Source organism: Ictalurus punctatus, chromosome 14 (genome assembly GCF_001660625.3).
Source record: "Ictalurus punctatus breed USDA103 chromosome 14, Coco_2.0, whole genome shotgun sequence".
NCBI classification, from domain to species: domain Eukaryota; kingdom Metazoa; phylum Chordata; class Actinopteri; order Siluriformes; family Ictaluridae; genus Ictalurus; species Ictalurus punctatus.
The window spans coordinates 11,509,734-11,581,822 of record NC_030429.2 but is presented as its reverse complement, the minus strand read 5'-3'; the positions used below and the strand labels follow the sequence as shown (position 1 = coordinate 11,581,822).

The window sequence follows — 72,089 nt, the reverse complement described above, 5'->3', positions numbered from 1 at the left end:
TTGAACCCCCTGAAATGTGCAGAAAAAGGCACAAGATACACTTTTTTTAAGTTATGCTACCTAGACGGTTAGTTCTATCATGAGAATATTGGTATAAAATATTGGTGCAAAATAGATAGAGAAATTTCATTGTCACTAGGTCATGAAATATGATCTTGAAAATAGATCTGATCCACATAATTGCTCAAAGCTTTTCATTGTTAAAGTATAATAAATCTAGATTTACAATTAGTTAGACACATCCATTTGTTGAACCCTTATCTTCTGTTTACTACACTATTCAAAGGGTCCTTAAGGGGTTTTCTTCTGATTCGGAAACAACCCAGAGACAACCAATACACCCTTTAAGAAATTCTTGATGTGACCATTTTTTTAAGGGCACTTATCAGTTGATTGACATATTGTCCCATGTCATCTATTCTGATATGTCAGCAGTACAAATGTAGAACTGAATGTCTATCATTTAAAAATACACATTTTATCTTATTACTATTACGCATGATATACCCAATATAAACACAGTACTGATTGAAACTTCAGATGTTGGTGGCATCTTTTTACCACTCAGTCCACTCATTTTAACTTTTATTTTATCTTGTGACCCTCAGGACAAAATTAGTTGAACATAATCTCTAATCTCTGCTTTAAACATTGGTCAGGTGTCATTAATCATCTAATATTAGGTCACTTTTAGTAAGACTTCAAAATGGGTCATTCTTAAAAACAAGCATTAAGAGTTCTTAAACTTGATCTTATACTTTATGCTAACCATACTTTTTAATATTTTATAACCATAAAATTGATCTAAAGAGAGCAGTTTGTGAAAAGCAACCTGAAGGCTAGCTTGGATGTTTTGGGTGGTGCAGCTCTGTGACCATGTGAAATGATGAGATGATGTGAACCAGATAATTGTGTCCGCAGATGTGGCTGCCCTCCCAGGAATTCCCGCTGCTTCTCAGATTTCTCCACCGTGTCAGAGTACCCCTTCATGCAAACACCACTCATACCCGCACACACACACACACACACACACACACACACACAACACACACTGCTGATCATCTCACACAACTCAATACTCAACACTGACTATCTACTGTACACTCATGCTTGGATTCTCCTCACTCACAGCAGTACTCTCTTTCACTGAACACTAGAAAACATTCATATAGTATTTTCAATCCCCCCCCCCCCCCCCCCCCAAAAAAAAGTAGACCTTAATCACAAAAGAAAAAGTTTACATGCCCTAACCATACATGCACTACATCCAAATAGAGTTCATGATATTATCTGCATAAGCAGTTGCGTTAAACTGTGCCTTCAGGACCTCAACATTTTAAAGAAATCATAGATTGGGATATCAATGGTTCTCAAAGTGAGTCCTAAGACGCCCAAGGGTTCATGTAGCATAACCGTTTAATTGATTTAATTTAGTTAGTTCATTTTGTTTAGTTTAATTTAGTTATTTGCTGGAAATCATATCCCATCATCATCAAAGTTATTATATTTATTAGTGAGTTTTATAGTTCTCAGTCTATTTGACTCAACTGAATTGAAAGGATTTTACTCTTACTACCTACAAGTATTAGAAACAAGTCGGCTTATAAATAATATAAGTTTGGACCCATGTTTACTGTGAGTGGAAAATTAAAGCATAGAACCTTTAAATTTTTTGCTTTAATAAATAGATTTAAAAATATATATTTATAATGCAATATTATTATCCTATGCATTTAAATAATTCTCATGAAACAAATCTGTACTGAGGGAGACTGGAATTTATTTTAGAGTTAAAACATTCCCAGACTACAAAAAGTTTGAGAACCCCTTCTGTACATTATTGAATCTGCCAAATTTACAAAAGGTCCCTTAAATGATGAATGCATTATTATAGAGAGGCTATGCTTGGCTGGATAATTTTCCTCAGGTAGAAAGTCTATGCTGTGGCCAATGGCCACATGATTAAGTAGACTAATGCTCTAACACAGTGAGTCTCACTTTTTCTGGGTTGATAAGAATTTTTTTTAAACTAAGAAATGAGAACAAATGGCATTTACAGGTTGGAAACTATAAATACAAGTTATTAGAGAAAGATTGAACTCCCTCAAAAACCAGAGTGAGTTTGTCAGATGCTTTTATTTTTTTTAAATAACAAACTTAACTTCATATAATTCAGATTTAAAAGACAAAAGAAGAAAAATGGGAAAGAGATCAAGTGGAAAACTTAGAGCTGCAGAATGTACTTGTGTGAAGTTGTGTAGACCTGCGTATGGTTCTATTTTTGGTATCAAATGCATCCTTAATCTCTCTCTCTCGCTCTCTTTTATTTTATTTTTTAACAAGGAGCCTTCAAAAGGTCTGAGGCACTTTGTCAAGGTGCGCGCAGCATACAGGAATTTGCACAGGAGGGAATCAATAACTGTCATTTGTGGAAATTTAAGAGACTTTTAGTCTGAGTTATGACCAAGGTGGGTCATAAGTGAGCAGCGTCTTATTTTTAGAACAATTCTCTACACTAAATACTACCAGCTTTCCTGAAATATTTTCCACTAGGGCTTTATGGGAAAGATAAATGCCTAATAGTGTTGTCCTTTCTCTTTTCCCTAAAAGACTTCCAAAAACTTCCAAAAGACCAAAAAGAAATTTGTTACAATGAATTAAATGATTAATGAACAAAACGCTTTATTCTTTATGTCCATTAGGTAAGCACTTCAAACAAACTGAGACCATAAAGACTTAAAGGATTTTTAAACTGTATGTCTTCCAATCCTGCGCTGTGTGAGGTCAGAAGTACACCCCTGTAGATCCACTACAGGATGTGAAGATGAGACTGTGTATTAAAGGAAATGGTTTGGGCAGACATCCTGCTGTCTGCCACATGGGCTCATCTTCCACACCTGCCATATTCACCAACTTATTTATGACTCAAGTGCATGCTCGGGAGTGTTGAAGGTGTGATTTGTTGAGGCTAAATTAGCTGGGAAACTTTGTGAGTGCTCAATTAACAGTGAAAATGTAACTATAACTGAAGATATTCAGTTATAAAATTCACCATATTATCTGTCTGTGATTCAAAAAGTACTCTGAGGATAGCTTGATCTAAAAGTATTGCTGTGATGTCTATTTAGTAAACAAGAAACAGAGGATAATTAAGGTTCAGTTATTTTTAGCCATAGCTTTCCTACATATAAGTAATAATTGAATATCAAGGCAGCTCACACTGTATTAGTGCAGTAGAGTGGATACTGCTGGTATTTAAATTAGCAAAAATGTTTGCTGTCTGTCATGTCTTTACATCAGTTCTGGATAATCATTAATTTTTAGTAAGCACTTTATCCAGGTCAGGGTCATGGCAGATCTCAAACCATTCCCGGCAACACTGGGCATGAGGTGAGAACATACGTTGTCTGGGGCATCAGTCGATTGAACATGCAAAATTTGAAAAATGTTCATGCATTTTTTGCTTACAGTAGAATATTATTCCCTATGGAGGGCAACTTGTGTTACTTTCACAGTAACGTGAGGAGCAATTTATCACAGAAATAAACCTCAAGCCATTGCTACTCAAAGCCTAAACCTAGAGAGGTGACAAATTAAAAGAAAAAACATGGCTCTGTTATGCTTCGGGTCCACTTGTCCGCTTAGAGTGGAGTTACTGCAAATCAATACAAAGTTCTTCTAACTAATCAACTTTATCCTATAATGAAACCTGGCTTGGGGAGTAACAGAATACATGTAACTGCGTTATGTAATCAGTATACAGAAAAATGGTAACTGTAATCCGTTACAGTTATGTCAAAAAACAAAGTAATCAGATTACAGGTACATTTTGTAAAAAATGGGAATACTATAAAGATTAAAATTGTTTTCATTTAAAACCAAAGAAATGTATCTTTTGACATAACACAATATACACAGCTGCTTGAATATAGTTCCAGTTGTGGCTCACATGAGCAATGGTGCATGTGCAATTAATTTTGCGCAAAGTTAATTTGGCAGAAATTAACACAAATTGTTCTCTGAAATGCTTTTGTTAGGGTTACCATACGTTCTCTTTTTCCCGGACATGTCCTCTTTTTCAGACCTTAAAAAAGCGTCTGGCCGGGCTTTCTAAATCTGAGAAAATGTCCAGCATTCGGATTTAGTTTCATTATGATGTGCTTATGGTCTAATACTGCATTATGTGCACAAAGTGGTCTCATCTGCCGAGCTCCAGACGGAGGTCAACGTGGCAACCTCCTCCCCAGAGCTCCAACCTGAGACCCACAAGGTGGTCTCACCCGCAGAGCTTCAGCCAGAGGTCAACGTGGTGACCTCATCTCCAGAGTTCCAGCATGAGACCTATGAGGTGAACACTCGTTACCAGCTGAACACTCATCTGAGGTCAATGTGATGACCTCAGCTCCAGAGCCCCAGTTGGAGGTCAGCATGATGACCTACTCCCCAGATGTGATGCTAATAGTGACTCCAACCCCCCGCAACACCCCCCACCCCATCCCACCGCAAAGGCTGGTCACCGTAGCTTTTACGATGTAATGTGTGTGTGTGTGTGTGTGGGGGGGGGTATTTGTTACTACAGTGTTGCTATGAATGCAGATTTTAATACACTAAAAATTTCACACTATCAGTGTCACATAAATATATATATATAAAATTGGGTTCACTGTGCCCACGTGTTTTCCTACATACTTTTGAATGTCCATGGAATAAAATAAATTATTAGATGCCATGAGTGTACCTTCTGTCATTATTTACACATGTGAATGTCCATGTAATACAAAGTGATAACATGAAATTAAAAATGACCTTATATGGCCATGGCCATTGTTTTGACTCAGGACAGCTGTCATTTGCTACTACCAGATTAACTCTGTGCAAAATTTATTTGCGCATGTACCAGGAGGTTGCTCAAGTGAGCCATGACTGGCAACAGAGAACCAGAACTATAATCAAGCAGTTGTCTATATTGTGTTATGTCAAAAGATTAATTTCTTTGGTTTTAAATGAAACAAATTGCAATCCTGATAGTATTCCCATTTTTTTTTTTTTTTTTTTTTTTTTTTACAAAATGTACCTGTAATCTGCTTACTTTGTTTTTTGACGTAACTGTAGCAGATTACCATACAGTTACCATTTTTAAAAATCCTGATTATGTAATGCTGTTATATGTATTCCGTTACTCTCCAAGTCTGCAAAAGAGCCAAGGACAATATCAAAGGACCTACAGGCCTCTCTTGCATCAATAAAGGTCACTGTTCATAACACCACTATCAGAAAGACACTGGGCAAAAATGGCTAAATTAAAAATGGCTCAAAAAAAGCTAAATTAAAGTTCTGCAGTCACCTAGTCAAAATCCTGACTTGAACCAACTGAAATGCTGTGGCAGAACCTTAAACGGGCAGTTCATGCTCAGAAACCTTCCAGTGCAGCTGAGGTACTGGTTCCAGCAGTTCTGCAAAGAAAAATGGGTCAAAATTCCACCACAGTGCTGTGTAAGACTGATCTCCAGTTATCGGATGTGTTTGGCTGCAGTCATTGCTGCTAAAGGTAGCACAACCAGATTGTAAGTTTAAAGAGGCAACTAATTTTTCACATTGGTGATAGGTGTTGGATAACTTTTTTTACTTCAATGAAAAAAAAACTGTATTATGTGTTTACTCAGGTTGCCTTTGTTTTATGTTGTATTTTGATAAAGATCTAAAACTATTTAGTATGCAATATACACAAAAACAGAAGAAATCAGAAAATACTTTTTTCACAGCACTGTATATGGTATGACCTTCACAGTCACCAGATCTCAACCCAACTGAACAACTATGGAAGATTATGGAGAAAAGTGCTAGACTGCACTCTACAACACCATTATCAAACATCAATTGAGGGAATATCTTTTGGAAGAATGATGTTCATCTCTCCAGTGCAGTTCCAGAGACTTCCAGAGTAGAATCTATGCCAAGCTGTGGCCAGAAGTTGATTTAGCTTTTAATATGTTGTCCATCTGCATATCAACCCCAATGCAAGTAATGACATGGACATCAATTACATGCAATTCTACTTGTTTTTCCATAACAATCTTCTTTAGAGTTTCAGAAAAGGTTTCTCTGAAGACTACAATTATTAGCAAGAAGAACTCTTTGCTACAAAACCAATCCTGTAAACATGATCAAAAATCTGTACTTTGGCCATAGTGGAATATTTTATCTAAAACAGCAAAACAGTCAGATTTTTTTTTCTTTTCATTTCATTTAATTTTTTTAGTGGCAGGTGCACTACTTAGAGGACCCTGCACACCATCATTCATACACACTAGCCATGATAACACACTTCAGTTATCTCATCCAAGTCTAATCTGCTATGATAAATTGAGGAAACTTCAAAGTATGCCAAAGAATTCATCTTATTTAAGAAAGGCTTCTTTGTGAGCCTCACATATCTTTTATTAAAGGAAAATGGAAAATAATAGGACACTAATGTTTGATGGAGAAAAACGTTACTGTGGTTACCAAACTCAAATACAAACAGATAAAAACAGATGAAAATAAATGACATTGCTCTTATTACAGTTTAAATGAGAGCAACCTGTGTTAAAGGCAGGTATACAGTAAACCTTGGGACACACTTATACTTAGATTATGGAAGCTTATGGTGGTATAATATGGTCATACATTAAAAAAATATACAGGCAATTTTTTTCTTTACGTACTTTACATACTTTACATACAAGCTCTAAAGCTCAAGAACGCAGATTATTACCAACAAAAATAAGCTGAAGTAAATTCATAATTTGCCTTAGGTACACAGATGTGTGTAGTTTACCAGATTTACTATTATTGGGTGTGTGAAGAAAATGTAAAAAATGTTTATCATTCAATCATCTGCTCTACAGAAACCACTGATGGGTTATAATGTCACATCCATTTTTATGGCACAAAACGTCTGAAGTGATTGAAGGCTAACATTAGTTAGAATGATGTTTTTTTTTTTATTTCATTAAGTTTGATATTAAACAACAGCTATAAAGTTAAAAGTTATGCAATTAAATTCAAAAGTTCACATAAGTACTCGGGCATTTTGTATGAAGCAGATAGTAACTGTAGCACTTTTTATAAATTGTCCTTCCACTTCAGAGAAAAATGAGTTCATTAGTTCAAGCACAAGAATGCGAACAAAGATGTAAAGTTGACTGAAGTGGAAGAAATGTCAGCGCTTGTGAACCATCCTGCCATGAGGATGAAAAATGAGAATCAGTTAATCACAGACGCAGCGAAGATAATGTAATGATAAACACTTGGTGTGCCAAAAACAACCCCTTGGTGCATTAATATGAAGCAAGAAACAGCTGATTGTCTTATTTAAGACATTATCTCATGGAAAAAAGTGATAAAGGTGAACCTGTTCCAGTATAATCACTTTCTCTGTGAAACATGGCTGCATGGGCATGTGTGTCTGCCAGGAGAACTGTTTCAACTGACTTTAAATCTACAACATTAAAACCACTCACTGCACCAAGCACTAACCTGAGACACTGAGGCACTTCTGGAGAGTTCTCTCCAGGGCCAGAAAGTGAAATGTTCTTGACTGGTTAAATCAGTCACCCAGCAGGAACCATGCGAAGCTGGAGATTCACTTATTGAAGACAATAAAAAAAAGCCCCTTATACAAACATGAAACTGATTGCATGGCGCAACACTAAGACACCACTTTGTGTCCAGTGACTCAAGGACAGTCAAACAATCATTGATTGCAACTGACCCAAGTAGTAAACACAAGAGGTATATTTAAAATTATGTTAAACTGTTCACTCTCTTCTGGTCCTCTGAAATAACAGTCATTTCTGACAGTATTTTAAGTCATATATAGACAAGACATAACCTCAAATTAAAGTTGACAATCTCCACTTTAACCTGATAGTTATCTTCATTTCAAATCCAACATGCTGGAGTACAAAGCCATAATAACTAGAATAGACTGCACAACATACACATCTATTGTCTGTGTGTGGGTTTTGTTTGGGTTTTTTAGGCCACTGCTCTGGCCAGCAGCTCAACATTTTTATGTTTTAACGTGACGCAATTAAAGAGGCTTTTAGGCAGCTCACTAATCCGGCATGTCCTTTAGCATGTTGGGATTAAAATCAGGTGACCCTTTCAGCTTGTAACACTGTTACATAAAGTTGGAAACCCTGGTCAAAATAAGAACATGATATTAATGATGTCCTTTAGTTAATGCTGTGTCCTTTGTTGTAATCTAATTCTCTTCAGCTGTGTGGAACACAAATTATCACGTTCAACTTTTAGCTGCTGATGTTTAACTCTCTTCGACACACACGAATGCGTAAACGGATATAAACACGCACAAGAAAAAAACACACACAAATAAAGATGTGTTGTGAGTGTGAAAGAGAGAAAGCAAATGTTTGTGTGCATTACATTTGGACTTCAGCTGCTCTGACATACATACCTTTCATAGTCAGCTAGTAGTCCGGAGTCCCATGGGTCTCAACAATAGCCATTCAATGAAGAACATTAACCATTTGCATCTATCTGCATAGCATCTGTCCACCCGATCGAGCTCACACCCAAAAATAAATGCACAAGGCATTATAATCACTGTGATTCTGGCCTTATCTCTCCTTTTAGAGAACAAAAGACAAATGTTAAAAGTCAAGGAATTCTGGTAGGACTCTAGGTACATTAAATTCCATTGACTTATTTTTCTTCTACCTAATAATCAGAATTGGACCTTGAGTACTGAGTTGTAAGACATTCTGCATCATTTGTTTATTCACTATAAGACACCCTCGAGGAAGCGATATGGAGTGTGATGTGTATATGTAATGTGAACAACACTGACGTTGATGTGGAGCCCCCTCTTTATCTTTTCTCACCTGTCGAGCCCAGGAAGTAGCGCTCTAGGACTGAACCAAAGCCAGAGGGGTTGTCCCTCAGGTCACTGACAGTGAAAGGCTGCATTGAAATATCCACATCATTTATTGGCCACCGCAGTGCTTGGACACTGGCTCCACCGTACCATGATACATTATCCATAGAGAAGCAGTCCTGGGAAAGAGAGATACAAAGACAGAGTGAGAGACAAAGAGAAAGTTAAATCCCCAACATCAATTAGTGGATTTTTTTATGTGGAGTCATATTGTAAAAGGTGGCATTAATAATCAGAGGTATAAATGTCTAGATTTTTTTTTTATCAATAACTGTACCTGTCTTGCTCACCAAGCTTATGTAAAGTGCAAGACTGAGCACATGACAAGGCATTATTCAGGTAGGGAATGTACAAACAGAAGGGATTAATCTCTGAAAACTTTTGAACCGCTTTAGGATTAGGCTATTGCATGACAAAGAGAGAGAGTTCCTTGGGCACAGGAATCCTAATGTGAATAAAAGCTTGTGAACTTGTCCTGTAAACGACACCATGTTTGGTTAAAAAATTCATTCATTCAAATTCAAATTTTATTGATCACTCACAACCATACACAGCATAATGAAATGCTTCTTATGACTGTCCGTGACATATAATAGAATTTACATAGATCAGAATTTACTTGTATACAGTTAGAAAAAGGAAAAGTACATGGTGTCCCAGAAGTCTCTATACATATGTATACCAGCACCACGTCGGTTGAGCCTTCGTCAGTGGATGTTAGTGGACGTCCACTTCCCTGCTGGTCCGCAACACTTCCAATCTTTTTTAACATGTTAATAATAGTGTTGTGTGTGATGTGCTTGCCATGTTTCCTGTTAAAGTTCATCGCAATCTTGCAAAAGCTTCCAGATCCAGCCATGAGAATGATTTCAATACGCCCTTCTTTTTGTCAAATGCATTCTTAAAGGCTATTTGAAAAAAAAAAAAAAACTCTAAACTAAAAAGTATGAAAATTTTTGGAAGACATTTCGCCTGTGTATAAGACTTTTGAGACAGCCTGTATTAAAAAAAAAAAAAAAAAGTATAAAAAATATATATATATAATGTAAGGATATATAAAATGGGTGGCAGCAACAGCAATTATAATTGTGATAAAGTGCAGATATGTAATTAATATGTATAATAATTGATGACAATATTACTGATATTATGATATATTAGCATCATGATGCACTTTGCACTTTTCATGTGTCAGTGTTTTGTAGGTCTGTTCATTGTTAATAGAATGGAGAGAATGCTTGTTTCTGACCAATTAAAACTTATATTAAATTGATAATCATTTCTGCTATATCAGACGTTCTTGGCGCCCAAGATAGTCATCATGCGTCAAAGATGTGTTAGAAAAATGTGCAATCTGAGTGCGCTACCTTGAGCTCCACATGGCAGTGCACCGGGGTCCAGGTCACGGTGTAGCACTCTGTCCCGGCCTCTTCGCCGACCTGCAGAGAAATCCTCACGTCGGCCACCGAGTCCCACGTGTAGCAGAACTCGGTCTTGTTAAGCCAACAAAGGTTGCGCACGAACGGTGCATCAGCCTCAGCGCCGCCCGCGTGTCCCAGGTCGATCTGCACGAACGTCTTGTCCTCAGTGAGCGTCTGCACCACAAGCGAATGCGCTCTGTGCTCCCAGACCAGCCCGCTGAAGCTACCCTTCAGGATCCAGTTCTTGTTGGGCTGGTCTACCACTTGCCAGTAAATGATGCCAATAGTCATCACGAAGAACACGGCCACGCCGAGACACGCCACTGCCCCCTTCCACGTCTCGTTCATCTCCTTGTGCCCTGTGTCCCACGTTACCTCCGGGATGGGGCTCGGGTTCCTGGTTCGCGCGTGCGGCATGTCGGTCGTTCTCGGGCGGAGAAAGAAATCTAATCAATCGTGGAGTCGTGGAGAAATCCTCGCACGCCTCATCGTGTCATTTCAAGGATCACAGAAAAAGCGTGCGGTCTCAATATGTTCTGGATAATGTCCCTGGTTGCGTATTAGTCACACCATGGAAAATCAGTTTCCACAGCGCACCTAAGTAGAGAGAGAGAGAGAGAGAGAAGCCCTGATTTATATTATACTGCTCTTAGCAGTAGTATTAGTGACAGGACTGATCACAGAGGAGTGAGCAGTCTGTGCTTTTGGGAGCAGAGTCTGCGAGCGGCTCCTCAGCCGCGTTATTTGCTTGCCCTGCACTTTTCGCTCCGGAGTCTGACGTAACCGCCAAGCGCTTCTTCAGATTCAGAAAGGTGGAGAAGAGAGAGGGGGATGAGGGTGCTGAGGGACTTGGAAGCCTCATATTCCCCAGCTGACCGCTTTGGGGAACAGAAATGAGTCTCTCATGCATGAAGCCAGCAATGCGCTCTCTCCAAAAACGCATTTGGTTAAGGCGCGCGTGGCTGTGTCCAACACGGCTATTTTTTTTTTTTTTTTTTTACACGTTTATTAATTTAAACTACTTTCTAAGATTAGAAAGCCTGTCACTCTGGACTCTAAGTGACTGAAGGCATGTTGTGAGTTCACTGATGGATTCTCCAGATGCGTTTTCTGCGCCACGACTGTTTTAACCTTGGCACTTTTAATGTGGACTTTTTTTTGTAACCCTGCACAACGGAATTTCAGCACTAATCAACTGATTTAACGTGTTTTTATTAAAGCCGGTGGATATTTTAGATGGATTTATATGCTAAAGTGGCCCTATAAAGTGTACTAAAACTAGTTTGCAATAGAATTAACTATGGCTTAAAGTGTAGAAAAGTCTGGCTTCGTGCAACAGTTTCCAAGTAGGCCTATTTTTGTTTATGGAAATGCACCGATGAAGTTGTAAGAGTCTCTTAAACTATGCACCAAACCATACATTTTAATTAAACACACCCAGATGAGACTTTTCCTGTTGTTGAGGATAATATAGCTATTTATAACCCTTTCTAATACAGGACTATTGGGCTTGTATTACACACACACACACACACACACACACACACACACACACACACATGCACCCTCCACTTTATTAGGAATACATGTACACAAGAACTTTCATGCAATTATCGAATCAGCCAATCATGTAGCAGCAGCACAATGCATAAAATCAAGCAGATCTTTGATCAAGAGATTCAGTTAATGTTCACACAAACATCACAGTGCGGAAAATGTTATTTCAGCCGCTTTGGTCGTAGCATGGTTATTAGTGCCAGTACTGGTTTCAGAAAATGCTGATCTCCTGAGAGTTTCATGTAGAAGAGTTAGATGGTGCGAAAGACAAAAAACACATAAGTTAATGACAGTGCAATTTGATAAGCAAATGACTACAATGCTGCAGAGAGCAGAATTCAGACGTCATCAGCTGTAGGCATGGCTGACCACTGCATATGGTTGTAAGGTCTATAAAAGTGTAAAATTAGCTGAAGGAACTCTGAGAGAAGGGAGTCAACATGTGTTGCAGATTTCCTAACCACTTTATTTAAAAAAAAAACAACATTTGTACATTATGCTTAAATTAGTGAGAGAGCGAGAGAGAGAGAGAGAGAGAGAGAGAGAGAGAGAGAGAGAGAGAGTGTGTGTGTGTGTGTGTGTGTGTGTGTGTGTGTGTGTGTGTGTGTGTGTAAGAATGCATGCGCAGAGGTCAGCATGTGTGGCTAAAGTCAAGTTCAACTTTGCAAATGTAGTGATGGTCTGGTGTCAAAGTTGCACTGGGGTCATTTCCAGTGACCAGGTGTCAGTTTATAGGTGTCAACTACTCCATTGAGCAGTAGACTACTATAAATAAAAGCTTGACTGAGTGCTGCCGTTCCCTACTTTCCATAACCTGGGGAGATTGTAAGAAAAAGTGAGATATACCTTGAATCCGTCCAGTAATAGATTGTCTTAGAAGAGAGCCTTCTATTTCATAGTGTGGTATTATACGTATACTGTAAATTTTATTTTAATTGAACCACAAGGATAACAGTTTACTTAGTAAATGAATAATGAATACCAGTCAACTGTTCAGTGGCCTCTTCTGGTATCATTATACCATGTATGCAAAATCCACATGGAATGATGTGGACCACCGACCGTGACATAGATGGCTACAGATCTTTTTTCATGTGTATTCACGTAAACTGATATTCCAATCAGTGCATTGTGGGAAAATGTAACTGGCTCAGACTTACCTTGAGGCATTGTAAAATGGTGTTTGAAAAATGTAATAAAACTGCAGACCTTTACAAGCAAAAATATTCATTTCAGCTAAAGAGGTCTTCCATCTTCCATCTTCCTGTCTGGATCTTCAATTTACAATTTCCCCTTCCTTTTGGACATTTAATATGAGCCTAGTCAGAAAACTTTCCAGAGCTTTTTCTTTGCAACCAGAGTCTTAGCCACAGGTCAAACCAAAGTGAGACTATTTTTCGCTCAAGCATTTTCTTTTTACAATCTATTTTTATCCTTCTAAATTATTATGTGCTTTACAGACAATAGAATTATTTAAATGTCAGGATAATTACACAAACTAAAAGTCATAATTTACAAGTTATGACTGAGACGATGTTTACACAGCAGGTCTGGAGAAAGTGCACACAGAATGATATTGCAGGTCTATTTTTACATAAGCAAACAATACGTATCAGTATGAAGAAATAAACATTTACAATAAGAACAAGAAATTGACCTTGTATTAATAAACGAAGTTCTGTCATTTGAAAAGAAGTATGCTATTGCATTAGGGGACAGCTTCAGTCACAAACAAACTGCTTGGTCAAATCTATAAATGGAAGAGTTGGAGAACAGTGTGAGACCAGACCTTTGGATGAAGGTTGAGTCGGGTCGAGTTGCATGTGGACATCTTTTCTTTGCACACCCTTTGCAAAACATTGGCGACTTATCAGGAGACTCATGCACTTTGAATCCACTGCAGGGACCTGATCCAAAAACCGCATGGCATCTGAGACCACTGGTGCTCACTGACTGTCAAATGTTTAGCCAAGCCATTGTTTAGGAAACAAGAGCTGACTGTGAGACCTGGAAAAAAAAAAACAAACAAAAAAAAACAACAGACACTGTCCTCTAATACAGTAGAAAGAAACACAACATTAAGCTAACATCTTTTGTGACATTATTTCCAATGAATACAACGGATTCGTACACATGGTTTGAAAATCAGCAATTTATTGGGTCAGTTTAAAGAGATTAACATGTTTCAGAGCTAATACTGCTTACAAAGGCAGGTTTATTTGAGGGACAAACTATCTGCATGGCCATAAAGCATTCATAGGACTTTCTGTTGACTGAAAAGTTTTGAGTGCCATCAGTACTAACCATCGCTACTAATTCCATTTTCAAACTAAATTTCAGCAGCCAGACATCGTTTCAGAAAGCAGATCATACTACCAAATGCAATATCCAATACCTTTGTACACGCATCTTTGAGAAAATAATAGCGTTATTTTAATGGTTAATGGGTCTGTTTTTTATAGAGGTTCCATTGCAGAATGGGGCAGCTGCTGCATGGGGGGGCATGGAGGCTTATTGGTTAGCACTCTTGCCTCCTACCTCTGGGTTTGGGGGTTGGGGTTAACCCTAACCCTAGGTTAATCCCACCCTTGCCCTGTATACATGGAATTTGCATGTTCTCCCCATGCTTTTTGGGTTTCCTCCAGTTACCCTGGGTTTCCCCACCCCCATTCCAAAGACATGCGTTGTAGGCTGATTGACGTTTCCAAAATTGTCCGTAGTGTGTGATTGTGCCCTGCGATGGTTGGCACTCTGTCCAGGGTGTCCCCTGCCTTGTTCCCTGAGTTCCCTGGGATAGTCTCCAGACTCCCTGTGACCCTGTGTAGGATAAGCAATATATAAAATGGATGGATGGATGGAAAACCACAGCTAAGTGGTGCTTTTCCCCCAAGGGTACAACTTAATGGTACATCATTTTTACGTTTAATATTTAGTATTATCTTAAAAAATGACTTAACAAGTACATCTTGTATCTTTAATTAGCTTTTAGTGTAAACCTGTGAAGGAGCACTATTTATACCATCCCAGTGACACCCACCCCAGTGACAAAGACAGATACAGTTTAGTCCCTTAGTTTGTAAGCAATAAATCAAGGAACATTTTAGAGTGCTACATGGAATTATTGTGAATCAAGACTGTACTACAGTTTACAGAACCTTTGGAATGTTGTACAATTTGTATTTTTAATATGAAAAAAATATCAAAAAGTTCTTTAAAATGTGTTTATTCATTTGAAAAAACAGGATCAATTCTAATTGCCATTTTGAATTCTCCATTTAATTAATGAATTACAGACCATTAATGTAGGAGAAACTAATCATGACTGAATAGAAAAAAGATAAATTACATTTACATTTATAATAATAATGTGTCTTTATTGGTCACATATACAGTAGAGCACAGTGAAATTGTTTTCTTCGCATACCTCAGCCTGTCAGGAAGCTGGGGTCAGAGCACAGGGTCAGCCATGATACGACATCCCTGGATTCATTTAACAGATGCTTTTATCCAAAGTGACTTACAAATGAGAATTAATTAACCACATTAACTTCATCATTGGGGCTGCTTTATTCTCCTGTCTCCTGTTTTTTTTTTTTTTTAATTTATTTATTTTTAAAGCCTTTGCTGTAATACCTGGGAAAAAAAACATAAATTCACAGATAATTTTGGCTTTTTAAAGTTTATTTGTGAGTGAGTGATCCTACAGGTACAGGTCTACTGCAATTACCACTTCAGAAAGTTTACAGCTCAACCGAAAGCTAATATTGTGGCTAACACCAGGTAACACTAGCAGTAAATTTTAGCTACATGTAGCATGCAGCAAGTTAGCTGTCTTGTAAGACATGTTCATAAGGTGCTGTTTGGATTTGGCCAGTTGTAAAAAATTTACTTTTTAATTGTCTCAGAATTTTGCTAACATGAATTTGATGCAACCTTCAAGTGCAGACCTTGTTGAACTGTAAATGTAAATTTGTAAATTATGTTTTCCCATATCTCAGAATCTTAGAATACTAAGGTCATGCAATGACTGAAACCAGATAAGACAGAAGGAGTTGTATCTATGGCTGTCACAGTCAGTGATGTAATACTGTGTCACTCTCTCAGGATGTGAACAACTTGTGATCACAGTCTAATCAAGTTCAAGTTCAAGTTAACTTTGTCATTCATCCACATAGAAAGTATACAGCTGAACGAAATATCGTTTCTCTCAGACCAAGGTGCTAATAAATGTCTATAATGCAAAATGAAATCAGATGACCCTTTTCGATACATGACTGATCTGCTTTGGTGATGGTTTGGTGATTAAATTATGCTCCATATTAGCCCTATATTCTAGTCTGACTACAGGTTAATAAGATTAGACATGTTAGTTAGATAGATGAGAATCATTTATAGATATCAGTTTCATGGTAGGGTATTTTTCCCTGTGCAGTGTATGCACATGACTGATCACAGGCTGAGAAAGCAGTCCTGCCTACTGAGGACTGGATTGGATTGAAGCCCTGACAAGTGTTCCTTTCATGAGACAGTTAGTCATTTTTACACCCCCTGCAACATTGGAGTAAATGTTGGGTCAGATATGTGGATGAGCTCCCAGTATGTGGTATGTGGAAGCGGAAGGATCAAGGTTTCCCTCTACTGTTAAAACAGGTTTTATAAGAAGACTTACTGAAAGAGCTTTAAATAGTTAAAGTGGAAATGAGCTCCATGTTATGCAATATATTTATATGGGAAATTAAATTGTATAATGTCCTGTTCCCAGCCCTCTTCAAGTCATTCCACATTTTTTTTATAGGATTTAGATCAGGGCTTTGATTGGGCTATTCCAAAATATTGATGATGTTCTGAAGCAATTCTGTTGTTGACATGGATTTTGGGTCATGAATACGTTGGATCATTATTGTGCTGCTAGGTTCTTCTTCATCTTCTCCTTTTTTACCAGTGGCCTGCACGGTTTCTGCCAAAATAGTTCGAATTTTGGAGCTATCCATGATTCCTTCTATGATCACTGGAGCCCCAGTCTCAGCTGAAGAAAAGCAGCCCCGTAGGACGATGCTGCCACCACCATGTTTTACCGCAGGTATGGTGTTCTTTCGTTATAAGCTGACCCATTTTTTGCTCCAAATATGTCTTTTAGCGTTATGCCCAAATATTATGTATTCTGTATTATGTATACAGATTATGTATTATTATGTATTATGTATCCTAGGAATGCCATGCTAGACAAATGGCATTACAAATTCTCTGCTCCTCTGAGTCCCTGTAGTGCACGCTTAACATGTTGAACATGCTTTTCCAGGGAACGTAAGCAAACTAAAATATATATGTAAACTGTGACAAAGTTCCTAAGAATTGTCACAGAAGATGCCATTCAGAAAGTCCTTGAAGACTGAGGGAGTGCTGACCAGGCCATATGATATAACCAAGTATTCATAGTGGTGGATTAGTTTATAAGAACTTCTGCGATCAAGCTTGATGAAAATGTGGGCTACCATCCATAATCTATACATGGATGAATTCTCCCACCACCTGAGAGAGAGAGAGAGAGAGAGAGAGAGAGAGAGAGAGAGAGAGAGAGAGAGCAATGACAATGCCATATGGCATAACCATGTGTTCATAATGGCTGAAGGTGTCACTAAGGAGGTCTTCCATTCATCACCCTCTTGAAGCCAGATCAAGTTATAAGTTAAAATAAGTTAAAATGTATAATTTAATAATATAATTATAAGTTAAATGATCCTCCATAGCTTTACTTTCATCTACTGATAAGGGATATACATGACATTGAGGTAGACTAGCATTTGATAATAAATAAATGGCACAATCACATGGATGGTGCGAGGGAGCATACAGGCTTTATGTTCCTTTACTTTAATTTGTTAAAAGCCTTGGTGGTATTCAGAATAACATGATGGAATTTCAGGTGACTGCTCAATTCTGTGACCTGGAACAGGACATATGGCTAGCTTTTTCAGACTGCTGAACAGTTTGTCTAGTGTGGAATGGATGGTGTCTAGCTGTTGATGTTCATGACCCTCATGACTACTCTTCCTTGAGTGGAACCACCTGCCATAACCAAAATATATCCACTCTGTGGACATATTGGCAATGGTCCCATTCAGTTATTTTCTGTCATACAGTTCTACTTGTATAGGGGCTCATTAACCCAAAATGGACTGTCAAGCTACAAGGACACAAATGGCTGTTAAAGTCTGACAAAATTGCCAAACATGGTAAAGGTAAAGGCGCACTTATATAGCGCTTTTATCCAAAGCACTTTACACTGTGTCTCAGTCACCTACACACCAATGGTAGCAGAGCTGCCATGCAAGGCGCTAACTTGCCATCAGGGGCAACTTGGGGATCAGTGTCTTGCCCAAGGACATTTTGGCATGTGGAGTCACGTCTGCCGGGAATCGAACCGCCAACCATAGCATATGGAACTGCCAAACATAACATATGGCTCAAAATAGCACACATAAAAGCCCATAGTTTTTCAGGTTTCTCCATAACTAACAGAGCAAACCCCCCTATAGTAGACCTATCTATGTTTGCATCAGTGTAAGAATGTGATAGGCCATGAGTTTTTGCTAGCATCTTAACCAACAAGACGACTGCGCTTTTTACTGTTGGTGCGACTTATATAATACAACTGCCATGTTGAGGATTTCTCAATGCTCCATTCATATTTTAAGTGGTGGGCAATATCTACTCAAACCACGTCTGCTGTAACTTACTATAACCTGCTACATCAAAGTCTTCTGTCAGAGATGATCAGGCTTAGAGGCAAACACAGGATTTTATTTTAACAAACCAAGTCAAACAATCCATAAGAGCATGACAAAGTTTAAACTATTTACAAATTCCCCAAATTCACACACACACACACACACACACACACACACACAGTCAGTTTTTTTTCCCCTGTTGACATTGATATTGTGTCTATCATTTGCACAGGTTGTTAGAGGTCACCATGTACTTCTTGACTCTTTCCCATGTTTTACATTTTCACATTATATCTCTTTTACCACACCTGCATTAAAAAAAGAAGAAAAAAAACCTTCCTAACATCTATCTTCAACAATGCTAAGTGCTAGCCCCCCCCCCCTTAGCGTTCATATTGATTAATGCTGTCTGTTATTACTTATTTATTCTGTATAAATAAAAATCTTGAAAGTTCTTGTCTGATTTTTTTGTGTGTATATACCCTACCGGTCAATAGTTTAGACACACTCATTCTTTATTTTTTATGATTTATTTTCCCCTACATTTTATAATAATAATAAAGTCATCAAAACTCTGGAATAATTATGTTGTAATAAAAAAAATAATGCTTTTTTAAACAGTGTTAAAGCAGTCCGCACCTATGCTGTACTCTTACTGGCTGTTTTTCAGAATATTTCACTCCAAGTCATCCATGTAAAACAAATACCTAAAATGTACTCTATTTCAGGCGCTGTAAATGTAATATAATGTAATGTAATAAACAGAGTAAATTGTCTGAAAATCAGTTGCACTTAATCTAATTTACAGCGTATTATTAGGATAATACAGTGTTTGGGACATCTCTTCATAGACTTGAGATCTAATGCTAATAGCTAATGCTATTTCTCTATCGCCGGACGCGGACTTGTATTTTGAAATGTGTTGTCACATCCGGTCGTCATAGTGGACGCGACAGAGGACCTTGAGCACGTTTGTTGTCAGAATCTGAATAACAAAGCTAAATACAACTTATGTAGCAGCCTCAGAGACAAGTTACAAACATGTCGAGACGATTAATGTAAGGATTAATCCTATGTTATTATGTTTATTATTTATTTTAAATATCATTACTAGGAAACGTTGTGTTGTTGCGTGCTCTTAATGGTTAGCGTGCTAGCATAGCGACCTGAGCAGATGAGATGCATCGAAATGAAAATATTTGCTAAAGGTGTACGCCTGTATAATCTATAAACGAGTCTGTAAAATAGTTTGGACAAAAATAAAATGTGCCCAATTTCCCCATTAAGTCGAACAGCCAAGACATCTGTGCTTATAAAGACCTCCCTGTCTTTTTTATTGGACCTTCTGTATCACTTCAATACATTTAATTCTGCTATACTATGTAATAGGAATTTTCCTTGGTGTTCGGTCACGACATGATATAGTCTCACACACATATGACACAACACAGTTACCATCCTAATATACAAATATTACACATTAAGTGGAACTGGTAGGCTCAGTTGTAATTTACATTACATTGGAGATTCATCCTACAGCAGCTTCATGCAGTTCAGAGTGCATTAAATGGAGTGGAACAGTTGTAATCTGTAATAAATAATAACAATGATGTATATCAATGACAAAATTAATAAATAATATATTTAGTAAATAGTACTTATAGCTGTCACCCAGAAATCAGACAGGATCCTCTTAAGGGTTTCTTCCTCATGTCGTCTCAGGGAGGTTTTCCTTGCCAGTCTCACCCCTGGCGTGCTCATTAGGATCTAAACCTACACCCAGATTACTGTAATGCTGCCATATGGTAGTGTCTGTTGTGAAAAGTGGTACACAACTAAAACTGTATCGAATCATTGGTGTCTGAAGAACAAGAATTGTTCAAACTGCACACCGAAATCATCACACACATGCTCGTCCAACAGTTGTGTCCAGATCGGAAGATTGTCTGCATTTCATATTTGGCTGAACCATTTCTTTAAAGTAAAACTCCACCCTCTGAAAACAAGTGAAATATTGATGATGTGCTTAGTGATTCAGCTGCTGAATAGTTGGTTGGTGCTTTATTTTCATTATTCCTGGGACGAGTTAGTGGTAGTTGCAATAAGCAGGGCAGCTTGCGATTTTTTCAGAATTAGAGCAGGTTTTCAACAGGTTTGGGCCAGGACGCGTCATGTGACATCGTCACAACGTGCATTCAGCCAAAGCCCTCTTCGATTCACATGCATCGAACATTACGGCTAAAAGGTCTCAATTACCAACAAACATCACTGTGAAAGACAATTCACGTAGTTTTTCACAGAAAATATGCCACAGGTTGAATCACAGATTTGGAAAAATGCTGCAGCAAAATAAAGAATTTTTGACCGCAACAAGCACAAAAAAGCTTAGTTGAAATTCTGTAGGGACTGATTAATGGTCAGATTTCGCTGCTGGCACCTAAAACAAAAGAACCAGAGCTTTTTTTCCTCAATCACCACTTACCTGTGAAATATAATATCAGATTAATCAACACATCAACGTGGAAACAGCATATGTTGGCATTGCAGCTACACATTAGCATTAAAACATGAAGCTTTGGAGGCTGATCAGTTTGAGCAGAGTGTACAGATGAAGAGGTGAGAGAGCTGGACAGAGTGAAGGATTAAAACGCTGCTGCATCGTTCTGTTTAGGTAGAGATTAAGCAATTTAGGAAACCATTAACCACACTGAAAATAGCCAAACAAGTTGATATGAAGTTTAGAAGTTTAAAATGTTCAAGTTGTTCAGGGTGGGTTTTTCCTTTAATTTATTAGTCTGTGTTTCCCCTTTAACCAAGGTAGCGTTTCATTTAGAAGTAAACACCCCTCTGAGTACTTCATGTGCAGTATGAATGATGTCATTATGAATTAAAGTGACTTTGTTTTGACCCATATGTCTTTCTTGGCTTGTGCAGTTATCCACTTTACCAGTTGGGTAACCCTCAGCTGCGGATATTCCGGCCCACTTTCAGCATGACGCTGGTCAGACCGGGGAAACCTCAGCCACCAGACACTGTGCAGTTCCGCATATCCATGGAGTAAGTATTGTTCTCACTCAGGCCAGTTTATTAGGTACACCCACGCTACAGCCACACTCATGTACCTAGCTATATGTACGCTTTTTTCATGTACATATACCTATAAGAGCTTTTGACAGCTTTCCTCAGTGGAGCATCCATCAGTAAAAAGAGACTAGTGTAAGTATGTATAACGCAAAAACAATGCACTAACAGCTGATTGAGGCACAACCTTTTCTGCGCATGGTCAGGGGCCACAGTGTAATATGTGGATTGTAAATGTGAAATAATTCACATTTCAGTTATAACATTTCAATTTCAAAACAACTATGGATTGAATGGATTCCAGATCTATCTTTCTCTCCTTTCTTTCTTCCACCTGTTCAATCAGTTTTTTATTGTGTTTTTTAAATAAAAATGACCTTTGTTTGTTTGTTTGTTTGTTTAAGGGTGGTTAAGTGAGCACCTATCACACTTCATGTTTGCGATTTACTCCCAGGATTCACTGCTACTCTTCACTAAGATTTGCCCTTATAATAACGAATATACCACATTTTTACTCTTAGAAGAGTAAAGAGTACAAGTAAAAGCGCTTCTAAGATCATCTTAGAATAATTCTCTAATTCTCAGAAGATTTTTATATATATATATATATATATATATATATATATATACACAGTGCCCTCCACTAATACTGGCACCCTTGGTAAATATGAGCAAATATGAGCTGTGAAAAATTGTCTTATTTTTCACAGCTTAATTGTTTAAACTTTTGATCGTTTGGTAAAAAAATTCACAAAAATACTCTGCCCTCATAGATACCAAACAATTGCAAACAAAACAGAGGTTTATCAAAAAAACAACACTTTGTTAAATATAGGTGTGCAACAATTATTGGCACCCTTTTAGTCAGTACTTTGCTACCTCCCTTTGCCAAGATAACAGCTCTGAGTCTTCTCCTATAATGCCTGATGAGGTTGGAGAATACATGGCAAGGGATCTGAGACCATTCCTCCATACAGAATCTCTCCAGACCCTTCAAACACTGGTGGAGTCTCCTCTTCAGTTCACCCCACAGGTTTTCTATGGGTTTTAAGTCAGGGGACTGGGATGACCATGGCAGGACCTTGATTTTGTGATCAGTAAACCATTTTTGTGTTTATTTTGACTTTTATGACAAATATATTTTTCGCATATGAATTTATAGGGGTGCCAATAATTGTTGCACATCTATATTTAACATTTTTTTCAGTAAACTTGTGTTGTATTTACAATTGTTTGATATCCATGAGAGCATTTTTGTGGGTTTTTTTTTACATTTTTTTTTTTTTTTTTTAAAATCTAACTATCTACCTATATCGTTATCTATCTATCTAACTATCTATCTAACTATCTATCTATCTATCTATCTATCTATCTATCTATCTATCTATATCTGTCTATCTAACTATCTACCTATATCTGTCTAACTATATATGATACACAGGTTAGGTGGTGGTGACAAATTGTTCATAGCAACAAAGAGGCTACAGTCAGTAATGACAGACTTATAGTGCATCTATGTTGGTTAAGTTCCTGTGAGTGTGTATAGATTGTGCCCACTAGGTGGCAGTCAAGCCTCAGTAAAGAATGCTGGCTCTTCATGTTTTAGTCACGTCACTGGGCAGTTTTTTTTTTTTTGCTTTTTTATTCATTCTAGAATAGTACAATATAGAATAAAATATTTGTTAATGCACCTGAATCACTGAACAAAACCCCAGTCTTCTGTCAGATTCAGTGTTTCAAAACATACCTGGTTTGAATTAGAGTACATACCCATGCTGCGTGATAATGGAGATTACAATATTGTAGGTTATATTCTGACGTCTTGAACATTTCAAGTGTTGACCAGAAAACTAAAGAGACGAAAACAGCAGAAATGAGTTAAAGATAAACATGTTTTACAGATGTGTGTGTGTGTGTGTGTTTTTGTGTGTGTGTGTCCTAGGCTAGCCTTTCATTTTATCCAGAGCCCTTGGTGAGACATAGCTTGAAAAGGTTCCCGATCAATGACATTACTTCATTCAGGCTTGTTTACATCTTGCCAACCCTCTAATACAACAAAGCAGTGTGCGCCGATGACGTGTGTTCATCGTCAGCCACGTCCAAGCATTTATTATTTCGCTGCAGCGTTGTAATATGAAACAGGCAGTCAAACAGTAAATGAGAGCTCTAATAGTGGAGCTCACATGCAAAGAGGACAAAGTCTGCTTTGTTTTCAGTTAAACCTGAGGGCATACATCTTACTTAACCCGTTGGTAAGCGTTCCAAAGTGCACAAGTTCATAATCATCCTATCTGTTAGTGCTCGCTTAAGCTGTGGGGGGGATTTTATTTTTTCTTCACCTGGAAAGATTTCAGGGTTTTGTTTTCAGTCCTTTGTGACGTTTGAGTATATTATTGTGCACTGAGAATCCTCCTCACCTGTAGAACAGTGCCAGTGCCCCCTGTGCTATCTGGGCCAGGATTGAGCGTAATGCAGAGGTGCTTAACTGCAATAAAACTCTTTTGAGTCCTCAAAATTGGACTGAATGCCATCTGTCCTTATGTACTGAAAGTTGAAGGAGTTAAAAACAAGGTTATGAAAATAAAGTAACCCCCTCTCTTATCTCTGTTTGACCACAGACTTCCTTGCCATTTTATCTTTCTGGCTTTATCTGTCTTTGAGACTATAGGTTGTTGCACCAGTCCAGATGTCAATGACTTTTCAATGTTTTGTTCTCTCGCAGCCCTGCGCTGTGTTTTTTTTTTTTTTTTAATCTTTAGTTTGTTCAAATGCATTGAACATCTGTAGTAATTTTATGCTTTTCATTTGATTCTGGAAAGATCCATCATTCAGTGCCCTGTTTTTTCACCCCTTTGATGAATCGCCTGCTTGAAAGACTTAAGAGAAGCAGGATGTGTGCACGTGTGTGCATTTGAAAGCGCGAGGGACGAGCTGTGTTGTTTTGAATACCTTTTATGTGTGAAGGGTGGGGTCCTTTTGAAACGCAGAACAGGAGCGAAGATGGAACAACAGGGAGCAGGGCTACTGTGTACATGAAACGATGAGGGAGTTGGACAGATCTGTCCCATGTAACGCCAAGGACTTTGTTGCTTACTCGAATGTCTTATGTGGGTGTGTCACCTGTGCAGTGACACTATCTGTACTATTTGGCCTGAAATTGAACCCTACCACTATGCCCATTAGAATCACTGTAAATCCCGGAGGTAGAAATACCAGCACTGTCAGTATGGTTTGTGAATGGACTGTTCCACAACCTCAGTTACATCACTCGAGTTCATAATTGGTCTCTACTAGAAATCTGCTTCGGACTGTTGTTTAATGGCGTTCACACAGTTATTACTTTTGTTTGTACCTGCTTGTCATATTTTCTGACATATTTAGCTGGTTCTATTTATCAAAATATAAACAGACTAGTAGCCTAATTTGAACCACTTCAGCACTGACCAGGTAGTTACCCAGGATGTATGAACACTAAATACCGTGAGGGGAAATGAGTATTTGGACACTTTTGTTATTTTTTATACTTCTAGTGGACATATCTACTTCAAATATACACACACAAGGTTTATTTTTTTGGTGGTTATAATTATTAAGATATGCTTAAAAAATGTAACCAATTGGAAATATGGTATTCAGACACCACATATTACTAGTATTAGTACTTTGTCACAAAGCCATTGTTGGCAGTAGAAGTAATAAGTTTTTGCAGCATCATGGCTCAATTTTGGCACATTTCTCTTGTCAAGTTATCTTCAGTACTCCAAAGATAAGAGGGTCCCTCTGATGGACTCACAAATTCAAAAGCCTGCCTAAATTCAGGACGGGAGATTGGATCGGCCATGCAAGGCCTTCTTGAGTTATTTTTTTCCGTTTGTTTAGAGTCATTGGCTTGTTGAAATATCTTCTTCTCAAAGATTCGTTTTGTTGGCCAATGAGATTAAATAAAAAAAAATAAAATAAATATATGTATATTTATAAATTTTGCACTTACACCTCTACTCTGTGCACTTTGCTTCAATGTCAAGGTACATCGTTCCATTCATGTTTCCTTTGATGGTTTGTATTGCCCCAGTACTGTTTTCAGAGAAGTAGCCCTATATCATGATATGTATAGTGTTCTTGACATACACATTAGCGTCCTTTTTCCAAACCTCATGAGTTGAATTATTGCCAAATATTGCTGAGTTCTTTATTGTTTGACTTGAAAGACCTTCCAGAAGAGTTCTGATTTGTCTAAAGCTGAGGTGTCCAATCTTATCCGGAAAGGGCCGGCGTGGGTGCAGGTTTTCATTCTAACCCAGCAGAAGCCGCACCTGAGTCTATTGAAAGCCAAGATCAAATGATTAAACAGGTGGAATCAAGTGGAATGAAAACCTGCACCCACAATGGCCCTTTGTGGATAAGATTGACATATTATTGAACCAATTGTACTGACCGGGATATTTATGCTTTCTCCTTTTGAGTGTTGTTTAGTAATGTTGTCTATGAGAACTTTAGGAAGCTCTTTCCAGATACATTTTGCATGAGATTTTTTTTTTTTGCAGCAATTATATCTAGAGCTTGATAGTTCAACTTTAGCTTAACTGCTACCTTATTTGTTTACTTATTTATTTTTTTTAATTAAATTTTCAGTTATATCCCTAGTTTAATGGCATGAGAAGTAATTGTGCTTTCATCGCTGTGAACTCCTTGAACCCTGGACCTTATGTAAAATTACGTAAAATTACAAACTGTCTGTGCTCTATGAAGCATGGCTACAAAGTTAGTGGTAATGGGCCCCCCATGACTGGTGCTACAGTGGTAGTGAAGTATGGCCCCTATTGCCCTCATTCTAACTTGGGCAAGCTGACTTTGTGGTGGAGTTTTAGAGAGTTATGGGCCGGGATCTAAAGTGTATTTCTGCCCTCTAATCAGGTGCAGTTTTTCCACTCAAATGACTCGGAAAACATTTTGTCCTGATTACCATTCCACTCGCTGCCTGCTGAGTATTTTGCTTTCTAGGAATCATGTCTCGCTCACTCACTCACTCAACCACTCTCTCTCTCGCGCTCTCTCTCACACGCACAAACACGTACACAGTTCTTTCCTGTCTCACATAAATTACAGGATCCAGCGTACTGCATTGTCCTCTGCTCCTCACACCCTAGACGTGATACTGTGATACAAACAACTTCGAGACGTAGTTCACAGTTAAATTGTTTCTTTCACGTTATAGGTGTGTCTTCTTCGATTCCTGAAAGCAACATAACACTCAGCTCAACTAAACAAATATCTCTGTATCAAAACTGCTGTGTGGTTTAATGTTACATTCTCGCAGATTCCTTGTGTGACCTGAGATGGCTTGTTTCACGTCGAATTTGTGTGAATCTTTGTTCTTTCGGTGTGTAGGACAATAGTTAGGTCTGTTTTTGTGCTTTGCTCTAAAGTAACTCAGCGTCTGAAAAGCTGAGTTAGTCTGACTAAGCTGGGTAATCTTAGAAATGTTTGGCTTTGATGATTCATGCATAGGGAACTGTGCCCACGAGTGTGCCGGTTTGTTGTTTTTTTTTTAAGAAAGAAAGAAATGTATTACATTCTCTGATCGAAGATGTTTCAGTTTTCAGTAATTCATTAATCAACACGATTGAATTGTATGGGTGTTTAAATAGTCTTTTCATGAAGGAGTCTAGAGTTTTGTAAACAACTCACCACTAATGTTTGACATCTCCCATAAACATAATCTTGTGCCTTGACAATACCAAGACCAGATCAATCTGTTTGCTTGGCACTACGCAGTGAACAAAACATTTTTTTTTTCTTTGTTCTGTTTGTTCTGTTTGTTCCCAGAATGACCAAATTTGATGTGAGGAACTACCTGGAGAAGATTTACAACGTTCCTGTTGCCGCAGTGCGCACGAGGATTCAGTATTGTGAGTAGATTCCAGCTACATGGTATATCAGGGCTTCCCTGCTTTCTTTATGTGGGCTGAATTTCATTAACCTGAGTGATATGGTGTTGGTGAACTCCTCAAACTTTCCCATAACACAATGGGAAACTCTTTTTGCCAGAACCATTTTGTCCATTTTATGGGTTTCTGTATAAAACATACTGTTTAACAGTGTAAATATTTTTTCAGCACAGATACCAGGCTGTTTTAGTTCCATTCCCACTGCTTTGTGAGTTCCCTGTGCCCCTTGTATGATGTTTGTGTGGCACAGTGGGAAAACCATCCATGATGACATTCTGAAAAGTACATGTTGTACTTAATTGAAATAGAGTCTCCACTGAAAGTATTGCAACAGCAAGGTCAATTATTTCTCTGTAAATTGACAGACAGAATGCTCTTGAGAAGATAAGATAAGATGTACCTTTATTGGTCCCCCATAGGGAAAATTCACATTGACACAGCAGCACAAGTAGAATGAGTAACATCAAAGAAAGAAAATAATTTCCATAAATTCCTATACAACTGAAACAATAAATAATTGTAGACATTAATATTTGTAGACCTCTGAATTCATTCTGCTGCTACCACCAATAAAGATTAGTGAGCCTGTTCCAGAAGCAGCCATACAAGCCCAAGCCATGACACTACCTCCGCCATGCTCGACCAGTGAGCCCATATGTTTTGGATCATGGGCAGATCCTTTCTTTCTTCACGCTTTTGGCCTTTCCGTAAATTTGGTAGAGGTTAATCTTGGTTCCAGATTTTTTGTGGCTCATTTCTGTATTTCTTTATAATTCCAGTCCGGCTTTCTGATTCTTACTGCTGATGAGTGGTTTGAATCTTGTGGTATGGCCGCTAACGGTGGTAAAACAATGGGGGAAATATGTATTGAACGCATCAGCATTTTTTCAGTAAACATATTTCCAATGAGATTATTCCCATGAAATTTTCACTAGACATCAGTATTAACTCCGGAAATAAATCTGGAAATATAAAGAATTCACAACGTTAAAGTCCATAAATAAACGTATGTGTAATAAAGTGGAATGACACAGGAAAAAAGTATTGAACATGCTAAGGAAGAGCAGTTCTCCAAGGCAAGGTAAGGCAAGGAACCAGTTGAAATCCATAAGTAATTATACCCCCTGTCTGTGTAAATTAATATCAGCTGGGTTAGTAAATTGATAAAAGGTTAAAAAGGATAAAAGGATAAAAAGGCTTGTCATTACCAAGGTGTCACACAAGAAACATCTCATGATGGGTAAAAGCAAAGAGCTCTCCCAAGACCTTCGCAGCCTTATTGTTGCAAAACTTATTGTTGAAATCGGATACAGACGTATTTCCAAACTTCTGAATCCTCCAGTAAGCACCACTAGGGCCATTATCCGCAAGTGAAAGCAACATCACTCCGGCATCAACCGGTCACGCAGAGGAGTTCCTCGCAAGGTTTCTGACCAGGGAATCAGAAGAAATGTCAGAAGAGTAGCCCAAGAACCAAGCACCACTCAGAAAAAGCTCCAGAAACACTTGGAGGCAGCAGGTGCCATCGTCACCGAGAAAACAATAGGCGATGCACTCCACTGCTCACGCTCACCCCGCAAGACTCCATTACTAAAGAAAAGGCATGTCGAAGTTTGTTTAAAGTTTGCTACAACTCATTTGGACAAGCCTATGAAATACTGGGAGAGTGTAGTCTGGTCAGACTGTCATACTACGCACCATGTTTGCAGAAGTAATGGCACTGCACATCACCCTAAAAACACTATACCAACAGTGAAGTCTGGAGGTGGAAGCATCATGGTGTGGGGCTGTTTTTCATCGCATGGTACTGGCAGACTTCATATAATTGCAGGAACGATGAATGGACCCCTTTACCGGGAGATTCTTGAGAAGGATCTGTTGCCATCCACCAGGATGATGAAGATGAGACGTGGGTGGACCTTCCAGCAGGACAACGATCCAAAACATACAGCAAAGGAAACTCTCAATTGGATTCAGAGAAAAAAAATCAAGGTGTTAGAATTTCCCAGTCAATCATCTGACTTGAATCCAACTGACCAATATTAAAGAATTTGTTTAGAAGAATGGGCCAAAATCACATTTGAAGCCGTCATTACAAACAAAGGCTTCTCCACTAAGTATTAAATAAATTTCAGTTAGCATGTTCAATACATTTTTCTTGTGTTATTCTGCTTGATTACACATAACTTTATTTATGGGCTTTAATGTTGTGAATTCTTTATATTTCTGGATTTCTTTAGGTAATACCAAAATCTGGTGAAAATTTCATGTGAATAGCCTCATTGGAAATATATTTACTGAAAAAAAAATGTTGATGTGTTCAATATTTACCCCCCCCCCCCCCCCCCCCCCCCCCCCGTACCTTCACCCCTGCCCTGTGGAGGTTGTTGGTGATGTCATTTGAGTTTATCTTCACAACTTGTCTCATCTTTTGATCTCAAAACCAAATGTCTCATGTACTATCAGAGGGGACTGTATATTTTTCTTCTGAATATCTTAAGAATATGTAAAGTTAAAGTATTTTAAAATCTTGTTAACCCCCAAAAGCGAGTAAGGGGGTTACTCATTTCATGTTTAATACTAAGATCCTTCATTTTATTGTAAAAAGGGACAAATAACCCTGTCCTATCTCCTAACAACAGTCTTTGAATTTGAAGAGTTGTATCCTCATGATCGCTGATCACTCTTCACTTTATTTAGTATTTAGGCTATTTATTGGATTTGAATCATTATATACATTTCACTATGGCATATAACCAGCAACTTGATCAAAGCATGGTATTCATTGCTTTAGGAAAGCACACTTAAATAATAAGATCCTTCATTTTGTTATAAAAGGAACCCTAACCCATAGCTCGCAAGTAAGCAATTAAAACAGACTATTTTTTACATCCATGTTTGTAATACTTCTTTATTTAATGTGATTTTCATAGAAATCCAAGGCAACATTAAACGTTTTTATATTGATTTCGTAAAGTATGTTTGTTTTCTGAAAGTTGAAGTGTGCAAGTATGTTATGTTATATGAATTTTTTGTTGACAGAACATGATTTTTCATTATTTTTGCCAGAATTCAGCAGCAGTGAATGATGGTTTTTCCCAAGACAGCCAGATGTTTCACAGCATACAACAGCTTTATTGTTGCACCAGACAGAGCACTTATATTATCGAATTTATTGCACAGTTTGCTAAGGTCATTATTAACACATATTCAGAAGTCACAAACTGCATTGATTTCAGTAGTGGAGCTTCCACACTAATGTACTGAGCACCCTTTCATCATGTGTTGAGGCATTTGAGACCAGGCTAGGTTTTGCCCTGACACACAGGTAGCAGTATGCAAAAGGAAATCAGAGAAGGAAACCAAACGATTTATAGTTAAAAAAAAAAAAAAAAAGGGGCCACTGACACTCTACTCCACTATAAAGCATTGTCTCCATCCTGGTATTTGCTGATCCCTTTTTCTGCCATAAAATTGCCTAAGCCACCAAGCAGAACATATTATAGAGTCACCAAGTCCTCATATTACAGAGAAACCTTGTTCTCTGATAACAGCAGCTGAGGTGTGGGGGAAAACAATAAGAGTAAAAGATATCAAGTGCTAGTTTGCATGACCCCAACCCCCAGCCACTTATCTTTAAATCTGCTGCTCCAGCATTCTGGCCATCAGCTGTCCTGGGATGCCCTGTTAAACACAGCAGCCAAGGAGTTACACAGCTGGTTTTATATTTTATAGCAGTGTTTGGATGGAGGGGGTGAAAGTGAAAGGCTTTTCTGTATGTAAAAGATTTTATGGACGAGCAAATGATGCTTATTACAATGTTTATCATCCCAGAAAATTGCAACAAGACCGATTTGCTGAATACAAGAGGGAATCACTTTTATGAGTGCCCTGTTGGGTTTTAGCCACCGGGAGTCCCATTTCCCTGCGAGCAGCTCTTTGTGCTAATGTTGTGGGGAGCCGGCAAGCAGGCTGCTGCCTTTTTTACGAGTGCCACATAAAACAGAAAAAATAGTGGAACACCAATTAAAATGAAAAAAAAGGGGAAAAAAATTCACCCACAACAACAAAGGCGAAGTGATCCATTTGTGCGTCAGAGCAGGTATCCCAGTCTGCGTCATGGGTTCCACTCCATTGGCAGCGTAAAGGATGTGTGAGTAGGCCGAAGGGTTCGGCCTGCGCCCCAGCGCTCAAGGGATCCATTCTTCCCTCCCTGAGTGTGGTGGGGTATTTTGGAAGCAGTTGCCATGGTTACCCCACTGTTGTGGGATTTGTAATGTTGTAGTAGCCAAACCACAATCCCAAAACAAGGAGAATATGTATTTTTTTTGAAGGAGGTATAGAGTGCGGGGTGGGATTCTGATGGAGTAGAGCACAGCGTGTTGGTTTACAGGAGTGAACCAGCCGACCTTAAATTGAGGGCTCCACCATCTTTTTTTCACCTCTCCTGAACTATTACCCATTACCTCACTGAGGCTGTTCAAGAACCTTACTCTGATCACATGTCATTGTAATACATAACCAAGCTCTCTTAGGATCATTTTCTTGTTTTTTGGTTCAAAATGATGTCATCAGTCATTTTTTACGCTTGTTCCTTTTTTAAAAATGTGCCTCCCCCACGTCTTTTTTTAGGTAAATTGTCCACGCTTTTTAAAATGACATCATGCCCATCTGGTAAAAGGTTAACATGCTATTCACAGTCACTGGACCTGAGCTTTCTTACAGGCAAAACCCACCCTGTTTCTGTCTGTGAAGACATTTATTGTTTTGAAGTAGGCAGAATAATTGCCTTTTTGTGTGTGACTGTGCAAATTCTACCCACAAAATCAGACTCGGGGTCAGATACACTCTCTTAAAGGGAAAGTCCACCCTGAAACATGTTTAGTTGGTTGGTGCTGTATTTTGATTATTCCCATGAGAACTTGGTGGTTGTCTTGGCTCTCTGATGTCACAGGAGGACATTGCTAGCACAATTACAATGGAGTTTAATAAGAGAAGAAATGCCGTTCTCAAACATAAATGACGATGGTCAGATTTTGCTGTTAGCTCTAAAAAGAAAAGAACAAGAGCTTCTTTTCTTATTTACCATTTTCCAGTAACATTCAATGTCATATTGATGAGAAATCCCATAGAGAACTAGTGAAGACAGAAAACACTCCAGAAAAGTTCCAGAATGCATGAAAGTTGAAGCTTTGGAAGCTGATCTGTCTGAGCAGAGTGTACAGATGGGGAGGTGAGAGAGCTGGACTGACTATAGGATTAATGTGCTGCTGCTGCGTGACTCTCTTTAGGTAGAGATTAAGCCAGTGTTAATCCCCATTGGAGCCACTATCAGCAGATAGTCGAATGGCATACTGGGTAATGTGGAAAACTGTTAACTAAGTTAACATAGCAACATATTGAAAATAGTCAGCTCGGAAGTTCATTATAAAATAAATCTTGTACGCCATTTAAGATCACGTTAATTAGCAAGATATATACGTTGTTCAGAGTGTTTTGTTTCTTTTAGAGAGAGATGCAAAGTAGCATTTCTTGTTTGTTTGGATACATTTGAAAACCTGCTGAACATTGTCCAGTATTTTTAAGAGACATGTAGAATGGTGGTGATTAGGAAGTGGGCAGTTATTAGCAAAACCATGTTGCCATTCTCATTTGTCAACACATTAATGAGCTTTTTCTCCATTTCAGGTACAAACAAGAAAAGGAACCACTTAAACCAGCGAGTGAAGAGGCCAGATTACAAAGTGGCATATGTTCAGCTGGTGAGTGTGAGCTCATGGGGAGAATAATGAGAATATTTGTCTGGGGAACAGCTCGTATCTTGAGTTACCGACCTTGCTGACCACCTCGATGTTTAGAAACATGAATGTTATACGGTTTAAACCAGAGGGTGTCTATTGTAAAACAACCTCCAACAGAGTCCCAATCATATGTTCATGAGAATGATTTATTATGAGCTTTTGTCTCCTTTTTGAGGGCTTGTTATAGTTTGTTTCTTTAGAGAGCCCTGAGGCAAAGGTGGCCTTTAATGTGAAATCCTCATCTTATTGTGGTGTACTCCCAGCATCCCTGTGCTGTTTGTTTGTGGTCTGTCTCTCTCACATACTTGGCCCTGCTCTCCTGAGAGAGAAGCCAGATTCTCACTTGGGCTGAAGGGGGCAAAAGGTCGTCTTTGGTTACGTGCAAGGCCTGTTGCAGGAAGTATAGTATAAAGTTCCAGGCAAAGTATGGTTATTATCGCAGGCAGCTCAGAGTTTTGTTTCTGTGGGCACCAGAATGTTAACGTTGGTCTTGGTCCAGAGGCAGCGCCAGCTGCAGGGTTCACACCTGCGCTTGGGGTGAATCCAGGGCCATTGTTGGAACCTAGCGTTTTAAGTGCACCGCTTTGAAAGGGAGGAAAATATCTCCAGTGATCTCCTCTGATCTCCCTAGAAAAGGTTCTTTGTTTTCAGAAGTTTTTAAGTTGTCAGAGAAGGTATCAGATTGTTTATCCTCCCTTCTAAGCCTCAACCTGAAGATGAATAAATAATTAAAGTTGTTAAAACACAGCCTTCTGTAATGGGATCAGTATATATCAATATTTTAAAGGAGAGCTTCCTTTTATGAAAAGCTGAATCACTTCCTTTGCTGCCTTTGTGCAGTCAATTTAATCTTCTCTCAAATCCAGCTTCAAGTTGCCTGCATTACTACTCCTGTACTTCATAACTGCAATAAATGTACACATCTGCAGCTTAAAAAATAAATGTTACTGCTGTGAATTGTCACACAAAACTAAGTTTTTGTTTAATGTGTTCATTTAGGTTTGAATTTGAGACCTAAAAAGACAGCGCTCAACTTAGATATGTGTAGATTTGTAGAAAATTTATTATTATTATTATTATTATTATTATTATTATTATTATTATTATTATTATTTTGTCTGGTGGGTTTGCAGAGAGAAAAACACTGCACAAGAAAAAAAAAAAAAAAACTCCTTTCCTTTCAGGGGTGGGTAAAAAAACAAGATTGTTCCTAATTGACACCACATGTGGGGGAGTGTTTTGTGGCCTGATACCCACAGTGGTTCCCCCGTCCAACTCCTCCTCATACACACTCCATGAGCTAATGTTCCAGCTCTATTTCCCTTTCTATCCCCCCGTTTTACAAACTCCAGGATTGGAGTGAGGCATGGGGTTCCAGCTAACAGACGTGAGACGGGACTGTGGGTGTAGAGCTGTTGGAGGCGAGGGAGGAAGGGGGTGGTGAATGGGGTTGACTGGTGAAACCGGGGAGACAACTGAGTGCATAGTGTTGCTGTGCCAGAACAGGGAGGTCCAGAGACGGGGCAGGGAGGTCTTGAGCGAAAGGAAAGAGAATATCTAGATTCTGCAGTAACTGTGCAAGTCTGTCATGGTGCAGTGAGACAAGTCCTGACATATCTGAGTGTTTTCTCACATGATCATAACCAAGATGCACAGTTTTTGGATGAAAATGTTTTTAGAGCAGTAATCTTTTGACAGATTAGCTATTTCGTGAAAATGTGGTAGCGTTTTAGAAACTGGAGAAGAATGATTTTCTTTTCTTTTAATCTTTCTTTCTTTCTTTCTTTCTTTCTTTCTATTTTTTTTTTTTTTTTTTTTTTTTTTTTTTTTTTTTTTAGGTCTTATCCTCCATGTGTTCACAGCCTAGCATAATGTGGAAATATTACTATTATAGCTTTAAAGTAGCAATTACAGCTGCCACGGATGGTAAGAATGTGTAACTGTGTAGTTAAGAATGTGCAATTATGCTGCTGTCTTCACAGGTATAACTTAGTTATAACTTATTATAATTATTAGCAAATATAGACTTGCTCATTCAAGGTCTCCCACATATCAAATTGACTTTTGTTGGACCAGACACTTGAAGAGCAACTGCAGATGTTGGCATTAAGCAAGACTAACAGAATGGCAGAAGTGATGGACCAAAACAATCCTTATTATCAAAGCTGATGTCGTTTTTTGCCTCTCTGGGTCAAGGAAGACAAATCAGGCAAATTCTGTTTGAAACATATCCAGAGTCTGTTCGAAACATGCATGCCGAAAGCCTGAAAACATCTTGTCATTAGGATATCATTTGTTTTGGCAGTATTGCAGTTTTGTGCAATTATTAAATATACAGGTCAACGTCCAGGTACATATGGTTAACTGGAATTATGTGCATCTCACCCTTTGCATTACCTTTTTAGTGTTCTAAATTTGTTCTACGTTTGTAACTAGATGCTGGTGCTAGACGTGTGGATGCATGGTTGGACAAATGATAGTCATTAGCTAGCCCTCCAGAAAAGTCAAAGCTCCAATTTACTCTCCATGTTCTGTTTAACCTGGAAGCCTACTGTAATAATGGATGGCGAGTTAGTAAAGTGCATTAATACAGACTAAGAAAAGCAAACAATTATATGAATATCGTCTTCTAACAAAGTTTCTAATGTAGTATTTCGTGTTTCTACCCTTGACAAAAATCCAGTAAGCTGTTGGCCAGTTTTGGCAATGATGTGCAATTTTCTGTCCTTGCATCACAAATAAAAGTCTGGTGAGTATGGCTAGTCTTTATAGATTGAATGTAAGATTACATATAAAATATAGTATATAAAATTATATAACATAATTATATATGATTATGTAGCTTTGTCTTGATAGAATATAGTTGTGGATGAGTAATGACTGATAATCGCACTATTGTGGTACCACATACATTATAGTGGATGTGCATTGTGTTGAACATAGCTACAGTACTGTGCAAATGCACAGCAAATGCAAATTTTAGGCACATGCAAGGAAATGCTGTAGAGCAAAGATGCCTTAAATGTGTCTACATTTTTTTTTAAATAATGTAAAGTGCTGTAAACAGTAGCAAATGAAACAAAGTTGATATTTGGTATGACAAAAAAAATAAAAATACTAGTCTCTGGTACAATTTGTGCAGTTTTATAAGGAAATGAGCTGTAAGTTTTATTGAGCATCTTGCAGAACCAGTCATGGTTCTTCTGGAGAATTTGACTGTTGAGACTTTCGTATTTTTGCAGCCAAACCCAGCAGCCTTCATTGTGGTTTTTTGGTCTGAAAAGTGGTACGTAATATACTGCGTTCTTCAGTGACATACAAAATATTTATTTTGTGCTGGAAAACTAATGTTTGGGAATCTAAAATGTTTTTTGTACCGACTTGATAATGTAGAAGTCATAAAATAAAAAATCTATAACGAAGTTTGTACTAAGAAAATAGGGTGCCTAAAACTTTTGCAGAGTACTGTATATATCAAATGAAAACATTTATTTTGCGAAAGTCAGTATAAAGTCATTTTTTTCTGGTTGTTAAACCTACTTGTCCATTGGGAAACTATAAATAAAAAAAATTAACCTGGAAAAAATATCTGCTTGTCCCAGATCCCTGGGCTAGTGATCTGTACAAGTCTCTATAATCAATTAATCGATTGAATGACTGTGTGTATGAACCTGACCAACCAACCATACTGAGGACCTGACAGTTTAATAACATTTTATTAACCAATAATTAATTTTACAAAATGATTATTCATCTCATTCCTGTTTATTCATAACGTTCACATTAAATGTCCAGCAGTTAAAGGATCCTTTCAAAGCAGTATTCATCTGAATGGCTGAAAGATTTGAGTCTAATGGTCATCACTTACAGTAAAACCAAACTATTTACTTAAGTATGCGGTATCTGGCCAAGCGAACATTTTTTCCCATCTATTTCCTTCTTATAATTGTGCTTGAATTTTATTGTCGTCCCAGATGTTAATTAGAGAATGCGTAAACACCTACATCAAGCTATCCCACCCGCGTGGTTTTATCGCACTGAGTACAGTTAGCTAACCATGCCAAAAACAATGTGCTGTTTGTAGTTTAAAAGCATTCTGGGCTTAACCAGGTTCATGTGGAAATTTCGGAAACTATTGGAAATGGTTCCTCTTCTACTGTCAATAATTGTATACCTACAAGGTACATGTTTATAATTGTTGTATATGATATACTGGCCATTGCCTATTGATGCAAGGTAGGTATCTAATAAACCAGTAACTTAGTGTACAGTTACCTTGTGAATAGAAGGCGGGGAGTACTTTTTTAACCTGTTTGGAAAACACTGAAGGATAAAACATCCAAACTCATATGAGTTTGTTCACTTAAAAACAGCCGTTCAGAAATGACCTTTCTCATCACACGAGTGTAACGATCCAGGAGGCCATGGTGTAGCTATACACAAACGGCCCCGTCCCCCATATTGTTGTTCTGCTGGGGTCTTATTGTGCCTGCTAATATTTGGCAGTACCTATCAGCTGTTGCTGCTGCTAATTGTTGGTTGTTTTTTAGAGATCTCATTGCCTCGTCTCCAGAACCCAGAGTTTTTATTGGGGGAGTGTTTCAGTCTGGCCCAGCTGGTAACCAGGCTACCTTTTGGATCAGATCACGATGTTCTACCTGGGTTTGGAGCAAACCCTTCTCAATTGTCAGGAAACAAAGCAGTGTGAAACCCAATCTGGATCAGGCACACTGTTATTTTCCTATTCAAATAGTTTCCTTCTTCTTAGTGTGTCCCCCTTGACCCAAAGTAAATTAACACCCTTTGAGTGTTCACTGAAAAAAAAGGATGTTTTGTGTTAAAATCGAAATCTTGATCTTATCAACACTAGGTGGCAACATTTGGCTTTGCTAATTTTGACATATCACTGGACCCCTGGACCTCATTGATCTGGATTCTTTACGTTTAAGGGTACAGTAAGCTTGAGCTTTTAGCAGCAAAAAGGAAAGAGTGAGGAGCTTTTCCCCCGTGTCCAAGACAAATGGCGGGGAAAATCCCCCACCATTCCACATCACAGCTGGCTTCCTGTTGAATTCTGAATCTCAACTCTCCTGAACTAGTTGCTGAATCAACTCGGAGAAATTGTATTCACCTAAACCATTTTGAATATAACTCATCTTCTAACAGCACCACCTTTCTGCTCACCATGTCACACAATTAATATTTTTCGTGTTTTCTTATGAGCAAGAAGATCGACTTGCTGGATTCAAGGCTTGTGGAGGTGCTCAACTTGTACTTTCTGTGTAAATGGTGAGAAAATATTTTCATTTGATGGCAATTGTGTGGTTTTTTTTAAAACCCCATAAAGAGTCCCATTTATTTCAAAAAGACGAGCGACAAGAAAACGTCAATGATATGAATTTTGGATGTTGATTTTGAAATATGCAAAAGTGCACAATTTCCAACAAGATTTTGCAATTTGACGACAGCAGTTTCATATGAGGCGAAAGATGGGAAGAGAGAGTGTAGCATAAATAATGGAAAGGGAAAGTAGAGGTCTCTGGCATCCTGTTTGAAGTCAGCTCACACATGCAGCTCTTCAGCAGGGTGCCACTGCATGACAGCTTCTGTAAGAGTCGGCAGGCACATACATAAGGAAGAACATACTAATCCCATCAGCCCCTCTTTTAGATGACTTGTGCTTCTCGGCTCTATCATTTCCTGCAAGTCACGCTCATTTAGATATCACTGTAAACACTTTCACTAATAAAAATCCTTTGATTACGCTTGACCTTTTCATGCTCTACTGCTACTCTGATCAGTCTCTCAACATTGAGGCACCACCCAGCTTCATTTTGGCCTCACTTTCTGAATAAATTTCAGAGATACTGGCATTGGTCTTCCTGTTATGCTGCCAAGTCCCCCTTTTTTCCCTTTTTTTTTTTTTTTGCTACTTGACTTTTTTCCAATCATGCTTAATTTTCCTTTGTGTATTTCTAATGCGGGAAATGGAGGAAGGGGTCTAGACATCATGTTTATTGGTGGAATTTCAACACCGTTGGGTTTATCTTTAGGTGCTGTTGACAGGGTCCAATATCCTGGTGGGCCAAAAAATAGCCAAGACTCCGACAAGCCTGAACAAGTAGGCAGGTCTCGCTGTTGTCAGGCAGGACACTATGGAATGAGTGACTCAGTGGCTTAAAAATGATATGACTGATTTCTGATACAGGGCTGAAAGTACCACCACTCCCACCCTTCCCTCACACTGGCTTTGACTGTATTTATTTAACAAGCTGGACTCTGTGCCAGATGATTGTCTAGAACAATACAGCGGGAAAAACAGGCTCGCAATCGCAGTGGAAACACGCTTCTGTTTTGCAGTAATGGGTGAAATGTCTGGCTTATGGCTTGTCTCAGTGAGGAAACATAATACTTTTTGTTTCATTTTTCCATAGCACTACTTTTCCTTGGCATTGAAGTTTCATTAGAGTGTTTACGGGAACAAAGACACTAAAGCTTTCTCTCCTGCTTGGTTCTTGTAAGGCAGCTGCGTCTTGGCATAGGGAATGCCAAGCATGAATCATGTTCTCAACTGCTGTGGGCAGTTGGTTTTGACAGCTGGGTCACTCGACTTATGTTTAGAGGAAGTGTGTTCCTCTAACGCTGGCCCTCTGCTGCTCGACGAGGAAGGCGTTGGGGTCGGCAGGCGGACAAGCGGCTTGGCTTGGGTCCAGGTGGACCAAAGATGGGCCAGATCCCCTGGTCTTTGCAGAGCTCTGTAATATGCCTTTGGGACCATGCTGTTTACACTGGGAGAAAAGCAGAGTGGACAATCAGGCACCACATTTGGTCATATTTGCAAGTCATAATAGTTTGTTTTTTCCCCAATCATTTTGGTTTTTGGCCAATTATAGATCTCTGTTCTGTGGCCAACAGCTTGAGATCGCAATGTAAATTAAACACACACTTCATTTCAATTTAAATATTGCCTCTTTAATAACTATTCAGATGAATTCCATTAGGCCTGATTATACATTATACCAATTCCTGTAGACTAGAAATTTTCAGTGGAGGCGTTGACAGAATGGTGCTTTATGTTGTATGCCCCATTTTAAACATAAACATGCTCATAAATCATTTATTTAAGCCCAAAGGATTGTCACTGTGGTTAAATGGTGGTCCAAGTTTAGGTTGGAGAGAGGAGCTCACATGCTGGCTAAGAACAGCTTGCTCTTGAGTTGTGGTCAAGTTTGTTTCCTTTATTTGTTTCTCAACCTGTGCTTTTGCTGCTTATGAACAATGTCATTTTGTTCTGTCCCTGAGCACCATTGCTTTAAAAAACAAAACAAAAAAAACCCTAGCCTGACATTTGCATTACCCCAGAACATTTATAGTCAGCTTCAACAAGTAGCGTTAACAATAAAAATCCATGTCAGTATTTTTCATAATTGACATCACCTGCTTTGTGTACTACAGTTGCAATAGAAATTATTCAACCCCCATTGAAATCAGGTTTATTGTCAAACTTTACAGACTTTCAGCTGTTTGCAATGAACACATCAAACAAAAGCAATTGAAACACAATGAATGCTTCAAGTGGTTTCCCCAAATTTAGCTGAAAATGCAACTTATAATGATTTCTCCAGTTTCAAAATTATTAAACCCCAAGTATCTTTAGTACTTAGTAGAGCACCCTTTTGCTGTTATGACCTGCTGAAAATGAGATGCATAGCCAGAAACCAGCTTGTGGCAGCGTTCCTGAGGAATCTTAGCCCATTCCTCATGAGCAGTGGCCTCCAGTTCAGTAATTTGGGTTTGCGTGCTTCAGCCGCCTTCTTCAAATCCCACTAGAGATTTTCTATGGGGTTCAAGGCAGGTGACTGTTATGGCCATGTAGAATCTTCCAGGACTTCTTCTGCAACCAAGCCTTGGTGGGATTTGAGGTATGCTTGGGATCATTGTCCTGTTGGAAGGTCCAATGACGCCCAAGCTTCAGCTTCCTCACAGACGGCATGACGTTTTCTTCTAGGATTTCCTGATACTTCAATGAATCCGTCTTGCCTTCCACACGCTGCAGGTTTCCAGTGCCTGAGGATGCAAAGCAGCCCCAGAGCATCACCGAGCCACCACCATGCTTGACTGTGGACAGTGTGTTCTTTTTTCATTCTTCTTCTCCCAAGCATACCGCTGATCCATTGTGCCGAAAAGTTCCAATTTTGTTTCATCGCGGCACAGAAGAGAATCCCAAAACTTCTGTGGCTTATTTATATGATATTGAGCCGACCTTTCTTTTGCTTTTGGGTCAGTAGTGGTGTACATTTTCTGCGTTTAGTACGCGCCTTACTGTGCTCACTGAAGCCTCAGTGCCTGTTGCCACCAAGTCTTGCTGCATTCACTCGAGGGTTTTTCACAAAAGTTGCATTTTCAGTTGAACTTTTGGAAACCACTTGGAGCATTCGTTGTGTTGAACTATTTCAATTGCGTTTGTTTGATGTGTTCATTGCAAACAACTGAAAGTCTGTACATTTTGACAATAAACCTGATTTACAATGGGGGTTGAATCATTTTGATTGCAACTGTACTGTATATGTCATGATTATGCCAAGTGGGTGGAGCTTAAAGTCATCTTCTGTTGTCAAGACTGAACAAAAACAGTGAAATTAACACCCTTCTGATGTTTTAAAATTTTTATTAGTACAGATTAAGAGACGTTATAGATGCAGTTTATTCCAAAATCTGAAAATGATCAAAATTAGCATGTCTACGTGTAATATCTTACTTTAAGAATTCTGCACGTTGTTAGCTTTAACCTTCTCTCATCGCATGTTTTAGGACTGACTTTACATCCTGACTGCTCTTCCTGTTACCAGCACTCCTCTCCTACATTGATTACAGCTTCTGGTATGTGTGTCAAGACCCAGAGATATGAGGCATCGTAAGTGCAGATAAATAGCCGAGGTTTGTGTATATCAGTTAATAGCCTAGACTTTGAACTCAGAGGAAGTAACAGTGTGGCCCACCCAGTAAGCCTGGTAGAAGGAGCTATTTACAAGCATCTTCCTGCATTTCTTGATCTCGCAACTAGTAATGGATTCATTAATAGTCTTCCAACATTTCTCCAACCAACCTGGTAATATTTATGCTTGTATAAACCAAGTGTATCTGAATATAAGCTTTTTATTTAATGTTGGGGTAATAAACCAGAGAAGTGGTGAGAAAGTTTTGAAGTGTATCACTGAAGTGTTCCCACTCTTACAGACAGTTTTTTTTGGATATCACTCAGGAGGATGTGTGACAGGCTTTTTTTTTTTCTCCAATCAACTTATTATTATTTACTTAAAGCTCTCAACAGCACTTTTTGATTGTCAACTTGCCCATGTTGTTTGCTATCATCACTTTAGGGCACACATCAGAGAAAAAAAAAAGGTGAGTGAGGTTGGCAGGGTGTCGCTCTCTCTATTATTGTTGATCTTTTCAAGACCAGCCCAAGTCCTGCCAGCTGTTACTGTTTAACTGATTGTGTATATGATTGTGAAAAAGTTGTTAGAGTTCAGGACGGGGCAATTACATTTACATGCGACAGATTTGGCAAAATGTTTTAGTCATGGATCCAACATATTTGACAGTTAGTTACTTTAAATTCTTCTTAGACATTAATTTGAAGTCACCCCCTCGTCCCCACCCCATTCCACTTTCCTATTTTCAGTTTTTGAAAGGAATCATTGCCACGGGATTTCATGTGTTTGATCACATACATTCTCCGTACTGCAGGACACCCACCTAGTCTGACTTTTAGTTCTTCTCCTGATTCTGCTTTTGCTTAGCTCCTTTTTTTCAGCATTTGTAATACACGTCCTTTTTTTTTTTTAAAAACAGCCTCTCCGTTTGTAAAGTAAGATTAAACAACAGCAGCAGCAACAATAAAATGAATATCTTGGCTGAGCATTATTTGGGTTCCATGCTACACTCACACTGCTGTTTTATTCCCACTTTTCTTGTTGAAAGAAGGAGAAATTGTTGTGTCTTCATAGAATGTGACAGTACGTAATATGTGTCCAGCACCTGGTGGAAAAATGCTAGTTTTAAGCACGGTCCTGCTTACTCTATGTTGTGCAATCCACTAGTTGACTCGGTAGGGAGTGCAGTGTATATGTTTCTGAATAGAAATGTTCCCCAGCTTCAGATAAACTTTTGTACACATCACATACATACAGACCAGCAGCTGCTGTCAGCAATAAGAGACTTGTTTAATGTATGTGAATGTTTTGATGATCTGAATACGCTGTTCTTTAATCCGACCACAGTCTGTTCACATGAGAGGTCTTCTATTGTTTATACAAGGTGTCCAAACTTTTGAGCCCCATGCTGGATTGTCATGCAAACAGGGTCCCTCTGCCTGTCTTGGCTTAAATGTGTTTTTCTTCAGCAGAGTTTACTACAGGTGAAAGGACTGAGCATATTTGGCATCCGATTTGATACTCCGTTACCAAGGACCTATTTATTAGGTTTGTTTCTCGTACTTTGACTTGGCTCGTCCTTTGTGTTTATAGTGTGGGGTTTCGCATTCCTACATGGTTAAGTTCGAACACCACTATCGAGCTTTGGAGGCCAGTCTGTTGATATTAGGTACCCCCACCACTCCCACGCTCCTTCACTGCGGCCCAAATAAGAGCTCGGTCCGTTAGAAATGCTGGAACTCAAAATGTATTTGTCCAGAGCGGCACTGCTTCTCATTAAACATGGCTTGCAGCAATCCCCCCGTTTCCTCTTGTTGCTGCCCAACTTTGTTTTATCTCTGGAACAACATTGGTGAAAAAAGAGGGAAAGCAGCACCACCAGCATGTAGCCACTGTGTTTGGAGAGACCAAGCCAGCTATTTTTTTCCCCCCTTTTCAAAGTAATGAACTTCTCATTGTCCTCCTGGTGGGACCAGGCCATAGAAATGTAGTGGTCTATGCATTTTTGGGGGCTTAGTTAGACAGAAACCAACATTCCAGATGGAGGTCATAATGTTCTCACTCACTTTTCTTAAGGTTAGAAGAAAACCTAAAAGTATGGGATATTTATTGTTTCTTGTCCCTTGTTAATTAATATATTAATAGGCTCACCCTGTCGGCTTCCTCCTCAGTTCATTCCATTGCACTGAGTAAGCCAATGGTTGTGCGTTTGCCAATTTTCATTACTATTTTGGCTTCCTTTTTTAAACATATTTTCCATTTTATCCAGTAGTTTTAGTTGTTAATTGAATCCTTTTTTTATTAAAAAATAAAGAAATATATTTATTTAGCCAAAAAAGACAGAGAGAGAGAGAGCGTTTAAGAAAATTGACAATTGCTTGTATGGAATAGCTACAGCTGTTTGTCTTAACTTCACTGTGTTACGCAGAACCATTGGCGTGATATGGACTAAATTATGAATCATCAGTCTCTAAATAAATTAAAACCAAGCACGTCTTCAGCTAGTAGTAAAATCAGAGAGAGCAGCAGACCATAGATATTTCAGCTCGTCCTAGTGAAAGTTCACTCACTTGCCTGAAGTCTTGCATGTAGACACGCAGTACTGCTTTGGTTTTTCAGGAAGTTTCCCTGATGATCCCATTTCTCCATCATCAAGATCTAGTCACCCTCTTTTATTATGCTGTAGAGGCTAACTAAGTTTTCCTAGGAATCTTCTGAACAGATTCACAGTCTCAATTGTCTGATGGATAATATTTGATTTGGATGTAAAACAGAACCCTTACAGTAAAAGTAATTAGGTGTGGCCAGAGACTGTAGACTCATTTCATGTTATCTCTACTTAAAGGCAATTTGCTTTCCACACAGGGTCAGCATCAGACGTTCCAGTTTCCAGATATCTATCCTGAGAAGGAAAAACAGCATGAGGAGGGCTCTGTGGAGGCAATGCAGGAGAAATTCATGGAGGATGAGCAACAGAGGCAGAAACCAGACCCTAGGAGAGGGGGAGTCACCGAATGGTTTGGCCTCTAAAGACACATCGCAAAAGGCATGAGAACTATCGTGTAAGACGTTTCTTTTGCACTGCTGGGTTAATTGAAGTGATATCGGCTGAACTTGGCCCTCTGCTTCCTAGACACGGTACATTCTGTGCTGTCTCTAAACATGTCTGAACTCACAATGCGTCCCAAAAGCCTTGTATATCATCAGCCTTGTGTCTGCTCTACTGTTATCCTCTGCAGAGGTGCAGATAACATGAAGCAGCACACAGCGCCTTCATCATGGGTTTAGGTTCCTCGGAAAGAACGGTCACAATTCATGTCTGATTATGTCTTTTGAGTACAGACCACAGCAACCACAGAGGACAGGTTAAACTGATGGCTTTATCGTGTTACTGTCTCAAATGTCCTAAGGCCATAAAGATGTATAAATGTTTGTGAACACATTTTCCATTAAAGTCCTCCATATATTAATGTTTTTTTCCTGACTCACTATAAATGTCTGCTTTTTCTGACAAGTTTGTTGCTTTCCATGAATAAATCCAAATGCATGCTTTAACATATATCAACAGTATAGCTGTAGCAGATACAGTTTTTGCCTGCTTGCTACAGGAGACACTTGGAGACACTAGCGGAAAAGCGAATACACTGAAGGGGAAAGGAAGCGGACTGTGAAGACGCATTTGCTCGATTGGCGCCAACTTTATCTGTGACCTGTGAATCCATGAGCTAGTCTTGTAAGCCAATAGAAAACAAGTATGTGAGGCTGTAGTCTAATTAGCTGCTAATTATTAATTAATGGTCACATATGGCTACTGCTTGCCGTAGCACACATCTGGCTAGCTAAACACTGACATATGCTAGGGTTTTATGGCAAAATGTTTGTTCTCTTGATGGCAATGTTGGCAACTGTTCTTTACTGATCAAAGAAATCGGTATTCTTCTACAAACTGACCCAAACACTTCTTCCACAAATATCGATGAGAGCAGCGTCTTCCTGCTGTCGTTCTTCACCCCAGATGTCTTGAGTAACCCTGTGCCAGTTCTCATACCAGAGAGGCTGACTTCACCATGCCATCCCGGTGATCACCAAGGAGAACGTCAATATTGATACTGTTTGTCCATTGTTTTCTGCTGAGAAACAAGTATCCCCTGCATTGTAATAAAGCAGTTTGATTGAAGAAAAAAATCCTTAAGACAACAGCTGGACAACAGAGAGAACTCTGTTGAGATGAGAGCTCCAGATTCCTGTTAAGTGTTCTCATCGTCTGAAGAAACCCCACGTGAAAGTTGGGAAATCTTGCACAGAATTTGCCAAGCCCCCACTCTGCTCTTGCCCATATCTAATAAAAACCTGCACACACAGTTAAATTAACATAAATGCTGATAAAGCATGTAGTTTTTTTTTGTTTTTTTTGGTCACATGGCAAAGTTTGTGATGTATAAACTAAACAGAGCATTGATGGGAAATGTCATTCAGTTTAAACTGTGCTTGATTAACTAATTTTAAGCATTGTTCTTGAAACAGATTAGAAAATCCAACACAACTCATTTTACATGAAATCAGTAGAATCCATTGTGTAAATCTTTGGTAAAAATAACATAAAATGCGGCATTTTAAAACAATAAAGGAACAGTAAAGGGGGATAATATTGATATTGTAATAAATTCACACTATTCATCATCAGTATTATAATAGTATTGTGTATATAAAATGTTTATATACAGTGGGGGAAATAAGTATTGAATGGTTGAAGGGTCAACATTTTTTTTTCAGTAAATATATTTCCCATGAGGCCATTCAAATGAAATTTTCACCAGACTTTGATATTAACTCAAGAAATCCACTCATATAAAGGAATCCAAACACTAAAGTCCATAAAATAAAGTTATGTGCAATAAAGTGGATTGACACAGGAAAAAGGTACTGAACACGCAAAAAAAAAAAAGCAGTTCTCCAAGGCAAGGTAAGGCAAGGAACCAGCTGAAATCCGTAAGTAATTTTACCCCCTGTCTGTGCAAATTAATATCATCTGAGTTAGTAGATTGATGGTTTACTGGTTTATTGATACTAAATATTAATTTTAGTACAAACTGAAAACCTTTCAGTAGTATAGTAATAAGTATAAATATAGCAGTTATTTGGCAAAGGTAGCATCTTATTAGTGCTTTATTCAGTATTCTCAAATTTGATCTTTTATTGTACGTTTTCTGTTTTTCTGTAATAACTACTACTTATGCAGAAGTATGTGACCATTAATGTAAAGGGCTCTGAATATTGTAATTGTTAGTGAAACACTGATTTAATTCAAATCTTACAAATCTATATATTCTGTTGAAATACCATTTGCTTCATTGGTGAGTGTAATTAATTTGTCTGGGAACTTACAATCTTTTCACCAGTACTGGAGATAAAGAGTACAATTAACTTCTACAATATAGCTAGGAATATGAAAACACTAAATAAACAATAAGCTTCTAAAGTTACCAAATAACTGCTGTATCTGCTACTTAATGTCTATGCACACATATTAGCTATGAATTAGTGTCTAGTATGTGACTGCCTGCATTGAAGTGTACTATTTTCATACGCATGATTGAGTGCTGGAGAGAGGGGACATACTGTTAAATGACTGGTGTGTTTCCTCCATTTAAGAGTGCTGTGCTTCATCCCTCCCGCATGTTACCTCATGTCCTTTTTATGGCGTGCGTGCAGTACAAGTCATTTGGTGGCTTGTTTAAAAGTGGCATGACATCCCAGGCTCAAGAAGCACAAGAAAATACTCAGCACAGCATGGCGGATAGTAATACAAGCTTGTCTGTATCTGTATTACACAGACATCACCAGCAATAGATACACTAAATGCACAGAAGGTTCTAAAATGATAGTTAATCTATCCATGGATAGACAGTGATAATCCTCCTTTTAAGTCTTTTACAGCCATGCTACTCTCTAACCCCCTTTGAAATGTCAGCGTCATCTAAATAACCAGATTACCTATTGATTACCTATTGCGTGTTTTACTGTTGTTGTTGTTTTTTTAATAGTGTTTTTTTAATAGTGGCAAATTAACAAGAGCTATCAGGAAAGATAAACTAACCTTTTCGACAATATTAATATATTGTGGTTTCTGTCAGGCTGATAAAAATACGGTTTTACAAACATCTTGTGTGGTCTGGTAGTTTAAACTGTAATGGGACTACTTCTCCCTCATAATAGCAGCTGTTGTCATCTTGACTCATGAATGGCGGCTGATACAAAACAAGAGTTCTTAGAGAGACCTGGTGTGTGCATTAAATAAACAGCATGCTAAGCGACCTTTCCTGAAGTTAAAATCAATCTACCACTCTGTCTAATTATATGTGTCAAAAAAAACAAAACGTCATCATAGCACATTAAGAGTAGGCCTGCAGTGTTTGAGTTGCACTATGAGATGGTCAAAGATGGACAGGGCAATAAATACTCCATTCTATAAATAGTGGCAAAGCCAGGCTTTAGAAAGTCCCTGCATTTACTACTCATTTCACCGTCAATGTTCACTAAGACAACCAGAGCAAACCCTATGCAGGCAGGAGTTTTGGACAGGAGCCAGACACATTCTTGACTCCCCTAGGTTGCTGTTAGTTCATCTGAGCTCAGCCAACGCACTCTGTCACCCCGCGGCTTCTCTCTCAGCCACAAACACCGTGGTTTTCTTGCCCGGTGGGAGACTGCATCTGAGTGCCCGTGCAGCACAGCTGTCGTTTATGACATACAGTACTGCTATATATTGTTACACATAAAACAGTGAATATCTCTAAATAATACAAGGCTAGCAAAGAGATTTGTGTATGTGTGTGTGTCCGTGTGTGTGTTAGAGTTTATCTTGCAGGGGCAGTTTACCCAGAAATTCCATGTTAATTAAATAATGTGATACCATGAATGAGCAAGCACACTGCAAAAATGATCTCTTACCATGTGAAAATATCGTGATTACGGAAAAATGTATCTAATATTTCCTATTATGTGATTTTTATAAATTAAATATAAGATTATTTGCCCGGGTTTTGTGTGATACTCATTTCGAGCTTTAAATGTTCTTATTCTTCAAGCAATAGATGTATAAAATTAAGGAAAAAAACAGTAATGAGTAAAAGAAATGTCTAGATATAGGCTAACATCAGAATTTCTGGTTTATTGTAAACTTATAATAGAAAATACTGGATATGTTTGACTAGATATAAGATATTTTCAGTTGCAAAGATTGCTAACATGCAGTGCAGTGATATAATTTGGTCATTGATGATAGGCGTTTAAATTGAAAGGTCAATAGTTTATCATACTAGTATGTGCAAAAGTGTAAGTAATGCAATGTTTAATGTAATTTCTGTATTACCTACTACAAAGTTGGGACACTGTGTAAAATGTAAATGAAAACGGAATACAATGATTTACAAGTCTCATAAACCCATATCTTATTCACAATATAACATGGAAAAGTATTGCGAATAACATATGGGTTTATGAGATTTGAAAATCATTGCATTCTGTCTTTATTTACAAACACAACATCCCAAATTTTTTGGAATTGGGGTTGTAAATAGAAAATATCCAATTTTAAATTCTCTATCATTCATTTTCCCAAATAATTAAATGTTAGAAAGATCTTTTGTATGTTGTTAATATATATACAAATATTGATTTGTATAAACGGAAACATGACTGCACTATTTGTATTGCTATTTTGCATGTTCTTGCAGTTTCCCGCTCGGAATGTCTGCCCATGTTGCTCTTCTCATTAGCTCATAACTCATAATGGTTACCAGTTCTTGGTTTGAGCATTCATTGCACATTTGCTGTCCAACCAGGAGCTCTGTTTCATCTTAACTCAGGTAACGTCACAATGGATGTGTTGGATCAATGGATGTGTTGTAAGTCTACGGGAAAAGAACAAGTGAGTGTATATCACTCCTGACATCCCATTATAGTGCTTATTTGCAATCAGCTATGCTTCATTCCCACTCGGTGGTCTTTTTTCTTTTTTCTTTAAGAAGCTCCTCAAGAAACACATTTGCATTGTAAATAAGCTGATTATAATAATGAAATAAAATTGAGAGCTGGGGAGTTGTTTCTTCAAGGAAACAAAAGGGCTTTGGAGAATTGTGTTTGTCGGTGCTGTAGTCACTAACTGTGGTTCTATATTTGACCAGTTATGGCACCTGTTTGTAATACTGAAAGGAAATGTGCAGATGAGAATCATTTAGAAGTCAGATTAATCATTTAGGAGAAACTAGCTCACGCTTTACTGTATACATGGAAAGAGAAAATGGTATACTTCTTAAAATCTCCAGTCAGGAACTGGAAAAATAGCACCACCGCCTCATGATTCACTCTGAGTTTGCTAATCAAGAGGAATTAAGTTGAAGTCTTGAAACAGGGTTGATATTCAAAGGCTTCTATTGTTGCTCTACCAATATTTGTAGTAAGTTTCCTTTTTAATTCTCTTACTTCATATAAACAAAACCATTTAGACATTTGGAAAACCTAAAAGGTTAATTGAACAACATCAGTGAAAATTAGGGTCCAATTAAGTATGACATCAATAAATATTTAAAGAATAGGTTTAGAGCTTCTGGAACATCTGGGAATGCAGGGGTTTTTCATTTAATGGATATGCGAAGCCCCGTTGGTCTTACTCAAAGAGAGATCACTGTGAATGCCTTAAGCTTTTCACTGTTTAAACCTGCACGCAAGGCTTCTGAGGTTATTTTGGACCGGACCACGCGATGGCTGGAATGCACAGCTTCTGAAGAGGGTTTCATTTGAAGAGGTGTTTGTTGAAGGGATGCTGGTGATGTCTCTCTGTCTGGATTCTAGTGTGTTGCACTATCACATTTAATACAACATCTCAGCCAGACCATCTCTCTCTCTCTTTCTCTCTCTCTCTCTCTCTCTCTCTCTCTCTCTCTCTCTCTCTCTCAGTCGAGACCTGTGCCTGCTTTTCAGATGAAATTGTAAATGATGAGCAAAATGTGTGGTCTCAACCCTCACTGAGATTACAAATGCATTTGTCTCTCTTGGAGTCATGCAAGGTGACAGCAAGCCCTTCCACAGCCAATAGAAGATCCAAATACACCTTTTTGATTGCTTGGGATCTGACCTCCTGACTCTCCTCTTTCAAATGTCAGGCAGGGGGAAGAGGAGGGGTTGGGGTCATGTGGGTTCCTTAGACGAAAAGAGAGGGCTTGGCACAGGGCCTCAACCAGATTCTGAGGATAATTAAAGCTAATGTGATACAGATTAATACTGACTCTCCTGCTTGGGGCGGTGGATAGGAGAGTGACGAAAGGATGCCTCATTCAGATCAGTGAGAAAGAATTGTCCCTTTTTGCTCCACAGGGCCATTCTTAAGTAACATTAAAGCCATTGAGAACACATCAGAAGACTTCATTTAGATGGGTGCAAGTAGAGAAAGAGTGAAAAGAGAAAGCGTGCACATAGAGGAGGAGTGAGAAAGAAAAGAGTACTGTCCTCATAGCGCTGTTGTGGTATGGTTCAGGTTATTTTGCGGTGGAAGCTTTGAAAAAGGGAGCTGTAGTGGTACGCTGAGCAGCCCATACCCGCGCACTCACATGCATCTCCCAATGGGAGGTTTTAGGCTTTAAAATGGTTTCCTGTGACGTCGATTGTATGTTTGATTTGCGCTTTGCGGGGCTAGTATTATTCTCTGGAGGGGAGAATCTAGCACGCTTTCATTTCCTCTTTCCCAACAGCCAGCATAAAGTTGGCAGAGAGAAACTAGGGGATTGTAAAGTCAGATTTTTTCCTCTCCATGAAAAGCACATTTTTTTTTGTGTTTTCTTTAGTTGTAACCGTTCCAATGCTTGCGCTGCAAATTGACGTATTGTTCCCTTATAATTAGACCCGTTCGTGTTTGAGTGTTTTTCAATATTCTGAGACTCTCCAGTGTTTGCTTTTGCTCAGGACTTTCAGAACTAGAAAATTCAACCCCTTGTCATTTTTGGAGGGGAGCTGTAAAAAAAAAAGTAAGTGAGAGAAAAATGGTTTCAGAATTTTCAACCAGAGTGAAGTGCCTCAGTACTAATTGCGGACAATGGATCCCGGATGGGAAATGGTTACAGTGCAGTTGAGTCCAGGTTATGTTAGTTCAGCTGGCACTTAGTTGTGTGGGAAGCCATGTAATCCCTGTGGTAGTCAAACAGTGCCCAGAGTAAGCACTTTCTGTTGGAGTTGGAGTGAAAAGACCACTATTCTGCAAAAGCAGCTCACTTTCCTTGAATCCATTTGAAAATCTGTTGTTCACTTCATGAATGACGTGAAATGTAAAATCGGCTGTCATGTGTATCTTCTTACTTTCAAACAGGTTGGGTTAAATTATAAACCTTAAGGTATTAAATAACTAATACATTTTACTAGAATGCTGTCCGGACATCTGGTTGGAGTTCTCACAAATTGGAAGTCACATGCTGCTGCTGAGGATGGCCCCCACATGGTGCAGCATAAAGATAATTGTGATTACTGAGGATGGTACCACTTAAAAGCCATAAGATGGCTTTGGACCTCAATTGATATGAACAGTTATGCTATGATGGCTAGGACTACAATTACCACAAACAGTTCTGCACTCAATGAATTCCACTCAGTGAACAGTGGAGAAGTTAAAAAAAACAGACTTAATGTAAAAACTGTAATGAATTTTCCTTTGACCATGTAGTATTAGCACATTTATCGAAGGGATGTATTTATAATCGCTCTATCCGGTGTCACCCAGATGAAGATGGGTTCCCTTTGAGTCTGGTTACTCTGAAGGTTTCTTCCTCATCGCGTCTCTGGGAATTTTTCCTTGCCACTGTCACCTCTGGCTTAAAATCTATATCCTGAATTTCTATATTTATGCTTTGGGACAATGTCGTAAAAAAATGTTATACAAATAAAACTGAATCGAATTGAAGAACATTTATTCATTCATTCATTCATCTTAAGTAACTCCTTTGTCCTGGTCAGGAATGTGGTGGATCCAGAGCCTATCCCAGGAAACCCTTAGTGTGAGGCCACCCTAGATGGGATGCCAGTCCATTACAGGACACCATGCACACACACTTTCATACCTGGGAGCAATTTACGCTAGACAATCCACTTACTAGCATGTGTCTATGATGTGGACAAAAACTGCGAACCTGAAGGAAACCCATGGACGGTGTCCATGTGAACATGTACGTTATATATATATTTTTTTAACATGAAGATTTGTTAGTAAAAATGTATATAATTCTCTGAAAATGTTTTGATCGAGCTTTGTTCTGCAGCTATGCATGTTTCATTTTGAGGAAGTTACAGGTAAAGAGTATAACTTTCAAAAGGGTAAAAACAAATAAAATATGAACGCTTTAGTGATTTTATAACTGATTTTATAGATTTTATAACTGCACAGACAGCATCAGAAGAATGAGCTGCTTTGGTGACAGTTAAACATCCAGCTCACAGCAGTAACTACGTCACAGTACCATTACCTCATTTAAGGGACAAACACACACACACACACACACACACACGCACACACACACACACACTTGTAAGTGAGTTCTAACTGGGAGGACACAACAATGTGTCCACAGAGATAAAAGAACGTTCCTAATCTTTAAACTGGCCCCGTTCCCATCTGCCTCCTCCGCACAGTTATTGTGGAAGTACAGAGGTTTGGTGCCGCAACCAGTAAAAGCCATCATAGTGGCCTTTTGTTCAGTGTTATTGTAATCGAATCCTAGGGCTCAGTAACAAAATAGAGCTACAACAAGCATAACAGTGCTTCTCTGAGGGAAAGATCAAGAGATGGAACTAAACATTTTTTGCCTCCAGGGGTGTCCTGAGTTGCTGTTATGTACAAACACTGGCTTGGTTTACTGTAATTCTGCTTTTTTGGAGGGCACACAAAGAGAGTGGATGCATGCTGCTGTCTGAAAGCAAATCTCTATTGTTTGCGAAAGAGACCACACAACAACATCATAGCAACCGGCTTATTTGTAATTAAAATCTTTCTTTTTTTTTTTTTAAACATTGCGTAACATCTTTCTTCCTGGAATGAATCCTCCAGAGTGTCCAGAGGTTGTGTCAGTCCACAAAAACAATATCTATCTGATACAGAATCAAAGAATCAAAATTTTCTCTGACTTTCTACACTTTTTTTTTCCAGCTACAGCTTTCCAACAGTGGAAAGTTGTGCGCAATAAGACAGTAAATAATTGCATCAGCAAGCATCTTTGTAGTCCACAGGCTGTTTTTCTCTCCTCCATGCTAAACATATGTGGCATACGTGGACTCAGACAGCCAGATGATTCAGCTTTCCCCCTTGTAAGCAGATTGGACAGTACTCTTAAACTCTTTCCACCTTACTTTTACAAGAGCATTAAGTACTTAATGAGGGTAAAAACAATGAAAAAAAAAAAACAACCAAAAAAAAAAAAAAACCCACTGTGCTTCCTGTACTAGTGTGTTCACACTATTAAAGGTGAAGTCATATCATGTACTGTACTGCTAATTGGGTTTGTCTTTATATATATATATATATATATATATATATATATATATATATATATATATATATATATATATATATATATATAAAGAGTAATGTTACGCTGTTTATTGCTTTATTAATGTATTGTCCGATTCTGTCTCCCTTAAAAAGGATTACTACATGAGCAAAGTCCTGAGTGAATCTAAACTATTAAAGAACATATTTAAAGTGAAGCAAATAGGTGGAAAATTGAATTTTATTTTTCATTTCTGATGTTTTATGATGATAAAGGATTCTTTCTTCTATTTTGTACTATTTACTTTTTATTTTTATGAGACACTTTATTGCTTCATTTAGTAATGTGACAAACATTGTATCCAAAGGTCTACTAGACTCTAAAAAAAAAAATCTAATATTTAAAAGGTCGGCACCAGTTAGTTACTGAGGTGAACACAATTTATTCCTTGATTCATCTTTTCCTGGTCAGGGTTGTGGTGGATCTGGAGCCTATCCTGAGTGCGAGACAAGAATACAACAAATGTTACATGGGAAACACTAATTAAGAAGTGTAAATATTCTAATTATATACATTGGCCATCTAGTCTGTGAGAAAACTGAGCAGATTATTCACTGCACAGACATTCTACTAGTCATTTCAAAAGCACATGAGGAAATGTACACCACTCTGAGCCAAATTCTGCAGATCTGATCTGCCAAAGTTTGAATTCATTCATTAAATATATCCAATAGATTGTTCCTGACAGCTGTATCACCGCCAGGCTCTGCAGTCATGTAGCAGAACTGAGCCAAACCAAAAAAGCTGTAGATATTCGATGATTCTTAAGTGTTTTGAAACATCTGACCCTCATAAAAATGAGTTCATCTTAGATACTTATTTTTAAAAGTCTATATCCATCTTGCCTTTTGCTGTATATGTCCTGGGCTGTTAGTAAGTCATGGATCAATACATAATATACAATACTGTTTGTATATCTAGAGTATATGTTATACTGAGAGATGGTTTGCAATGTAAAGATCAGATCTAGTCTTGGGCCAAACTCTCTGAGTTTCAACTGAAAATCTTGTTTAATCCCAGAATAAACTTTATTTCTACTGAAAGAATCTGGCAAACAGTTCTATTTAAACCACATTAATGATACAGTACAGACTGTATGCCGTTTGAGTTTATGACAGCTGATTCATGTAGCGTTTTTGAGTGGGGTTCTTTCTAAGAAAACAGCTCAGTGTTTGGAGAGTTGCCATTGGGATACAAAGCAGAGCAAGCATAATGATTACCCTACATGGAACCTGAAAATATTTTTGTCGCACGTTTACAGCAAGGCAATGACTGGTGGGATCTAAAGGGTCCTCACACTTGGACTAGTAAAGACGTACACAGTTCACCATGTTTGGGAGTGTTCAATCTACTGGAGGATGAGGTATCACTGCTGCCCACTGTTACTTGTGCAATTCAAAAACTCAGTTCTTAAGCCTACATCACATAATTTAATACATTTAAGGCATGACTTCAAGAGCAGGAGAAGTTATACAATTTGATTCATGTTTGTTATTTGTATATACAATAAGGGAAAATACAATATTCATACACTACTGTTTACTTTTGTTTATATATGCAAAAAAAAAAAATTCTTATGCAAATAAATGATAACAAGTAGCAGCCATGGTGAAGGCCTCCTAAAGTTCTCAGAGACAACTTTATTAAACAACACTCAAATGGAGAAAGATACAACACCATAGCAAAAACCTTGAATATCGCTGTCAGTACAATTGATTCAAAAATATGTAGGTGGAAAATACATGGAACCACATCTAATCATGCGCCACACAAGATTTCACAACGTGCTCTCAGTCTACTGATAAGGAAGGTAAGAGAGAAGCCAACAGTCACTTGAAAAGGGTTGCAAGATGACCTGAAAACAATTACACAGAGAAAAACAAGCATTGAAATGCACTGGAATCTCCATTCCTAGAACCAGTGCAAAATTCTGCTAAAAAGGAAGCACAAAAAGAAGTATTTGGTAATAATTCAGCTTGTCATGTTTGTAGAAAGAAAGCTTGCTCATATGACCCCAAGAACACAATACACAGTGAAGTATGAAGGTGGGAGCATCATGATATAGGGCTACTTCTCTGCAGACAGTACTGGGGCATTACACATCATCAAAGGAAACATGAATGGAGCAATCTATTGGGGCATATTAAAGGCGAATTTAATCTCATTGGCTAGCCAATTGAATCTGGGGAGAAGCTGGACGTTTCAACAAGACAACGACACTAAACATGCAGCCAAAATAACTCAAGAAGGCCTTGCATGGTCTCTTGCAGGATGACTCCGCCCCATCTACTGGGCACGAGGGTCTATTGAATGGTTTGGTGTATATGATAATGACGTAAATCAAATGTTATATCCCTCAAACCCAGTCAAGCCACCTCAACACAATTAAACAATTATACATTAAATGTATGTATGTATACATGTATGTATGTATGTGTATGTATGTATACATGTATGTGTGTGTGTATGTATGTATGTATGTATGTGTGTATGTGTGTGTATGTGTGTATGCATGTATGTGTGTGTGTGTGTGTGTGTGTGTGTGTATGTATGTATGTGTCTATGTATGTATGTATGTATGTATGTGTGTATGTATGTGTGTGTATGTGTGTGTATGTGTGTGTGCGTGTGTGTGTGTGTGTGTGTGTGTGTGTGTGTGTGTGTGTGTGTGTGTGTATGTATGTATGTATATGTGTGTGTATGTATTAGTATAACTCATCTGATATGGCTAACCTATTATTTCAATCAAACATGCATTTCTGTCTGTTGAGACAGCTCCGAAAAACCCTATGCAAAATATTTGTTGTGGAAAATCTATTAGCATGAGAAATATGAATTAAAAAACCCTAAAGCAGTACAGGGCCTTTTCCCATGCCTTTTTAATACTGTAAACTTATTTTTCCACTATTTACAAAAGAAAGTTAGCATAGAACTATTCATGAATATTTCTTTGGCATTGTGGGTTGAGAGTGGAATTTTATTGAGTTGTGACCAGGTCAGCCAGGGTGCTGCATGCTGAAACACAGTAAGTTTATTTGAAAGCAGCCAGTCAGAGGGCTGAGCACACAGTCGACCACTGTTGCCCAGAGACGTTGATCAGAGCCAGACAGCAGAACTTGGCCGCTTTTAGGAAAAAACACATCTTTTGCTGGTTACAACAGCAGGAGAAAGTGAAGAAAAATTTAGTGTTTGTGTGCTTATAGGAGGGTGGGGTGGGGTGAGGTGGTGGTTAAGTAGCATTTCTGGGGAATACTATTGACTGTAAGTCCTGAAACTTGTTTAATATATGTCAACCCCCCCCACACACACACACATACATAAAAGTGGAAAACATTTGGAACATACACTTAACAACGTGAAACTACACACTTCTACCATTAATGTTCTGTGAATAATGATAATTTATTGCTAATGGAACTATGTAACTAAGACATGCAAGAACAGAAAAGTGCTAATGTTAAACGTTTTCCAATTGCTTTAAAAAGAACCCAATGAATGAATGTTTTCCTTGTGATTTCATGTGATCTTTTCCAGTATTTACCATATACAGTATGCTTGATATCGATTATTTTCTACAAGGGAAGACTGAGTTGACATGGTATGGAAGATGAATACAGTTCTTTCAAGTGGAGTATTTGAGTATTTTTCTTTCCCTTTTGTCTGACGTATTTCTGTGTACAATATGTTTCTCATTCTACTTCTTTCCAGATATGTGGGCAACAGGAGCTCTTTATCATGAAAGGCACTATGCCTTTTTTCCCTACTTTTGAGCTGCTTATATGTGTGTCACTCTGTGATCTCTCCTTCCATGAGCCCACTCTCCCCATGTGGTTTCCCACAAACTATTACTTGGCTACTGTTGCTGGATACCATATCTGTGGACCTCAGGGGTTGGAAAACACGTCTGAAGGAGACAGATTTGGAGATGATGATGAGGGCAGCTTGTCAAGGAGAGATTGATTTGTTTTTCCCTCCTTTTTTTCCCCGGTCATGTAGGCCTTTTTCCTCTCATCTGTGCTTTCTCCATATGCAGGCAGTTGTAAGATCACCCGAATAGAACCACCTGGTTTCCCCCTATGTCAGCCCCTGCTGCTGTACTCAGTGACCACTTCTCGCTCGCCTCCTGCCAAGTATCCAAGGTAACACACAAAGATTACAGCAAGAGAGGTGATACTTCCATTTCTGTGACCCCTTTTATTTGACACCACCCTGAGAAAAAAAAGATGTTCACCTTATGCTTGAGTAGCAGAAAGAAAGAGAGAATAATAAAAGCCTACATGTTTCAAGACAGAAAACACCCAGCTGTTCTTTATTATTTTCCCTCTTAGTTCATTCAGACATAATTGCATTCTGACTTCATCTGAACCCTAGCATGACCCCTGCTCCCCTGTCACACACACAGGCATGCATAAGCTTTTCACAGCATAAGCCTTTCATCACATAGTGCGAGTATTGCCACTAAGATCAACAAACGCAAATCAGGAAACTGTGGAAAACTCTCTGGGCACACTCAACCCCTACACACACACACACACACACACACACACACACACACACACACACACACACACACACACACACACACACACACACACACACACACACACACACACACACAAAGAGTTTTCTTCTCCAGTTAGGCAACCTGTCTGGGTCTCTCTGACTCCTGTTACTGGCAACAGTTAATCAGTTGCCATTTTTGACATTACTGTTTTCTTTCCTCTCCATTTATTCCTCCAATTCTCCTTCTCTGTGCTCCCTCTTTTGGATATGATGTCATAGGTTTTCCAGTTAAAGTTAGTAAAAGTTTTTTTTTTTTTTTCTTTTTTTTTACCATTCTCCTTAACCAACTGGGCTTCCCCACATCAAACCACTGCAGACCTTTCTTTTTCATCACCACAGAACAGCTATGTGTTCCATCATCCGAAATGACTGCCCTACTGTTGATTTTCACCCTCTCTTATTCTCCCCGTCTGTCTGTTCTTATTGTGGAAGGCTGTGCAGGGTTTACCAGTGAAGAGTGTACTGACGTCAACTGCATGGCCTGATGTTTGGAATCAAAGTATTTCCCTGTGTCGTGCCTCACTGATATGTCTAAACATATAATAAATATTAGGCTTTGACTCTTGGTTGGATAACTATGGCCAATAAAACCGAAAAATGTGCACAATGTTTTTTTTCTTCTTCACATTTTAGACAGATCCCATCTGTAGAGGGAGGCCCTCTTTCAAGGCTTCCCTAAGCCCCATTAGTGAACACTACTAATACTAGGTCTACATTTGTTACATACTTACTCATAAATAGGAAAAATCTTTTTCAGGCATGGAGCAGGATAAGATATTCAGAATGGAGAAAATAGAGAAATGGGGATGAAGAAAATGGAAAATGGAGAAAAATGGTGATCTTAGTGACTTTAAGCATGGAATGGTTGTTAGTGCCAGAAGGGCAGGTTTGAGTATTTCAGAAACTGCTGATTTCCTGGCGGTTTCACATACAACAGTCTTTATAGTTTATACCGAATGGTGCGTAAAACAAGAAAACACCCAACCAGTTGCAGTTCTGTGACTGGAAACGCCTTGTTGATTAGAGAGGTCAGAGGACAATGGTCAGAATGGTTGGATCTGACAGGATTCTATGGTAACTCAAATAACCACTCTTTACAACCATGGTGAGCCTCTTTTTGATGGCATCATGATCTGTTGAATGTGTATATCTATGTAACTTGCCCACTTGATCTATTTCCATAGTAGTAACTGAGTAGGAAATTGTGATTCAGAGTAAAAAAATATACCTTGTGTGCCCATAAGGTGTGTGTAAAAAATCAGCAGGCACTATGTGAAAAGAGTCATCATCAGGGTGACATAAATTGCTATGAGAATAAGATGCATAGAATTGTCATTTAACAACTCCATCTCTCAGCCCCCTCAGCAAATGCACCAACTCAAACTACATTCATATTCTGTTCTCTTTAATGGATTTTTTGCTTCACCACTATATTTTACACCATGGAAATGTCATAGTAGGTGAGCAGGCCAATAAGTATTAGGTGCCTGTTGGGATTCCCACTGTTCAGGGCGGTTTGTATGTACTGTACCACATTCTCTGAGATTAGAGTCATCTGGCTCTGCCGTCTTTCAGAACCACGGGGCCAAGTTAGGAGCTACACTTCAATTGCTATGAATGACTCATTATGTAAGCTCTTATATGACTGCAAAAATTATCTAAATGGTGCTGTTGCTACACAACAATAGTGTTCCTGTCAAAACATCAACAAATGTGTAAATGTACTGTTTCTTAGATGGCTAAACTGTTGAAGTATTCCATATAAGCAGTTTACAGACACACCTAACAATTTACATATGGCGCATACTGGAAAAGTTTAGCAAAGCCAGCCAAAACCATGGCAAAGGAAAAGAATAATGATACTGTATGCTTCTTGTACTCAATTTAACTGATTCACTGCATAGGGAGTCTATTTGTATTTTTGTAGATGTTCATAATTAGCTTTATGACTCATTGGGTGATGTTTAAGTGTGTTATTCTTTTACATACCCAGTGGAGTTTTACTTCAAGCTCAGTCTGTACCGCTGCTGGATAAGTTACTCAACAAAAAAGTCATCCACTTCAGATTACTAATTACTACTTTAAGAATGTAATCTGATTACATTACTGATTACTGCATGTTAAAAAGTAATCAGATTACTAATTACTTTACTTTCAAGTTACTTTCAAAACTTATAAAACCTACAAAAATACACTACAAAATGAAACTCATAGTTCTTTCATTAATTTTAAAGTGTGTTCTCCGGTGGTACATTAAAGCGCATACTCATTGCTCATTAACTGATGCAGCTGCCAGGGGCGTTAGCAGGACTGTTAATCATCCGAGACTGAGCCCAGATTCTTCTCCATGCATTTTTTTCCAGCTTAGTTAGTAGCCTAAATTTTGTATTGTGGAAGGTGAGGAAACTTAGCTGTCAATGTATGACATGATCAGAAAAAGTTGGATTTATCATAAAACTTGCATCAGGTGTTGTCACTGTCCAGACCGATAAAATATAAAACTTTTCTAACTTGGCTAGTTTGGTGTTGCTAGCCAAAGGGAGGCAGAGCTAAGCTATCATTGTATGGGTTTAGCTGCTACAGTTCCATGCAAAGTACATTATCTTTCCTTATGCTCTGCTCATATCATGTTCACGTAAACTGGAACTCATATAGACATTTACACACCTTGTTTTCCTGCTCAGCATCAGAAGATGTTACTGCTTAATTTTCAATCCCTTTACTGGTTACAAAAAAACGGCGAATATCAATTTTCCCCTCACACTGACTGGGAGCTAGCATTCGTCAGAATTGAGAGACTGTCAGCCAATAAGACACGAGTGTTTCCACATATTTTCCTGTAAACCCTGTCTGATTGGTCTCGCCTCCGTTCACTGAAGATATAAAATTACAGGCTGTTTTCTTTTACTGACGTTCAGTTACGTAGTGACAAACCACTCCAAGTGGAGAATTATTTGGGGCTAAAGAAATAAATCTGGTCCAGGCCTGGTTATACCCCTGGCAGCTGCACAAAACGTGATTTATTATTTTTAAAATGCATTTTACTTAATATTGTTTTCTTAACAATAAATTTGTAATGCAAATAACATCATTTTATTGACATCAGTAACTGTAATCAAATTACCTACATTTTAAAATGTAATGCGTTACATTACTGCGTTATTAGAATACAGTAATATCCCACTCTGGTCTTTCCTCAGTGTGCTTCACCGGCTGTTGGACAGTGCAAGTAGCTAAATATTTTGTGGCAAAGAAACAAATGAAGTTGTTTTTCACCCTTGTGAATACTCAAAACAGTTGTTTGTGAAGATGTCTAGACAGAATTATTCATACTAATAAACATTAATCTCACTAATCACTAATCATGTCATTAAAAAAATCAGATCCATTAAAATGAATTGCACATGTGATATTGGTTTTACCTTGGTCAAATCCACTGCGCTTGAGGCCATCATGTTTGTTTAAAAGCTGAGGCTTTGCCAAGGTCTTCCCAGACATGATACTCATAGTGGTTGTGTTCCCCCTGACTGTTTTTATGCTAACGTCTACAATGGCTGAGGTCCACTTTCTGGCTCTCTTTTTTATTCCAAAGAACCCACAGATGTAACTTCCCAATAAATTATAATTAGTAATGGGCGGATCGGAAAATAGTGCATTTTATTCATTCTGCTTTAATGTGCACTGTATTTCAATGCATAAATAATACAAATTAGTATTTAAAAAAAAAACCCTGCTCATATTGGCCTAACTTCTCAAGATAAAACTATTTAAGTGTAGGTTCATTTAAAAAGCCTTCTGCACATAATATGAGGACTGTCTATCATCCTGTTAATACTATGAGATATATTGAATATTTCTGTCTAATCCACTGATTGCCTGCCAAAACTCTGTCCTGCTCATCAGACTCCTACATACAGCTGCTATAAGTGCAACAGGAAAATATGCACCATCAAAGCATCAAACTTGTATTCTTCGCAAAACAGGGCATAAACTCACTGCAATTTTCATAGTAAAGGAGGCAGGTAGATTTGGCTATGACTTTTAAATTGCTTGGTAAAGAAAGTTAGCTGAAAGCAGTAACATTTAAGTATAGAAAACCATTAGACTAAATTTCCTATCTTCACAGGTCAGGAGTGTATTACAATGATGTGTATGTGTCTATGGAGTGTCTGAGGAAATGCCCTGCATAGAATATTATATTAGCGTTACTGTTGTGTGTTTAAGAGCCACACAGGTGACTGATTAGAAAAAAAAAAGAATCAAAACAATAGTGAGTGACACAAAACAGTTAAATTATAGGGGTAATACACAAGCTGGGGTTTAAATCAGTTTTCTCTGGGAATGATAAGAAGAAAGCTTCAGTGATCTTTATTTCTATGATAGTTTCCTGAAGAGATTTCCCCCTCAAAGCTTGGTGCCATTTAGAAAGACACATTGTGCTCCATTCCACACCGGTTGCCAAGTTGTCCTGAGGCGTAAAAAAGCTTTTGAACAAAACACATGTACAAAACATCAATAAAGACTATAAAAAACAAAACCAGTGCATGTCTGCAGCTGTCTCCAAGCTGCAGCAAGCACCACAGTGACATTGTGCTTTCCCTGATCCTAAACTAGATATTGAAATATGAAAAATCCGGATGTCCGTAATGCTTGTGCTATTCAGCCTGTTTTTCTTTCTGCCTTGTTTTCGAGAAAAGCTATTAAAGAGATGGGCTAACTTGTCACATCATGTGTCTTGTGCTTTTCATGGAGGTCCAGCTTACTTCAATTAAAAGTCATAAGCGGCTGGTTTTGATCAAGATCCTTGGCAAACCTAAGGTGATTCCTTTCTTAACAAAAAACAAATGAGACTTTGCACTCTAAACATTGTTTAAGAATAATAGCATGTCTTCAGGGAGAGTATCTAGTGCTCACTCCACTTCCTAACGAGCTTCCTTCCTTTTGGCCTATATAGCAAACATGTCAGATACATGGTTAAAATGAACAAGGGGTGTGTAAAAAAACAGCTGTGCAGCATTCATGAGATAAAAGAAGTTAGTCCTCTTTGTCAGAGGGAGGCCAGTGAAGTTTTGTGTTTGTAGAGGGGTTCCCTCGTAGAAAGGACATAATTTGATAACCCACTAGGCGAACTATGGTTGACATTTTTATGGACCAGTCACATGGGAGTAGTACATCATATTTTGCAACCATGTTACTCTGGGTTCAAATTCCACATCAACTGTATCCACTGACTACACATGTGAAATAGTTATTCACGTAAAGCATATGGCATCCAAGAGGAAAGGCTCTTAATAACTTTTATATAAATGGTGTACTTCAGAGAGGAAAGAATGTGGGGGTGCCATGCCATACACATTCATCAGATGTCTGGCTACTTTCAGTGACTCATAATTTTCTCTGAGAAAGTACTGCAATCTTTTCTTTTCAAGTATACGGTAATCTCCTGAAGCCATATAACAACAATGCGGCAATGGCATAGACTTCAGATCACCTCAGATCTTGTGTCTGACTATATCAAAGATTTAAAGTATCCTGTTAACTCTTAGTAATAGTGGCTCATCTGAGAATTCAGTCAATTTGCCTTTTATCCACTTCAAAATGGAGTGAGAAAAAACATGAACTCAACGGTTTTGTGTTAATCTGAAAGACTACAGTTTTTATACTGTTATGTCTACATGACATCAGATAAATTCAGCATTATTGTCAGATTGTGTTTCTAATACAATTGCAGAGAACAAACTCAATTAATTTTTCAACACAACAGTGACTTGGTGGCCTAAAAGGGCTACAACAGAAGAAGTCCACGTTAGTTTCCGCTCCTGTCAGCTAAGAACAGGACTATGAAGCTACATTGAGCAGTGGGCAGTGGAATAGGGTTGAAGATTTAACAAGCATCTTCTGTCTTTTTCTGATACCGAGGTTTTTTTTATTGTCATTATAATAACATCTCAGTAAATGACAGGACAGCCAAAGACTCTAGTTTTCAACTAAAACAATAACCATCAGCTTTCATTTGTTGGGGTTTACCTCCATTTTTGGTGAACAACACAGAAATCACAATCCTTTAAATACATAGTCTTCCTCATTCAAGACCATCAGAAGTAACTGGACAGTTAATTGCTCTGTACTTTCTTGGCCAGCTGTGGTGTTGTATTGCATTGTCTAGAGTTGATTCCTGATGTAGCATTTACACAATGTGAGGGGGTGGGGGTGGGGGTGGGGATTAAGAGCCAGTACCAGTAAGGAATAATCAATCAAACAGTGACAGTGACCAAACAATTAGGGGTGCCAAACCAAACTGTGTGGTACATTACTAAGGGGCAAGAATGCACTGGTGAGCTCAACAATAGTAAACAATCTGATGGACTATAGAAGACCACAGCAGGGCACAACTGAAAGATAACTGAGAATGTAAGTGAGAAGGTTCATACATGGCAACAGTAAGGCATCTATGTGGAAAGGATGTCAATAAAGAAAAGAACACACCAGCTCAACCTCAAGGGATTTCAACCACATGGTGAAAAAAACAAACAACTGTTACAACTCAAGAACAGAAAAACCAGGCTGTAGGTGTCTAAAGAGTATATGAAATGCCTCTGGAGGTCCAGGACAGTTCAGTTTAAATAAGAGATAAGGAATAAAGTTAAGGAAATTCTGAACTGAACAGAAACACATCTGGGCAACAAAATATACACCATTAGCAGTAGGACACTAACCCTGTGCAAAAGCAGAATAACTGGACCCACTTTCTATTGTCTATACATGTGCTATACATGCAACTATACTCTAATGATACTAATGATATACAGTATGCACTGTTACAAATAGGTTACACTAGTAGGTCTTATGTACATACACATCACAATCATTTAAAATGTGTGGTGGTCTGGGAAAACTCTTCGACTGTCATTGTGGCTGAATTCTGGGAAACAGCCAAAAAACCTGATTTTGGCCAGAACTGAGTTTTTCACAAAGTAATATGCTTTGACATCTCTACTTTAAAAAAAACATCGACATATTTTACCAAAACTATGTGAAAATGTCTTTCATTAGGGCTACTTTCTGACCTGGCTTTGGGATCTGCATACAAAGATCATGTTTGTGTAAGGAGCCAGTTTAACAGACACAGTCATAAAACATTCAGTCTGCCTAAAGCTGTCTAAAACATCACTAACTAAGTGCGATTTTCTCACGCTGTGAATGTCCTGCTTTGAGTTGTTGGATAGCTATGTGCCCTAGTGAAATAGACATAACTATAAAAATTCAGTTTTCAATCAGATACTGAAGTCACATCATTAAAACAAAGAAGAGCTCTTATAAACTATGTACAGCTGACAAAGTTTTAAATGACCTAATTAATTAAGAATGAACAATTAGAAATGTAGCTAACAAAACAGAACTCAATAAATGAATTTGAGATTATTTCCCAAATGATGTAAGTACATCGGTATTTACAGAGATCAATCATGTCAAGATATGACAATGAGACTTGTGTTCAAATGTTATGTGGAAGATCCTTTAAAATTTAACAGTATTTTTTTTTTATACGTAAACAGATTAGGTTAAAAATGTAAGGGTAGGCAGAACATCTTTCACTGGAGTCAAATGGAATATTTAAATACAGTCTTTTTTACTTCTGGGGCCACCAGACTTTGAAATGCTAACTTGTTGATGAGTAAACTATTTTCAGTTCAAAAAAGCCTATAATTTGGAGAACTATATATAACAGAAAATGTCAAAATGAGACTATGTGACTGTTTTTCCCAGGCCATGCCTTTTATATTCCTGTACAATATTTGTGTAACATGATATCCCAACATAATCATATAGATTAATGCCAATACATTATTTGACAATACCTGCACATGAACTGTTCACTTATTTTGAAATATAACTGCTATGTAAAATTATGCTTGTAAAAAGTGAACTGTTCCTGTATAGTTAGTATATAGGTACTGCCATGATTTAAAAAAAATTCAGGTTACAAAAACAGGATTTTTTTTACACTTGTCATTACCCTACCCCTGTTACTTATTAGAGAGAATGACGTCCTTTTACAACTGTAAGATACACTTCTGTACATGATCCAAAACTGTTGTATTTAGATATAAAGTACTCCTGCAAACAATTATAGTTTAGCATTTATAGTAAAAAGTTGTGCATGTATAGTTTATGTGTTATAACATTTGTAGTAAAGGCACAAAAAAAAGTGGGACAGAATATCGTTGACTGGTTGAGGCATATATTTCAATAACCATTTCACTGCTCCAATATTTATATATCTATGACTTTTCACATCTATAGGCTTTCGACCTCAACATTTGTAGTTCCAAATACACTGATATAATGCTTCAAAACTGGGGCTCTGCATATAAATGTATTTTAAATCCTATATGGTTCATCCATTTGAAGCTGATATTCTGCATGTTCACATTATAATAATTGTTTTATTGCCAAACCAATTCAACGTGCTGGAATACTCAGTTACATCAGCATGATGTCATTGTCTGATAAAGCATTTAGCATTAGCTAGTTTAAGTTTTATATTGAAGGATTAAGAAACTACATGTGTGGAATGAAAAGAATGACTAAGCGTGACAGGGAAAGTTATGGTGGTTATTTTATCCCAGAAACCACTAAAGTGTTTCTGAAGTATATTATTGTGCTGTTATTTATCTGATCACTCCATGCGTCACTGCAAACGCACTAATGCATTTATATGTTTATTAAGAAATAAACTTCCATTTGCGTCAGGCTGACTTGCACTACACGCAGACACATGAATCACCCTTTAGTTTATATCACAAACTACCTGCAAATCAGTGACATGTAAACATGAGACCCACAACAGTTCCTGAAACATGCATACAAACAGGGTCCATGACACCTATGATCCACAGGAATACACATTATTGAGCATCTCCTGCTTACTTCTTCGCTGATATTGTTTGCATACAGTGGGATTTAAAAATGTGTATTGACAATTTTCAATATATTGAATATTCAAGCAGAAATTACCCTGTTTAATTTTTTTTCAAGATAATTTATACAGCAGTTTATGAAATATCATGGTATAAGCCTGTAATCTGGATAGACTGTTTAACTAATAGAAACCATAAACTCTTACTATTAACCATAGTGTTTTTAACCTGATTAAACAGGTGTTTCCTCTTTGGATATAAAACTACAGGCTACACAACTTCTATTTAAGTTATTTAACCTGCTCCACAAACCCCTAAAATAATAAAAGCAATGACTATAGTCTCAAAATTATCTACTGAGTGAAAGTCACTATTTTGTGCTCAGACTAGTAATAGCAGTTGCAATTAAAGGTCGCAGATGATGTTGCAGACAAAAGAAGGCCTCCTGACCCCAGATATCTGAACCAATGGGTTCTTTTGAAAACTGAGAGCCATTGGAAATGCAGTCCTGAAGCAAGTCCAATTGAAATGTTGACTTTGCAAAGTCTGCCAAGGTATGAGTGTGTGTCCAGTCCCAAAGATGTACTTGTACTTTAAAAAAAAAAAATTAATCATGAATGACCATAAGCTCAAACTGTCCACCCATTCAACTAGTACTCCACACATCGGATTAAAGTGAGTGAGTGAGTGAGTGAGTCAGTGAGTGAGTGTGTGAGTGAGTGAGTGAGTCAGTGACTTAATGAGTCAGTCAGTAAATGATTGAGTCAGTGAGTGAGTGAGTCAGTCAGTGAGTGAGTGTGTGAGTGAGTGAGTGAGTGAGTCAGTGATTAATGAGTCAGTCAGTAAATGATTGAGTCAGTGAGTGAGTGAGTCAGTCAGTGAGTGATTGAGTCAGTGAGTCAGTGAGTGAGTGAGTGAGTCAGTGAGTCAGTGAGTGAATGAGTCAGTCAATGAGAGATTGAGTCAGTGAGTCAGTGAGTGAGTGAGTGAATGAGTAGATTAAGTTACATGAGTGATTGTGTTAAGTTATAGTGCGTGAGTGAGTTGGTGGGTGGGTTGTAGGATGGCTTGGGGAATTAAGTTACACTGAGTGAGTGAGTTCAGCTAAAGTGAGTGAGTGAGTGAGTGACTGAGGCATTGAGTGAGTGAGGGAGAAAGTGAGTTAAGCTAGATTGAGTGAATCAGTGAGTGAGTGAGTTAAGCTAAAGTGAGTGAGTGAGTGAGTAAGTCAATGAGTGAGTGAGTAAGAACACACTATCAGATGTGCATCTGCTGGTTGATAGATATTTATACTGGCCAAAATGCTTTCTTACATTTTAGTCACTATTTCAGTAAATATGAATTAAGAAATAATTAAGGAATAATTTCTTTGAAACATAGTTTGTGACTGGAAATAAGTTGGGTGGGTGTTGGAGCAAATAGTATTCAACCTTCTTAAATATTCATGCTTCCTAAATAAGCTGTCACTAGTAGGAGATTAAAATCTTTAAAACCACTTTTTAAAACCTTTAAATATTTCTTCTTTAACTAATCCTATTAATATTTTTAACTCTCAAAAAGCTGATTCTTATAATATTAAAATAATTCAATAACAATAAATATCAGGTTAATAATAACAAGAAAATATGATGTTAATTAACCAAATGTTAAACCAACACACTACAGTATTTAGTGTTTTCTATAAAGTACATGCCAAATAATTGTAAGTTTCCATTTATTTATTTATTTTAAGTGTATTTTTGCCTCTTTTTCTTCTTTTCTATCCTTTCAAGTCTTAAGTAACAACCTTTCGGATTATGTCATTAGAAAGTTATTATTTCTGAAAAAAGTGTCCTAGGGATATCACATTGAGCCTTACACATTGTCAGCTTCCATTGTATTTGTTGTTCACTTTTTCTGTGAACCGCTGGCTCCAGAAAAATCGGCCTCTTGTAGTGTTTATTTTGAAAAGCTTCAATGAGGACAAATAATTTAGGGTCAGCTTTGACGTGCTTGTGGCCTTATGTACTGAATAACAACAGAGAAACAAACTTGCTCTAGTTGCATGGGGCTTTAATCGTAAACAACTTTCTCTTACATATTATTAACAACCTAAAATCTGATGGAATATTATATGTGTTGTTATTTAATGATTGTACACTTAAAAAAAATAAAGAAGTTTAATATTGCATATCTAATATAGAGTTTCTTATAAGGAAGTGACTTATTTATTCTCCAAAACCATGTTCCTCTGATTGGATTTAATACTGTGTGCATAATATGAGAAAGGAATGCCAACCCCTGTATATCAGTATGGTTGAAATTCTCACAGCCGTCAACAGTCAAAATTATCAAAGCCTGCTGTGACTCTCTAGCCCATGAAGTCATGATTACTGCTCTTTTTAGCCACACGCACAGCACACCTGGAAATGATTAGAAAACTGAAAAAATAATAATAAAGAAATTCAATGAAAAATAGCAATGCCTAAATTCACTTGCCACTATGTAAGATGGCGTGTAATGTTTTTCACAGCCAGCACACCACACTGTCAGTGATGCCAGACTGGAATATGATTAGATCATATTTTCCTTGGCTTCAATGACATTAGCTATTGTGAGATGTAAATCTATGAAAAGTCCATTGTATGTTTTATAGATGCACTAACAGTCACCCCATAAATAGGTCATCTGTCTCGAACTGTGATGTGTCATACACTTTTATAATGACTTCTTTAACAAGGCCTACTGATTTTTCGGAAAACACCATAGACTTTTTCCAGCAAAGCCCTTCATTTTAGCTCTGAGCATGCATGAGAGGTTATCTATGATTTTTGAAAAACACTGTGAACTTCCCATTACTCAAAGAATTTATCCAGGCCTTTATTTGAAATTATGGGGACTCACATCCCCATGAATGCAATTTTAGACTTACGCAAATGCTTCAGCTTTTATGTAGGTTAACTGTTTGAATACACAGTGCAATTTTTTAATTATAAAAAAAATACAGAGCACGATTGAATCTTATCTGGTCAAAATAATAAGGATGTACTTCAGTTTCACACGATGTTCATGGTCAAGAAATGATAACCGCTTTAAATCCTGCCTTATTATTTAGAAATTACGGTGAAAGAAATGGGAAAGGTGCGTAGAGATGAGAGTGAGGAATGTAACTCCGGACCTGCTGGGCGTTTAAGGGGTTAAAATCTTAAAAGATGAGTTTTAGTGATGTTATGAATGAAACACTTCACTCGTAAGTTCTACATCCTGCTGCCCCGTGGTGCTGCTGTGCATCTAACAAGCGAGGTGCATTAGCATTTGAAGGCTTTCTCTTCATAAACAAACTCTTGCCCTCTCCCTCAGCATTCCATGGGGATGTTGCTGTGTGTGTGTCTGTGTGTGTCTGTGTGTGTGCGTGTGTGTGCGTGTGTGTGTTTGCTGGGAGGCGGGTTGTCAAGTGTCAGGATAAGGTTAGTATTAAGCATGCTTCATGGGAAAAGTTTTCTAGGAAGGTTAAGAAGCTCTCCCTTACATGATCCTCTCGTTCAGCTATGCACCAGCATAAAGTGTTTTCAATGGAGATCTAACAACATCTGGTACAGTTTTCATCATTCAAATGAGCAGATGTC

The 72,089-nt window shown here is 38.1% G+C and overlaps 2 protein-coding genes across 2 annotated transcripts in view; one reads left to right on the top strand and one right to left on the bottom strand.

The window, feature by feature from the left end:
• si:ch211-236l14.4 (SITS-binding protein) overlaps nt 1-11,283 on the bottom strand; it is a 31,265-nt gene extending 19,982 nt beyond the window's left edge. Inside the window, exons 1-2 of the mRNA XM_017484685.3 lie at nt 10,309-11,283; nt 8,889-9,060 (exon numbers count right to left, since the gene is read on the bottom strand). Coding sequence (XP_017340174.2) covers nt 8,889-9,060; nt 10,309-10,779 — 643 coding nt within the window. The 5' untranslated portion in view covers nt 10,780-11,283. The remainder of the gene's footprint in view (nt 1-8,888; nt 9,061-10,308) is intronic.
• An 8,269-nt stretch (nt 11,284-19,552) lies between these two features.
• Nucleotides 19,553-45,883, top strand: mrpl23 (mitochondrial ribosomal protein L23). The gene is made up of 5 exons (XM_017486139.2): nt 19,553-19,705; nt 21,582-21,704; nt 27,555-27,637; nt 33,365-33,438; nt 45,279-45,883. The coding sequence occupies exons 1-5, from the start codon at nt 19,689-19,691 to the stop codon at nt 45,441-45,443; spliced, it is 462 nt and encodes a 153-aa protein (XP_017341628.1). The 5' UTR covers nt 19,553-19,688; the 3' UTR covers nt 45,444-45,883.
• The last annotated feature ends 26,206 nt before the right edge of the window (nt 45,884-72,089 follow it).

Excerpts from the sequence above, each read along its gene's own strand:
- mrpl23 (XM_017486139.2), top strand. Across the intron at positions 27,638-33,364 it reads GCGCACGAGGATTCAGTATT|GTACAAACAAGAAAAGGAAC; the intron begins GTGAGTAGATTC and ends TCTCCATTTCAG. Across the intron at positions 33,439-45,278 it reads AAGTGGCATATGTTCAGCTG|GGTCAGCATCAGACGTTCCA; the intron begins GTGAGTGTGAGC and ends CTTTCCACACAG.